Consider the following 72,089-nt stretch of genomic DNA (forward strand, 5'->3'; position numbering starts at 1 on the left):
TTCATTTACTGAGGAGCATCTGGTTGGTTCCATATCTTAGCTACAATAAACATAGTTGTGTTGGTAGCTTTACTATGGTCTTGTCTGTGATCGTTTGGGTAAATGCCCAAAAGTGGGATTGCTGGGTCATAGGGGAGCTCTATGTGGAGTCTTTTCCAGAACAACCATATTACTTTCCAAAGTGCTTGAACAAGTTTACACTCCCACCAACAATGCAGTAGGGTTCCCTTCTGGCCACATCCCCTGTCTTGTTAGTGTTCTAACTGGGGTGAGGTGGAATCTCAATGTTGTTTGATTTGCATTTCTTTTATGGCTAGAGAAGTTGAGCATTTTTTATATGTCTATTGGCCATTCTTATTTCCTCTTCAGAGAAGTTTCTCTGTAAATCTTTAGCCCACTTATTTATAGAGCAGTTGTTTCTTTGAGGATTTGTTGTTGGGGGATTTAGTTTTTTGAGTTTCAAGTATATTTTAGATATGAGACCTTTGTACGTTGTATGGCTAGTGAAGATCTACTCGCAATCCGTGGGCTTTCTATTGATCTTGCTAGCTATGTCCTTTGCCATGCAGAAGCTCTGTAATTTCATGCAATCCCATTTGTCCAACCTGTCTTTGATTTGTTGTGCTTCTGGATCTCTATTAAGAAAATTTTGGCCTGTGCCAAGAAGACCTATGGTTTCTCCTATTCCATCTTGTAATGTTTTCAAGGTGTATGCTTTGTCTTTGAGGTCTTTGATCCATTTGGAGTTGATTCTGGTACAGGGTGATATATAAGAATCTAGCTTTAGTTTTCTACAGGTGATTAACCAATTTTGCAAGCACCATTTATTTAAGAGGTTGTCTTTCTTCCATTCTTTTTCTTAGTTCCCTTATTGAAGATTAGATGGCTATATGTCTGTAGGTTCATTTCTGGGTTTTCAATTCTATTCCATGGTCCTGAGGTCTGTTCTTGTGCCAGTACCAAGCTGTTTTGATTACTATGGCTTTGTAGTAGAGTTTGAAATTTGGTATTGATATTCCTCCAGCACTGTTATTTGTGTTAAGGATCGTTTTTGCTATTTGGGGCCTTTTATTGTTCTTTATGAATTTTTGGATTGTTTCTTCTATTTCCTTGAAAAATGAGGCTGGAATATTGATAGATATCACATTGAATTTGTAGATAGCCTTGGCAAGTATTGCCATTTTCACGATGTTGATCCTTCTAATCCAGGAGCATGGGAGGTTTTTCGACTTTCTAGATTCTGTTTTGATTTCCTTTTACAGGTTTTTAAACTTTTCATCATAGAGGTACATCACTTCTTTGGTTAATTGCTAGGTATTTTATTTTTTGTGGGGCTATTATGAATGGAGTTGCTTTCCTGATTTCAGCCACGGTTTTCTCATTTTTGGCATATAGAAAAGCCATTGATTTTTGAGGGTTAACTTTATACCCTGCTACTTTGCCAAAGTTTTGAATCAGCTTGAATAATTTGGGAGTGGAGTCCATGGGATTCTTTAAATACAAGATCATGTCATCTGCAAAGGGAGAGTTTTACTTCATCTTTCTCTATTTGGACTCCTTTTATGTTTGCATCTTGTCTTATTTCTATAGCTAGACATTCTAATACTAAATTGAAGAGAAGTGGAGAGGAGTTAAACCATCTTAAAAGGCCCATATCAAGCATTGAAATAGAAACAGCAATAAGATACCTCCCATCTAACAAAAGCCCAGGATTAGATGGATTTACAGCAGAATTCTATAAGGCCTTCAAAGCAGAGCTCACTCCACTACTACTCCAACTCTTCAATGAAAAAGACACATACTTAAAACTCATATCCACATATATGTATCTCACATATATGTTCTCTATATCTATTTGTACTTATTATCTTAGTACTAAAGTGAAGATAATTTAGAATTTTATGTTTCTTTTTAAATTTCAATAAGAAATCTACTGTTAACATATCTCGGTATAAAAAAAGATTACAGAGCAGAAAATAAGTGAAAAAGATGTTATTTTTTCACTTTTTGCAAGGCTATTCATTGTCTTTTTTAAAAATGAAAATGCTAGTTCTCATAACCACTTATGGATTTAATATTGCAGTATATTGTTTGGGTTGAAATATATGAAAATTCTAATATATTATGTGTTGAGTAAGAATAATATACTATCAAAGCCTTTTAGTTGAAAGAGTTTATGTGACACTGTATTAAATATTTACAATTAATAGTTCCTTAAAGCTTAGCTGTAATCTAGTGTCAGAATTATTTGAACTTTTCATATGTTGTTAATATCTATAAATATATCTTGTTTAAAGATAGGTTTTATATTCAACATGATCTTGTAATATGAATTGCTTTTGTGGAAAGTATTCTGTTAATTACACAGTTCTTTCAAATGTTGACACGATGTTGTATCAAAAATATCACTTTCCTTAATATTGCCAGCATCAACAAAAAATTTTCCATTTTGGATGATAGAAACTATGAGTTTTACCCTTGTTTGAAAAATTTGTTTCATTCTTTTTTAAAAATATATGCTCTAAATTACTCCCATCGTTTATTAATACTTTTTATGAAAAAAGATCAATTCCATTAAGAAAATAGCTATTTCAGCTCACAAGTCAAACAATTACCAGATAAATTTTGTTTGAGACTATTATTATACTTCATTGTGCAGCAGAAATATCTCATGCATATGTCTTCATTAATCACCTAAAACACTGGCATAATCTAATGGATCCAGATTGACTCAAATTAGTACTTTGCTGTACTTCATCAAAAATAATCTTAAATGAGATTGTCATCTGATGTCTGTGAATGTGTGGTGATAAAGAACATGACCACCAGGATGCTTGAGTCCTATTATAGCATACATGCCAGATGGCAGTGTACTTATACACATCTTTGCTGTAGCCCATCAGACTTAATTACTTTCCAGTGCAAAAGGAAATAAAGGCAAAAATGGTTTAAATATACTTTTCTAGGTTAGCCACATGTCAGAGATAAAAAAAAGTATATAGTATGAGAGTGAACAGAGCAGAGATACCTTGTTGATTTGTTTAAATTATCTAGTGTTGTAGTCATAAAGTATACATCATTCAGAATTCCATTTGCGAGAACTTGCTGCTCCCTTACAAACCTTTCCAAGTAGGTACTTGAACTTACACCCAACCTCTGTCTAGGATATTTCTACACAATGATTGGGCAATCAGACTGTTTTATGGAGGAGCTGGAAATGTGGTTCAGTGGTAGAGTCCTTGACTAGCGTGCATGAAGTCTTGGGTTTGATTTCTCAGAACGACATAAAAAGAATAAGTTGCAAGTGGTACTGTGGGTCAAGTGGTACAGCCTTAGCTTTGAGCAAAAGAAGCTCAGGGACAGTGCCCAGGCCCTGAGTTCAAGCCCCAGGACTGGTTAAAAAAAACAAATAAAAAAGAATGATATATGGAGGAAAGCTGCCAATTATAGGCCTTCTCTAGGGTGTTCATGACGCTGCTGCTTGCGTTATCCTGGGGAGGTTCTGTTCACACTCCACTGCACCTTGTGTCTTCTACCACTCAAGGTTCTTTGATTGCTTCCAGATCCAATTATGGAAAGTTCTTTGTCTTTTACTATCACTGATATTGCCTCCAAAATAATTTACATCTATCAATCTAAAGACATTTACAAAGTTCTTATAGCCTTACATTGTTGTCAAAGGATAGACAAAATTGATTAACTCCCAAATAAAAACAAAATATTCAAGCTACCTGTGGAAAATAGGGAGGAACAAAACATCTTTAATTAACTCAGAGTTTGTTACATTCATTAATATTTTAAAAGTCCACAATTTAGGTTGATATTGAAACAATAATTTCACTTTACAAGATTCAATACATATATATTTGGTTCTAGAACTATCCTTTTCAAGATTGCAAGTCCATTAGAAAAAATAGTATCTTTTATTATTGCAGCAAGTGCTTTATTATTTGATAATATTAACATGAAAGGCCAAGCATTTCTTTCACTTTTTTCTACATTTTTTAATTCTAAAAATACTGTACAAAGGGGTTACAGTTACATGAGCAAGGTAATGAGTACATTTCTTATCCAGCATTGTTGCCTCCTCCTTTGGTTTTCCCCTACCATCTCTTCCCACCTCCACAACTACACCCCACCATCCCGCCCAAAGTTGTAAAGTTCGTTTTCAACATAGTGTAACAGAGTGCAGTGTGTCTTGTACATCTCATTGTTACAATGGGTCAACCTGTATCCCTAATTAAGCACTTTGTTTTTTCCCTTCCACTCCTCGAATTAGAGAAGAGTATATACAGGATGTAGGGCACCAACATCAAATACATTGAAAACAGGGGTTAAACCAACTCCCCTGTGGGGGAGGAACATACAAAAAAACAAAAAAAATCACATGGTACATTATAAATATGTTAGAAACAATAACACTAAAGAAAAAAATATGTTTGTCCCTATCTTGGGGTTCATTTTGCTTAACATCATCTTATATGGTCATATGTACATAACTTTTGACCTTTTCTGCTTGTACTACACATGGACTAGTTATTGCAAATAAAGGAAACCATAGGACCTATGTTTCCTTGGACCTGGCTTACTTCACTTAATCTAATTTCTAGTAGTTAACTAAAGAAGTGAAGGAGCTCTACGATGAAAACTTTAAAAACCTGAAAAAGGAAATCAAAGCAGAACTTAGGAAGTGGAAAAGCCTCCCATGCTCCTGGATTGGAAGGATCAACATCGTGAAAATGGCAATACTTCCAAAGGTTATCTACAATTTCAATATGACACCGATTAATATTCCAACCTCATTCTTCAATGAAATAGAAGAAACAATCCAAAAATTCTTATGGAACAATAAAAATCTCCAAATAGCAAAAAACGATCCTTAACACAAAGAACAGTGCTGGAGGAATATCAATACCAAGCTCTACTACAAAGCCATAGTAATCAAAACAGCTTGGTACTGGCACAAGAACAGACCCGAAGATCAATGAAATAGAACTGAAAAACCAGAAATGAACCCACAGACCTATATCCATCTGATCTTAGATAAGGGAGCTAAAAAATAGAATGGAAGACAGACAGCATTTTCAGTAAATGGTTAATCAACTGGCAAAATTGGTTAATCAACTGTAGAAAACTAAAGCTGGATCCTTATATATCACCCTGCACCAGAATCAACTCCAAATGGATCAAAGACCTCAAAGACAAAGCAGACACCTTGAAAACATTACAGGATGGAATAGGAGAAACCCTAGGTCTCCTTGGCACAGACCAAAATTTTCTTAATAGAGACCCGGGAACACAACAAATCAAAGAAAGGTTGGTCAAATGGCATTGCATGAATCTGCAGAGCTTCTGCATGGCAAAGGGCGTAGTTAGCAAGATAAATAGCAAGTGCCGGGCACCGGTGGCTCTCGCCTGTAATCCTAGCTACTCAGGAGGCTGAGATCTGAGGATTGCGGTTCAAAGCCAGCCCAGGCAGGAAAGTCCATGAGACTCTTATTTCCAATGAACCACTAGAAAACCAGAAGTGGTGCTGTGGCTCAAGTGGTAGAGTGCTGGCCTTGAACTGAAGAGATCAAGGACAGCACCCAGGCCCAGAGTTCAAGCCTCAATCCCGCCAAAAAAAAAAAAAAATCAAGAGAAAGCCCACGGATTGGGAGAAGATCTTCATTAGCCATTCAACAGACAAGGGTCTATAATATACCTGGAACTCAAAAAATTAATTCCCCCAACAACAAATCTTCAAAGAAACAACTGCCCGATGAGTAAGTGGGCTAAAGACTTAAAGAGAAACTTCTCTGAAGAGGAAAGAAGGATGGCCAATAGACACATGAAGAGATGCTCAACCTCTCTAGCCATAAAAGAAATGCAAATCAAGACAACGTTGAGATTCCATCTCACCCCAGTTAGAATGGCTATAATCAAGAACTCTAATAACAACAGATGTTGGAGGGGATGTAGACAGAAAGGAACCCTACTGCATTGTTGGTGGGAGTGTAAACTTGTTCAACCTCTTTGGAAAGCAGTTTGGAGCTTCCTCAAAAGACTCCACATAGAGCTCCCCAATGACCAGCAATCCCACTTTTGGACATTTGCCCCAACGATAACAAACAAGGGTATACTTGCACAACATGTTTATCAAAGCATTATTTACCCTAGCTAATATATGGAACCAACTCATGCTCCTCAGTAGATGAATGGATCAAGAAAATGTGATATATATATATATATATATATATATATATATATATATATATAATTGTTAGAATTCTATGCCTCCATCAAAAAGAATGACATTGCCCCATTTGTTAGGAAATGGAAAGACTTTTTTTCACTTTTTGTGCATTTTGAGTCTTTAGTTAAAACAACATATGCAGTAAAATCATAACGTTGGTGATCAATAATATAATAACTGTTTTTTGTTTTTACAAATAATTCATCTATTACTAAATTTAGCAAACTATCAAACTCATTTGTATGTAAAAACATACCTATTGCATAAACTAAATATTATATTATTATTAAATTTATGAATATAAACAATTCATAGGCTGCATGCATTTTAACTTAAGATTTGGAAATACATTTAAAATTCAGTGATGAATTTTATTGCAACCTTGTCTAGAACTTACCATTTTATTAGTATTATATCATCAGTGACTTAATGAAAGTTTTGATTATTTGCTTTTAACATACCCACCTCTCCTGTCAATAGCATGTATCCTATTAAAGGTATTGCAGAAATTTATCAAGAAAACAATTCAGTAAAGTGGATTGATTCAAAATAGGAAAGGAAAGAACAGAACATTCAGTGAGAAAGCCCCACATTAGTCTTCAGTAAAAAAAAAAAAAAAGTGGAGAAGAAAAAGCATAAATTACAGTACCAAGTTGTGAAAGAACAGTACTGTTTTCAGTTTTAGGACCCAGAATTTGACCGATCTTTCTTCTGATTTAATTTTGTGGTAAAATTATAGCCTATAAAAATTAAATGGCATGTTGAAGTCATATAACACACTTAAGGTTAGCTTAGAGATGAAATTCTCTCCCATTTTACCTCACTGATCTTTCTATTATACTCTGTAAGGACTGAAAATAGCTCTATGACTACAAGTCTCTATGTACATTTTATTATGGTATTTGTGATGGCACAGCATATCTTTGACTCATCAAATCAGCACCTAGAATTTACTGTATACACTTCAAAACTAAATAGTATTTCAGTTCACTGCTATTTTGTGATAAAGTTGTCTTTCCCTTTACTGTTAACTTGCCTGAACACACCTAGATTCTATGCTGCCAATTGACACCACGATCCTTCCTGCCGTCCTTTCTTTCTTCCTTTCCCTCTTTCTTCATCTCTGTCTTTCTTTCTTTCTTTCTTTCTTTCTTTCTTTCTTTCTTTCTTTCTTTCTTTCTTTCTTTCTTTCTTTCTTTCTTTCTCTCTCTCTCTCTCTTTCTTCTTTTTTTTGTGAATACTTTTATTATCTTTGAGTAGTTGTCCAAATGAGTTACCATTCACCAAAACAGTTTATGAACACAGTACATTTTGATCAATGTCACTCCTTTTAACACTGTCACTCATCCCTCCCACCCCACCCCTTCCCCTGCTCAGGAGTGGAATTGCTGGGTCATGAGGAATTTCTAAAGTTACTGCACCACAAAGGAAATAGCTAACATGTTGAATGGAAAGCTCAGAATGGGTGAAGATTTTACCAGAAATATATATGTATATGTATGTTTGCATATATAAGCATTTGCATATGAATGTATATATACATATATCATATATACATGTGTACGTTTATACACATATTTAGATATACATGTATATATCTATATCTATCTATATATGTATATGTATGTATATCTATCTATCTATCTATCTACCTATCTATATACCAGATACAGGCCTAATATGTAAAATAAACTTAGAGATAAAAAATTAAACTGTCAAAGAAAAGAATCTCCAAGAAACAATGCCTCAATTAATAAGTTGGCTAAAGATTTAAAACAGGTTTCTCCGAAGATGAAGTAAAAATGGCCAATATGAAGAAATGTTCAACATCTCTGGCCATACATGTAAGGTAAATCAAATAATAATGAGATTCCACCTCACCTGTTATAATGGCCATTATTATGTGAACTAACAATAATAAATGCTGGTTAGGATGCAGCAAAAAAGGGTTACTGTTGGTGGGAATGTAAACTTGTTGAACTTCTTTGAGAAGTAGTTTATAGTTTCTTCCAAAAGCCACAGTGTTCTCTAAGCCACTGGGGACACATTTGGATAGAAGTCCACGTTCAATGCAGAGTGTAAAGTGCCTTGGTCAAGTTACTTTGTTCATCTCTACTTTTCCTTGCATGTATTTTTTCCAAGAAATCTATAATGCTGTTGGAATTTATATCTTGATTTGAAGAGGAGCTCCCAGATAAACACAGGTTTGGGATATTCTGAAAATATTATACATCACATTTCACTTATATTTTAATACTGCATTTTTCTTTTTTTTCTTTTCACTTAATATCTTTTTTCTATCTATTACTTCCAACATGAATGTGTTCTTTGTATTTCTGTGGATGCTACAATATCAGTTGTAAAATTAGCATGTTTCTATTTTATTTCTAAGCATTTAACTTTTACCATCATTGTATTGGCTATTAAGTCTGGTAGTGAGCTGATACTTTTTAAGAATCTTACTACTTATTTTAAATTATTATGCACTTTGTTATATATCATTTCAGCATTTCGTTCTTTATTTTCTGTTCTCTTATAGTTCCACCTGACTCTTTCTTTCTTCTACCTTAAACAACAATTAAACAATTTTGGACTTCTATTTATTCAATTATTAGCATATTCTTTCATCTTTTCTTTCAGTGTGTTATATACTGTTGTGGATTTTTTTTACTATGTTATATTTGCCTCATTTTTCTGATTCTAATCAATCACTATTTTACCTTTTGCCTGTTAATATTTTTGAAGTCATTTGGACCTGGTGATTGAAGAATCATGACTCTTTTCACCATTATTTGATCATTATTGATACACTCTTGCCTTAATTCTCTCTTTGGCTGTCTTCATAAAATTTTGTCTTCTCACTTGATTTGCTCATTCTTTCTTTTAATTGAGGGACAATCATTAAAATTGCAGAGAAAACTCAAAGTTCTGATGTTATGTTTCTCTGAATTGAATTAAATAATTTTTGCCAGGTGACAATAATCACTATAATCAAGTAAAAGGATTAAGTAATTGGAACTAGAGGCTTAGGCTCCATGAGACCTAATATTTCCAGTACTCCATAATTCCTAGTCTCTGTGCCTAATGAGACTAATTTAAAATTTATTAGAGACTTTTCTGAATAGCTTGGTAAAACGTTTCATTTTTATACTCTCAGCCTCGCCAGTAAGAAAATATGTTCTGTGAATGTGTATACATTATAAATACTTATCATAACTAGTCTTATCAGTACTTTCATTAATGATAGTATGTGGTATTTCACAATTATGGACAGTGTATCGTTATCCAGTGAGAGAAGTCCCACAATTTTGAAGGCAAGACTTCTCTAGGCTTTATTGAAATAAACCTATTATTAGTGATACTTTTTCTATGGAAAAGATTTTCTAAGTAATTTACCAGACTGAATCTGAATTTCACAAACACCATAGAAATCAATCTTAAAGGGATTAGGGAAGCAAATTCTAACAAGATTGGATGAGGTAGAAGTTGACTTTCTAATATTTTCAAAGTAATAGTGATATAAATACACAGTTATGTGTAAAAAAGAAACATTTTCTATAAGTAAGCCAGGTCCAAAGAAACATAGGTCCCATGGTTTCCCTTATTTGTAATATCTAGTATATGTATGAGTCAAGCAGAAAAAGTCAGATAATGTGATGTCAGGAAAATGAACCCTTAGATGTGTATTTTAATGGTTTTTTTCTTTCATGCATGTGTTTCTAACACATTTATAAGATTATCTCTTTGTTGTTTTGTATGCCCCTCCCCCACAGTATAACTCCTGCTTTCACTATATTTGATGTCAGTATAACTTGTGGAGGAGATGGGGAAAAACGAGTTGTTTAAGGATACAGGTGGACCTGTTGCAACAATGAGAAGTACAAGTTGTCATGTCCAACAACGTTGGTGCGGGGGGGGGGGGGTGGGAAGGGGGGGAAGGAGAAGGATTGGGATGGGAGGGAGGGGGGAGGCTGGGAAGGGATGTGAAGGGTAAACAAAGGAGGAGGCTGCAATGCTTGGTAAGAAATGTACGCATTTTCCTGCCCATGTAATTGTAACTCCTCTGTACAGTATGTTCACAAATAAAATAAAATTAAATTAAAAAAAGAAACATTTTCTCTGTTGAGATGTCATTGCTTAAGACATAAACCAGAGTAAATTTAAGTTACATAATAAAGTAAAATGCTTTTTCAACCAAGAAATCTTTTGCTTTTTCTTCATCACTGATGGTTCATTTCAGAAGAATAGATATAAAACTGATAATATGAAACTATCCAATTAGAAACAGAATGTTAGAAACCATCAGTTTAGGGGCTGCGAAGGTGGCTCAGTGGTAGTGTGCTTGCCTTGCATGCATGAGGCCTTGGGTTCAATTCCTCAGCAGCACATAAGCAAAAAGAAAAAAGCTGGAAGTGGTGCTGTGGCTCAAGTGGTAGAGCACTAGCCTTGAGCTGAAGAGCTGAGGGACAGCGCCCAGCCCAGAGTTCAGGTCCCACGACCAGACCCCCCTCACCCCCCCAAAAAAGAAACCATCAGTTAATGACTGTTGCTTCCAGGTGAGTTGTTATTTGATTTCAAAACTATTTTGGCATAGAAAATGCTGTAATTTTTTTTTACAGCTGCTTCAATTCCATATTAATTTTCAAAAATGGATTAATTTAAATGACCTTTCTAAACCTACTGGAAATCCATGCTTTTCTTTAAGTTATGATAAATATTCCTGAACTATTTCCTAGTTTTTCTCTTAAACAATTACTTTCTCATAATTTTTATAAATGGTCATATCTTCATTATATACTTAATTTTATCCTAGGTGGAATAAATTACCTCATTTCTTAGAATCTTATCTTTAGACATTTATAGTATTGTAAAGTCGATATGCTTATTTTGTTATCATTTTGTTGACCTATGTCCATTTGTTTTCAATTATCAGCCAGGATAGTCTTGTTTCTTTAAGTATAGAAAATTTGCTATCATTCTATGTTGTTCTATCTCTTCCAGTAGTTCCCTTCACATTGAAAGACTTGAGTCATTTTCCTCCTGATAAGATCTAAATCTGACTGAAGTTATCTCTTTCAGGCTTATAGTCAAACTACAGAAGTGATGGTTTGCTATATTTACGGCATCATTTATGTTAGGTTTTTAAAAAGAGGTAGCCGAGTAAGAACTGCACCAGCACGCATGTGGTATTCAGATAAGGGGTAGGTTTATTCAGTAGACCTGCTGGGACCAGGCAAGGTTGGCACTCCACGTGGCTGGGAAAGAGAGGAAAGAGAGGAAAGAGCTAGAGCTAGAGCAGAGAGAGAGAGCAGAGAGAGCTAGAAAAGAAGAGCAAGAGCAAGAGTAAGAGCAAGAGCAAGAGAAGAAGAGCAAGAGCAAGAGCAAGAGAAGAAGAGCAAGAGGAAGAGCAAGAGAAGAAGAGCAAGAGCAAGAGAAGAAGAGCAAGAGCAAGAGCAAGAGCTGGTTTGTTATATTTACAAGTAAGATATATAACCATCAACCACACGAGAATTCCATGTCTGCAATAACTCACTAGTTGAGCTATGATTGTTACAGACATGCTACAATATAACCAGTAGTTATTTGCTACAGTAAATTTCATGTAACATTGCTCTTTCATTTCTTTCTCATATTTGTGTTCTTAGATTTCTTCTAAACTCAGTTCCAGATCACTGTGTGCTTCCTACACCTGCTTGGATAATGAAATATGATTGTGGACCTAAAATTCATAGTATTCCTTATCATCAACAGGGTCCAACTTATAATATTTCTATCCCTAGTAAATCCAGAAATATTCAATTGAAACCATTCACTCCTTATCATTGTTCATTATAGTTGATACACCAACTAGTCTTCTGCTATTTTTTTTGTAGCCCATGTTGTCATTGAACTCATGATCTTCTTGCTTCAACTTTTCAACTGTCATTATTATAGATGTCTGCCATCATGCCTACCAAAAGTAGTTATTAAAAAGAATTACCACCATGTATCTCTTAATGCATACTGAATTTTAATCATGTGGGCATTTCTTCTCTTTTTTTCATATATTTTTATTGTAAAGATATTGTACCTAGGGGTTATAGTTACACAAGTAAGGTAATGAGTACATTTCCTATCAAGCATTGTTACATCCTCCTTTGTTTTTCCCCTACCATCCCTTCCCTCCCAACCTCCCCAACTCCTAAACGCGCCAACCTTCACACCCCTGCCCCCAAGTTGCAAAGTTCTTTTTCAACATAGTGTCTTGTATGTCTCATCGTTGCGATGGGTCAACCTGTATCCTTATTTCAACATTTTGTTATTTCCATCCCCTCCCCAAATTAGAAAAAATGTATATACAAGATGGGGTTGTGCATTTATAAGATTATTTCTTTGTTGCTTTGTATGTCCCTCCCCCACAGTATAACCCTGCTTTCACTATATTTGATGTCGGTATAATTTGTGGAGGAGATGGGGAAAAACAAGTTGTTTAAGGTTACAGGTGGACCTGTAGCAACAATGAGAAGTACAAATTGTCATGTCCAAAATGAACTTTACAACTTTGGTGGGGGGTGGGGGGGCAGGGGGAGGGGAGGATTGAGTGGGAGGGGGAGGCTGAGAAGGGATGTGAAGGGTAAACAAAGGAGGAGGCTGCAATGCTTGATAAAAAATGTACTCATTATCTTGCCCATGTAATTGTAACCCCTCTGTACAGTATGTTCACAAAAAATAAAAATAAAAATAAAAAATAAAAAAAGAAGCCGGGCGCTGGTGGCTCACGCCTGTAATCCTAGCTACTCAGGAGGCTGAGATCTGAGGATCGCGGTTCAAAGCCAGCCCGGGCAGGAGAGACCGTGAGACTCCTATCTCCAATAAACCACCAGAAAACCGGAAGTGGCGCTGTAGCTCAAGTGGTAGAGCGCTCGCCTTGAGCTGAAGAGCTGAGGGACAGCGCCCAGGCCCAGAGTTCAAGCCCCACGACCGACAAAAAAAAAAAATAAATAAATAAAATAAAATAAAAAAAGATGGGGTTGTATATACAACAGGGGTTGTACCATGGGGGAAGAACATACAAAAGAAACATAAAACAATAACATAGTACATTTTAAATAACATGAATTTGTGTTCCTCTCTTGGGGTTCATTTCCCTTAGCATCATCTTATAGGATTATAAGTACATAGCTTTTTTTAACTTTTCTGCTTATTTTAGACATATACTATTATGCTATACTGTACTACTATATTATTATACTGTACTATTATACTATTACATTTCCCTTCTATCAAATAAGGGAAACCATAGGGCCTGTATTTCTTTGGGCTTGGCTTACTTCACTTAATATGATTTTTTCCAAGTCTTTCCATTTCCTAACAAATGTTAAGGTGTCATTCTTTCTGATGGAGGCATAGCATTCCATTATATATACCACATTTTCTTGATCTATTCATCTGCTGAGGGGCATCAGGGTTGGTTCCATATATTAGCTATGGTAAATAATGTTGCTATAAACATAGTTGTGCTGGTAGCTTTACTATACCCTTGTTTGTTGTTGTTGGGGTAAATGTCCAAAAGTGGGATTTCTGGGTCATAGGGAAACTCTATGTGGAGGCTTTTGTGGAACCTCCAACTGCTTTCTAAAGTAGTTGAACAATTTACACTCCCACCAACCATGCAGTGGAGTTCCCTTCTGTCCACATCCCCTCCAGCATCTGTTGTTATTAGAGTTCTTGATTATAGCCATTCTAACTGGGGTGAGGTGGTATCTCAGTGTTGTTTTGATTTGCATTTCTTTTATGGCTATAGAAGTTGAGCATTTCTTTATGCGTCTACTGGCCATTCTTATTTCCTATTCAGAGAAATTTATCTTTAAGTCTTTAGCCCACTTATTAATTGGGTGGGTGTTTCTTTGAGGATTTGTTGTTGAGGGATTTAATGTTTTAGTTCTAAGTATATTTTATATATGAGACAATGTTTGCTGTATGGCTAGTGAAGATCTTCTCCCAATCCTTGGGCTTTCTATTGATCTTGCTAGCTATGTCCTTTGCCATGCAGAGCTCTGCAGTTTTATGCAAACCCATTTGTCCAACCTTTCTTTGATTTGTTTCTGGGTCTTTATTAAGAAAATTTTGGCTCGTGCCAAGGTGCTCTAGAGTTTCTCCTATTAATTCCTGTAATGTTTTCAGGATGTCTACTTTGTCTTTGAGGTCTTTGATCCATTTGAAATTGATTCTGGTACAGGGTGATGTATAAGGATCTAGCTTATTTTTCCACAGGTGTTTAACCGATTTTGCCAGCACCATTTACTATTTTTTTAGCTTCCTTATCAAAGAGGGCATTTCTTTCCAAATTTACATCACTGGGTATGATGGATGTCATTCTAATTTTCCACAGAATATGCTGCCTAAGGCTTCTCCATGTGAGCATTGTTACTTGGCAGTGACCCTCAGATTTATTTGATATATACCACAAATATTGAGTAAAATCTTACTATATACAAAAATTTTACCTAAAAATAAATTGTCTCTTATTATCATATCCAATGTAGTAAATGAGAAGCAAAACAAAGTAGTAATTATTAGTTTTGAGAAAATTTAGAGGTCACTGATAAATTACAGCATATATATTTGTCCAATCAGGTTACAAAGTAGATTCTATAAACCTGTTTACTATTCCTCATACTGAGACTTAACCCTAAAAAAAACCCATGAAAATAAGATCATTTTCTCCTCTTAAAGCTTAAACAACAATCTTCTCTTCATACAAAAGAGCACACTTGGAAGAGCACATAGCTAAGCTGATGCACTATAAGGAATGACACAGTTTATTTCTCAAAGGCTCCAGTTTTCTTGTTTTCTTTTCTTCCCTCCTGGAGATCACCATCAGTGAAAATCACCAGCAGTAACAGCAGCAGTTTTCACTGCTGCAATTTTTTCAAAAGGGGAAAGTCTTGCCAACAACACCAGCTGTACAGTGATCCTAAGCTCCCGTCTCTTCTCCCTCTTCAGCAGCTTCATTCTTCCTTTCTGTCCCAGCTTAGATGTATGTCGTGGGAATGTCGGATCTCAGTAAGTGGTTTGGAGTGCCTCAGAAATTATGCAGTTGCTACGATAAGGAAATTTGAGATAAGCAACAACAGAGAGGGGGGTGGGAAAGAAAACTATTCACAGCATCAATTTAATTACTTCCACTTTCAAAGCACAGCCAGGTATCCTATTTGCATCGTCTGTTAGAACAATGATCTCCTGCCAGTCATTATTAAATGCTTGTACAAAGTAACTCCATAAGATGTCGCTGCGGACCTAGGACCTCAAAACCTGACAAATAGATCAACTGAACAAAAAAAAAGATAACAGGAAAATAAAGATGTACATTTAATAATTATAAAAACTGTGTTCTGAAATTTTTCAATAATATATTTACTTGAGACCACAAAAACAGCATACCTATTTTCTTTCTGATGCCTTATTTTTATATAATTGTTATTTATTTTAATATGGACATGGCTTCCTAACTCACATTGTAGGCATTTACTCATTTAGTATTTTGAATTCTTTTGCATTAAATGACCCTTGTGTTTTGTATTTTTGAACTCTGATTTTACTCCAGATATTCAATGTATTGCTTTAATAGCCAAAATAATTTACATTCTCACCAATAGTATAAACAATTTCCATTTCGTACAGATTGATGTAAGTTAAACAGTATCTATGTACATGTATTGTAAGAATTAGAATTATTAAAACATCTCAAAGTAATATGTGGACTCAATGCAGTAGCTAATCCAAGGATCATGTTTTCAAGCTAACCTGGGCAATAAAAGTCTGTGAGACTTTTTCTCCAATAAACCACTGACAACAAGCTGTGGCTCAAGTGGTAGGGTACTAGTCTTGAGCAACAGAAGTTCAAGGACAGTGCTAAGCTCTGAGTTCAAGCTCCAGGACTGAAAAAAGAAAAAGTTATAGGAATTGAATAGGTATTTCTTAAGAGTAAACATACAAATAGCCAACATCTATCAGCCAAATTGATCACCAGCCCCAGTTATCTGGGAAACAGTATAAAATCACATAAGTTATCACCCTCTACCTGTCAGACTTCATGAGCACTTAAAATCAGTCTTTCTTAGACCACTGACTCCAATATTGCAAGGCTTTGTTGTCTGTTTTCTGAATTTCAGATTTAGACGCTGTTCTTTCACTTGTGAGGTTAAAAATAGTTGACATTGTTATTGCAGATATGAGCAAGTATAGCTGCCTCTCCAGAGATTGAACAAAGATCAGGTAAAGAAATTATTTTAAGGCATTTGCTCAGTCTCCAATTCTCTCATATGAATAATATGTGGAGAAAGCCATTTTGAATTTGTTTTATTTCTAACATATTGTTGTAAGTATTTCCATAGAAGAACAAAAATGATATCTCACCAGGAGAAAGGGTTAAGCGAAACATCCAGAATGTAGGATGGCTTTTTCTATCTTCTATTAATAATTAATCTTTTATTATATAGATCTTTCTCCCAATAAAGAAAGAGGGAATATGCCCCTATGTTAAAAATAGAGGACACAGCAATCCTAAATTAAGTTTTTAAGTATGTCTGTTACTTTTGTGTGTGTGAGGAGTACCAATCCTAGGGTTTCAACTCAGGTCCTGGATGCTATCTCTGAGCTTTTATGTTTATGAATAGTGATCTAGCAGTTTGAGGCACAGTTCCATTTCTGGCTGTTTGGTAGTTACAGGAGATAAAGAGTCTCATGGATTTTCTTGTCCAGACTGGCTTTGAACTGCAATCCTCAGATCTCAGCCTCTTGATTAGCTAGGATAACAGGTGTGAGCCACCAGCATCTAGCAATACTGTTATCTTTATATATTGAGAATTGAGCCCTCTTGAAATATTGTACATATTTTCAAAGTAGAATAGAAGCAATCACAATGGTTGTTTATGCAGCATATTCACACTTGCACATCTCTGTTTCTACTATACATGTCATTCCCACCACAAATATAAGCCTTGTAATTGTACCTCATATTTGAAGTGAAATATAATACCGTAGAAAATTGACAGACTATTAAAGAAAAAAATGATGTTCTAATTGCCTGGGAGAACATGAAAACGTGTAAATATGAGTTGAAGTTACTAGTGCATGAAGCAAGGCTGCTTCTGATCAGTTGACAGGCCACCAATTTCACACTGCTGCAGTACATTCTCCGGTAAATTTAATGGAAGAAAGAACAAACCAACCAGAAGCAATCTAACACAGTCAAACACATGGCAGTTTAGTAGATGCTGGTTTCTTAGAAAAGGCTAATAACCAAGCCACGTGTTAAGCATTTTTTTTGCAGAGTCAGGATTAACGTGATCATGCTCTTATGGGTCACCACATCTTGTCCTAGCCATCATCACTGTGTCTTGTAGAAGTAAAATGCCTAAGGGTTACCACAGGCTGATAGACATAGCATGGAAAATTACATGCTACATCACACCATTTGCCAAACCATGGGTTTTTGGGACACAGCAGCACTGCAGAAAAATGGCTTGTGATTGTGAGCACTTTAAAGGACATAGGTATTTTCTGATCTACTATCTGGAATTATGTTTATGAATCTGACGACAGAGTCCATGTGACAGGATGTGAGTGAGGATGAAATTCTAATTACAGGTAAGTTCAAAAGCACAAGCCTTGCATAACTCACTGAAGAGAGTCTGGATTCGGCTAGTGGCATTTGTTCTCTTCTCATTTTTAATTAGCATCAAGGAGTTTAATTAGAAGTGCAACATATGATAATCATGGGGAAGGTAACAACTAGAAGGATCCAACACGTTATCTTATTCAGGCTGCCTTCTTTTCTCCAATAATTAGAGAAATAATAACAAAGAGACACTAGGCAGATTTAATGTGGATCCCGGATAAAAGCAGAAATGTTTGTAGACTTGTTCAAAAATATACATATTTATAGAAAACAGTCATTGAACTTGTTCTCCTTTACTCAAGGATTCTCTTCTTTTACAAGTTTTATTGGTGTTCACATGGAGCAAAGAAATTGTATAAATGACATAGAATAGTATAGTCTACTATATTTTCTATTTGTTTCAAAGCCACCCTAAAAAATTCCTGCAGAATGATCTGACATATTTATATTTTGTATTAATTTAATAAATATTTGGGCAAAATATATGCACCAGACACCTTTGCTGAACAGAAAGTACATATGAAGAAGGAATAAAAATTGGGGAATATTTCATTCTGTAAAGAAAGGGGACATTGAAACTTCAAGAACACTTATGTACCTCATTTCATATTATACTTTCTATAGTGTGCCAGTATCATTCAGTTCTTTCAGCAAGTGCTGAAATGACAGTATAATTGAGTCAATATCCTCAGAAGCACAGAGAACTAGTGCTGGAATCAGAACCTTTATATACTAGTCCTAGTCTCATTAGTTTTCCTAAAGTAACAGGTTACAGAGGTCAGCTAATTTTAAAGCCAAAGCCATGCGCCACCTAGCAAAATGTAAAAGGAAGCAGAAAGCTAGAAACTGTTCCTTCAGGTATCCCAGGTTTTCCAGATAATCCCACGAAGATTTTCTCAACAAATGTGGGCTTTAAGACATTCAGCTCAGGAATGCAAATCTAGATTGTTTTTTAAAATTACATTAGTATATTTTGTCTGATATTGTGCCCCCCAGTGATTTTTATATGTCATCACTTCGGTCTAAAATTTCTTTTAGACAATTAATGACAATCCAAATAAATCACCTCTCTTCCATTAGGATGCTCATTTCCTTTTTCCTTTGTGAACAAATACATTGACACTTATTCACAATGACTAACACTTCCATTCTTGCATCCTTTCATTTTACATACATTGAGTGCTTTCGCGCTATCACAGAAGATAAGAAAAGCAAATTAGTGGTTAACACACATGATCATTAGTTTTACCATATAGAATTCACAGCAAAAAAACAACACATTTCTAGATTTTATAAGAAGTCAGTTATTTAATTTTTTTTCATTTTCAGTGATAGAGATTAACATAGATAATTCATTGTTGGTATTTCAGTACATACACATAATATCCATTTATCAAATTCACTCGTTTGCTTACTCTTTCTTATCCTCAATACTTCCTTCCCACTTGTCAAAATTTTTGAGTTTCATTATTCTGTTTCCATATTGATAGATGATAGAGATAGATTTAAATTTCATAGATAGAAACCAAAAAGGCCATCTAAACAGAAAATCATGAATATAATATCTGAGGATGTTTGAATTCCATTCATTACTAAGAAATGGGATTCAGAAAGTTAAAGAATGATGAAGAATCAATTCCAGATTATAAAGCCTGAAAAAGAGGAATAAGAAAGACTTAGCAAACAAGAAAGAAAAGGATGAACAAGCAAGAATAATGCCAATTAAGTTTAAGTTTCCAAAAGAAAGCTTTAAGGGGCAAGTGATATACAATCACCAGAATAAAATTATAAAGAAAAGTTTGAGAAGTTAAAAAGGAAAATGAGCCATGAGCTGGTAGCTCATACCTGTAATCCTATCTACTCAGGAAGCTGAGATCTGAGGTTCACAGTTCAAAGCCAGCCATGGCAGGAGAGTCTGTGAGACTCTTACTCCAATAAACCACTAGAAAACCGGAAATGGTGCTGTGGCTTAAGTGGTAGAGTGCTAGCCTTGAGCTGAAGGGCTGAGGGGCAGTGCCCAGGCCCAGGGTTCAAACTCCATGACTGAAAAAAGAAAAAAAAAAGGAAAAAAAAAAAGAAAAAGAAAGAGAATGAAAATAATGTATAGACATTATTTGATCTTTTGAAAGTGAAAGTATCATTGATGTGGAAGAGTAAAGGGATCTAATTGTAAGAAATTCAAAGTAAGTCTAAAGTATTTTCATGCTGCCAAGAAATGTAATTTTTTTCTTAGAAAAATAAGACAGCAAAAATCATAGAGAAATATATGATACATTTTAGCCCAATAACTTGAGTGGTACTGAGAACATTAAGAATAAACAGCTTTCTAAGTAAAGAAATTATCTAAGGACTTTCCTTATGATGACTAAGGAATTAGTACAAAGAGAAACACAAAGACAGAAGTTTAAATTTCAAGGAAAAGCCTTGCAAATTCCTCATGGGAAATGCATTTTAAAGTTAGTGAAAGAAAAAAATCACTGCCGTAAAGAAGTAAAGAGGCAGTTGAAATTTCATAATTGGAACTTAACAAGGACTCAATTGGCTAATTTTGTTACTTTCTTAGAGAATAGAGAAAGTCTGTTGGAAAGAATGCATTTCGCATACAAAATGAGCAGTCAAAGAAGCCTGCTGGGATGGATTTGAGAGCTATCCCAATGACCTGCTGAATGAAAAAGAAAATAGTTGTTACTAAGTGATTTCTTTATATCACAGAACAGTTCTGAATGATAAAAAAAAAAAATGACAAGATTTAAGTATATCAATGAGGGAACATCATAAAATCAGAACTATCACTGAGTGGAGAGGAAATGTTAAAGTGTCAAAAATAGAGAAAAATATTAAGAACTTTAGAAACCAAATTTACACTACATCTAAAGCAATGAAAGTAAAATTGTTTTAAGGACATGTTTTATACCAAATAGAAAGCTTTGATCTTGAATTTTGAGAATCATTTAAACCAATTTCCCTAAATGTCATTAACCAAGTCTTCATGTGAATTCCTTCATGTAAATCTTTTACGGACAAGGACCGAATATTATTTTAGTGTTTATTGATACTTTAAAAATAGAACCATAGTAAACATTAGTTTAATAGGTCTGAAACTCACCATTAGTGAAACAAACTGTAAGAAAAAAGATAATTCTACTACTTGAACTGTTATTTTTTTGAAAAAAAATTTTTCATGTCCATCATTTTTCTCTCTCTCCATTTTTTTTTTTTTTTGGTGCTAGTCCTGGGCCTTGATAACCTGGCACTATCCTTGAGCTTTTGTAGATAATTGAACTTCCCTGTTCTAGCTGCTCTTAAACTGAAATACTCAGATTTCAGCCTTCACAGCAGCTAAATAAGATTGCATAAGTAAACCCTTGGTACCCTGTTCAAAGACACAATGGAATTCTATGCCTCCATCAGAAAGAATGACATTTCCCCATTTGTTAGGAAATGGAAAGGCTTGGAAAAAATTATATTAAGTGAAGTAAGCCAAGCCCAAAGAGACATAGTTCCCATGGTTTCCCTTATTTGCAATATCTAGTATATGTATGAGTCAAGCAGGAAAGGTCAGATAATGTGATGTTAGGAAAATGAACCCTTAGATATGTATTTTAATGTTTTTTTCTTTCATGCATGTGTTTCTAACTCATTTATAAGATTATTTCTTTGTTGCTTTGTATGTCCCTCCCCCACAGTATAACCCCTGCTTTCACTATATTTGATGTCAGTATAACTTGAGGAGGGGATGGGGAAAAACGAGTTGTTTAAGGATACAGGTGGACCTGTTGTAACAATGAGAAGTACAAGTTGTCATGTCCAAAACGAGCTTTACAACGTCGGTGGGGGGGGGGGCGAAGGGGGGGAAGGAGAAGGATTGGGATTGGGGGGAAGGGGGGAGGCTGGGAAGGGATGTGAAGGGTAAACCAAAGGAGGAGGCTGCAATGCTTGGTAAGAAATGTACGCATTACCCTGCCCATGTAATTGTAACCCCTCTGTACAGTATGTTCACAAATAAAATAAAATAAAATAAAATAAAGATTATTTCTTTGTAGCTTTGTATATCCTTCCCCACAGTATAACCCCTGCTTTCACTATATTTGATGTCGGTATAATTTGTGGAGGAGATGGGGGAAAAGCAAGTCATTTAAGGATACAGGTGGACCCGATGCAACTATGAGAAGTACAAGTTGTCATGTCAAAAACGAACTTTACAACTTTGGTGCGGGGAGGGGGGGGGATTTGGTGGGGGGGGCGGGGAAAACTGGGAAGGGATGTGAAGGGTAAACAAAGGAAGAGGCTGCAATGCTTGATAAGAAATGTACTCATTATCTTGCCCATGTAATTGTAACCCCTCTGTACAGTATGTTCACAAAAAATTAAAATTAAAATTAAAAAAAGAAAACAATAGTTAAAATGGGTAGCAACTTCTAGTGAAAAAAAATTACCATTTTTTCTTCTTAAAACTATCAAGACATTCTTCAGCACTAATTCCTCAAATTAAGATATTAATAAATTTTGCTTTAACAAGGCTTATTTCATAGGAGGGATAAATATGATTATTATGTATTATTACAATGTTAAAATGTCACACAAATTGGGGAAGCACTTTAAATACCTCAGGAAGCACTAGCCTTTAGACCTAAAAAGCAAATTAATATAATATTAAAGTAAAATAGCAACCAATGGGCACAGGAGAATGAAGTAGGAGAAAGGCAAGATGAGAAAGTGGGAATCAGATAGTATTGATCATAAATGGCCAGTTAACTTTAAGAGGTAATGATATTTGGCATCCAATTTATTTTCTAAGTATTTTACACTCTTTGAGTCCTCGGGTGATTTTTTTTAATTATTAAGATAGGGAATATTAGAAAAATTCTGTGTCCATTTTCATAGTCAAAAGAAGTGAAGATAATAAAAAAGACAGCCAAAGATGAAGAGGAATTGTTGGAAAATTCATGGAAGCAAAGTATATCAAGTTAAATATGAGACAGAAAAATACCTTCGTTAATATGTAGATATTTACTCACAATTTATGGACAAAAGATCAAACATTATAAATTTGAAGAAACCAGGAAGTACTTCCAAAGCCAGTTCTCAACTGAACTTAGTCATTATTTAATCCCTCCTATCCCCAAGTTGGCTTTTTAAAGACACCTTATGTAACATGGCTTCTCCTCCCACTCTAGCTCTTTGTATGTAAGTATCCCTAGAAAGAACTTACTAAAATAGATGTGAAATTACAGACTGATAACTAAAATAGATTAAACTATACATAAAGAACACTTGTCTATTTCAAATGTTCTTAATTGCCTCTGTAGCAAGCTACTAAAAACATTTACTGCATATTAAAACTACTAATTAATCCTACAAATGTGTTAACTTGTACTTGTGAAGTTTCTGAAACTTATATAAACTTCTCAAATCATTTGTGCTGATTAGGAAAAAGTAAAACCAGGGAAATATTCTAAATCATTAGGTAATATTGTATTAAATTCCCTTTATGTGTATTCATCTACATATTTCTTTGTATCTATCTCTCTAGCATTGATCATCTGTCTATCATCTAGAAGTCATCTATAATCTGCAAATTAAAATTTTGGTAGATAATTATTGTGTAAATTTTCATAGTATTTTAAAGGTGAACTTTACAAAGATGTATATTTTGGACTCAAATAACCATTTTTAAGATATATTATTTGTGTGCTTCAACTTTGCCTTTATGTCTAAAAGCTAAAGATTAAGATTATTTTACTAGTTCCTCTAAGGCATCACTACATCATACTATTTTTGTGCATGTCTTAATGCATTTTTTTCTTAGGAGGACTTCAAATTGCATTTCCGTTTTTACTGTCCCTTCAGAAAGGATAACAAATTATAAAGCATAAAAGAAACCAGTATAATTCAAGATAGTACAATTCATTACATAGTAATTAAAAATCATTTATCTTTTTCCTTTTACTAAGGTAGAAATACCATTTTCCTTTAAATACCTTCTAATTTGTCACTCTAAGATATCCCTGAGGCCTATTTAATCTCTTGGTTAATTTTCAGGAAGACAAAATTGAGTTTAGAGGTTATGACAGAAAACAGGAACAACTGTGTTCTCAGCTTAAAATTAAGCAACCCTAGCATGAGAGAACAATGGCTGTGTGAAAAGCAAAATACTGAGTAGCTCTTCGTTTCCTTTTAAAAATGGTCCAAGTTCAAAAACTAATAAAAATTTCAAGTATCCATTATATATGGATATATATTTGTGTGTATGTGTGTATGCTGATATATATGTATATCTATGTACATACCCACATGTTTTATATATTGTATACATGCATGTATACAACCACATATATACAACATATATAGATCACAGCAACATATATACAACCACAGACAGCACTGCAAAGCATCCTGTGCTGTTAAGCTATGATATTCCAAGGTGGTTGCATTTCCAGATGTATTTTATCCATGATATTTTCAACATGGATTCATTAGAATATAGTTGTATTATATGTCTAGTGCGTATGTGTACGTCCAGATACACATACAGCTGGTGTAATGTGCGTGAACCAGTACTTTAGCTGTCTTTTCAAACTGCACACAAATTCACAAGATAGAATTAATCATCATAAACAATAAGTGGCTTTAAATCTGCTAGTAATAGCATTTTGGTGTTTTTTATTAGTGGATATATAAAGATTGCTTTTTGAATTTTTAAAATCTATTGCTCTAGTTTCCTTATAAATGTTGGCAGAGCAATATTTGGACTGACCTATATTCTCCAGATTACTTTAATATTGTGCACTTCTCTCTTGTACTACTAGAAGAATAAATCTGAGCAATAGTGTTAGAAGATCAGTAATTACTTTTTCTTCCTGGAATTACAGTCAAATATGTGCTTTCCTGAAGCTTCTTGTACCGGGCAACCCTTCTTTATGTGGGTGAAATAAATCCACTATCCTGCTGTCCTCCTCAATTAAATAACTACATTAAATGAACTAATGCCCACTTGCTCCTATTCAGGACACTATAACCTCCTCCCATCATCGTAGGCTATATCTCTACTCAGCACCAATGCACTTTCAAAGAAAATCTATTTGGGTACATGACAGCGGTAAAGAGGAATATTTTCAATCTTTTATGCAGATAGTCTACACAAAAAAGCAATAGGGAGCATATTTACTTCCAGATTCTAATATCACTTTTCATAGTTTAAAATATTTTTATTGATTTTATGATTTTAATATTTATGTGTATAGAAATTATACTCATAATAATGACAACTGTGAAGACATGTTTCATGGGTGTGTGTTTATGTTTTTGAAATCAATTAATAATTACTCAGTGCTTTCACATTTCTCACAGAAATAAAGAAACCCATACTAGGTGCTGGTGGCTTACACCTGTAACCTTTGCTACTCAGGGGGCTGAGATCTAAGGGTCACTTTCCAAGAGCAGTCAGGGCAACAAAGGCTGTGAGACTCTCTGGAAGTGGAACTGAGTGAGACTCAAGTGGAAGAGTGCTAGCCAGTCCAAAGAGAAATGATGAAAGCACCCACGTTTGCATTGGAAACCACTTTTTCTTATAAATGTTTATGTAATTGCTTCTTCAGTTTATGTTCCATTTATGACTGTGAAAAAGAGCTATTTTTGCACTACTTTGCCATAGCTATTTGTTCTTGAATCTTGTTTTTAACTCAGTGTCATTCAATACTTTCAAAAATGAGACATTTAAGAAATATTCAGATAATGTTGAGATTTATCCATGAATGCATTCAAGAATATAACTACTTTCAGAATATTCCTTGTTTTAGGAGCCAAAATACTCTGAACATATTCATAATGCCAAATATTTCTCAAAACCTTGGACATTTATGTCACATGTCTATTGTTTTATGAGATCCCCCAAACAATTGGCTATCCAGTATTTATTATTGGGGTTAGCAATCTCTAATGATCCAGAAATTTAAAGCTGTTTACAAAATTTGAATTGTTCTGGGTATATAATTCAGTTTAGAAGTTCCTTAGTAAATAAAGACAAATATTATTACAAAATTTAATCCTTTCTCAGATTAAAATTAGCATACATTGTCTTCCATCTACTTATTTATCATATAATTTCTGTCAATGACTGGATATTTTAATATAAACTATTAAAAATCTATTAATTACCTAATTTATATATATATATATATATCTGTAACTTGTTCCATCTGAGGATACATGTCTAACATCAGTATTTTTAAAAGCATTCTGAGATCTGTAAAATCCAGTGAAAGCTAAGAATGGCCAAGAATCTTCTATTAAGAGCTTTATTCTTTCACTAAAATAGTACTCCAATACGTCTATGAAATTAAACATGTATTTATTTCAGGAACAAGGTACATGCTCCAGACCATAGAAACAAACAAACAAAACCTTAAAGTTACTTAAATATTAGCCATGCTTTGTTTTTGAATCATCATTGTCCTAGTAATTTATGTTTTCACTTGTTTTGCTTTTCCTCTTGACTGTCTGTAAGTTGCTTATCTACTTTATAGACATAAATACATGAACAGCATATCAGATCTTTTGACAATATAATAGCCATTTATTAAATTCACTGTACTATGCTTTCAGTGATTAAATCAAAGCCCAAACCAGAATCAAACCAAGAGGAAACAAACCTGGTGACTAGTGTGACATTCTGGACATTGCACTTAATTAGGTGGCAGTATATTCACTGAAAGACAACCTCCAAGGTAAGAAAACATCAAATTGCAGAAAGATTTGATTTGTCATTATTTGAGTCCTGTGTTTGTGTGTATCGTCTCAAAAAATACATAGCACATTAACTCTAAGATGATGGATACTTGAAGGGTGTAGGATGGGGTCAAAAGGGGGAGTGTAGACAAAAGAAGTAAAATAATCAGGGGGAGGATGCAGTAAAAAATTCAATACATATCCAACAAAATTAAGAAAAATCAGAGAAGAAATTGGTAGGGAGGGTGGGGAGAGAATGATGAACAGAATGACATAAATCAAGATGCACTGTACTCATAAACTGCTTTGTTGAATTGTAACTCTTTTGCAATTTCTTAAAGATAATAAAATTAAAAAATAAACAAAACAAGATAAAAATTTTAAAAATCAAGGACCCTAGGAGATAATTCAGAAAACTTCACACTTAGCTGCACAAGTCCTCTTATTTCTCTACTATTATCAGTTTTGATCTTAATCTGTCAATTCTCATGTTGTAGTGTGTCCAATTATTTTTAAAGAATTGTTTTTATGTCTTTACCTATACAAATCTATGAGACTATTAATTATAGCATGAGGTTTTTACCCACAAGGATACCATTCAAAAGAACGCTTTAAAGAATCATTTGATTTTCTTATGACTAGATAGCAAACACCTCTACTCAGATCCACTACAAACACAACTCATATACAATGTTCCCTCAATATATTACATAACTGTAAAATGATTCTTTGATACTGAAACAAAATCTTAAGTTGTATTATCTTGTCGATATGTCTTCTTCATTATTTCAATCCATGGTAGATTTGACCTAAAAGTACGAAACTAATATAGGTTAGCTTAATCTAATTATAAATATCATTTAAAACAGAAAGCTGTCTTGTTAACCCAAGAAAGAAAATTCAGAAAGCCTTAAATCAGTCATGAGATTTGATACATTCTTCTCAGCTTTGAAAAAAAAAAACAGTGAATAAGGATCACTATCAATCTGAGAGCAGCCACTAACTGAGATACAGAATAAAATATATTCTCAGTCCTACACCCAGAAGGAATTGAACTTAACCCAGAACATTAATGAGTATGTAAATAGATGTTTCTTTCACAATTTTTATTTAAGAGTTCAGCCTCACTGAAACTCTATTTTAAACCAATATTTGAGGCAGAGAAAACTTTTGAACCCATCTAAACTTCTCAATTACTTAATTGTGACATAATGAACAAACATTAGTTTAAGTTGCTAATGTTTTGATTTTTTTTCTTTTCTAACAACAGAAAATTAATTACTTCTGTGAGGTATTTTCAAAAAAATTAAAGCAGATATTATTTTCTATATGGAAGATGTATAAAATGTCAATACGTATATCTTGTAATTAAACACAACAACCAAACAACACAAATGGAATCTCACTTCCTTCAAAGCATTGCTATCACCCAAAACCCAGGTATCTTCAAACACTCATTAGAGTATTTCAACACCAGAGTCCTATGACAGGAAGAGCTGTTCACATCAGAGGATCAAAAAGCATCCTCACTATGAAGGCCTTGCCGTTACCCTTGTGGTAACCTCTCTGGCACATTCTGTTTAAGAGCCGGATTTCAGGAAGATATTCCTTTCTCATAGTCTGTATTTTTCCTGGAAATCAAGATCAATCAAGTTTTTACCATTCTGCTCCATGGAGGTTTCTTTCCTTCCTAAATGTGCTTTAGGATTCCTGCAGTACCATCTGTCAAGCGAATTCCCCTAAGTCAATCTCCCTCTTGGTACTGCCATAAGAGCAGATACTACCTATTGTGTGACTGAGTGCATTGTGCCAATCAAGAGCTCCTCCCACATTACTGGGTCAGTGAAATTACGGAAGTGTATAAAGTGTAGTGGCATTTTACTGGAAGCCCATGAAGTCAATAGGCCACTTAATGCAATCCTTTCATTGAGGGGAGAGGAGGATATGGGACTTGGTTCTCCCTCTTATTCTACCCCTCTTCACCACGCCAGACTGACAAGCTCAAGAGAGATTTCTTTCCCTGCTGATTCTACCCAACCCTTTCCCTCGACTGTGCTTTTTCTGGTTAGTCATTAGCGACAATAGGAATCTTATGACTCTTAATTAACTACTTGGATTTACCAACGTCTAGACACAGACACAAGTTTTATCCATAGCTTAACTAATCGTTTCCACAGCCAAGTTTCTAGCACCTGCTATTTGTACTTTTCATTGTAAACAGAAAATATACCGCCTGTTCTGAACTTCCTTTTGGCTCAGATTGAAAGGAAACATAAGAAGCAGCATATGATGGCATGTATTCTCATTGTATTGATTTCTTGCCAAGCTGAAGAGCATGCAGAAATATAACTTCCCACACAATACTTGACAATGATGGACCTTTTATTTAATTTCATCATTAAAAAAAAAGAGAGACATCAGAGAAGCTCTATTGTGGCAGAGAAATTCCACCTTTGAACAAAAACATTTTCATGAAAACACAAATATAATTCTTAAAGAAGTAAGCAACTTTTAAAATTATTTTTTTTCATTTTTGAAAACTAGAAAAATCCTGTTGAATAATTGTCTCAGGAATTCCTGGGTATAATCATTTTTCCCCCAGATTTTATTATAGCCACTAATTAGCATTTGACATTTATTGGCAAACATTCTCCAAAATGAATTTGAACATGTACACTTTCTTGTTCTATGTGCAGCAGAATTTCCTATTTTCTTTTACTGGAAGATGTTTGTGAAGCTGCTCAAACAGAAGTTTGATGCAATAAATAATCAAGTGAATAAATTTTGGGAGCTATTTTCCCTTGATAGTAGAGCATTGCTTCACAGAAAAATAATACAGAGCTTATTTTATACTGGTGACTCTCTAATTTGTAAATATTCCTAGCAAAACCTCCACAGCTGTCCAACATGAATTATTTGTGTTTATTTCCAATAAGGTGGTTTTTAAAGAGAATAAGTTTATATTTACCTGTTTAAATTTTGGAGCAATATAGGGATGTGCTTAATATGGAAAACACTGTGGTATCAAGGACTGGACTCTACCCTGGGTTCTAAACCCAGGTGAAATCTTGCTTTGGTGGGATTTAAACAGAGTGGAGGTGGCTATGAGCTAAATAGGAGCAATGTCTACTTGGACCATCTTTCCTCCATAGCTGGTGGCCATGAACTGGATCATAGAAAAACTAAGAGTTTGGTTTTTCAAATGATGTCAGTTTTTCTCCAAACAGGTTTAAAACCGTTTTATGATTTACAGAATAGAGATATGCTATGGGTCAACACTGAAGCATAAAACAAAAGAAGAGCCTGTACTGTAAGAAGAGAGTCACATAAACAAGTGGGTGTTTATGAGTTTATAATTATGGGTACCAAAGTTTCTTCTGAATTTGTTTAAATGTAATGATAGGCTTTGCATGATTGTTTGCCCTTATCATGCTGTTTAGCTCATGATTGGACAGCACAAATTCCTTATTTTCTGATGCACAAGGAAAATGATGATATTTTTCGCATGAGCAATTTTTTGCTTCATTACTCCCAATTGCCTGCCTAAGCTTCATTTTTGAAAGCTTACAATGTTTTAGACAATAAAGGAGGTCAATATGAGAGATCTTGCCAAAGTACCACCCAAAGTGGAAAGAAAAGAGAGAGGTCTGTGACTTGAAGAAGTAACACATTGAAAAACAGATGTCCATGTACTGAAATTAAGTACAAACCCAGCCTATAGCCAATTAAAAAGAATTTCATTACACAAAAGAGTAGTTGAAACACGTAAGAAACTGCCAAAGTCAATTAATAAAAGCAAAATGGTATAAATCGGCCAAAGAAGAAACAGAATCAATTTATTAAAGAAAGCAGAACAATTGTCTCTATTTTTCAGGTAAGAAAAACATCCCTAACTCAATTTCTGTAGAGTGCTACTATACTTGAGAAATTTCTTAGACTAGACAATATGACTTATAACCCTGGACGACCTTTGTGAATTTATTACATTATCTTAACAAACACCTATATTATTTACTTGACTTTTTACTTTATATAACCAAGGAAAGAGGCTCTGGTTATTCTGTTTTTGTTTTTCCTATGCTTAAAATAATGCTTAGCAAAGAATAGACCTGAGGTTATTAGTTCCTAAGAGAATTAATGGAAAGCTGGAAGAAACACAGTCTCCAACTGCATATGTGGCTTAATTTAAGGTATAAGAGAAATTGTAGCACACAACAATGCCTTTCATTATCACCAGTAACAATCAAGAGTACAAACTAATTCCATTCACAGAAGTATGATCCTGATTAGTTCAGGGTCATTTTTTGTTTATCTTCATCCTCCCTTCTTCAGTAGTCATCTGGAAATGGATATTGTTTTTCTGTTGTTGTTCATAGATTGAATGTTACATACTTGCTGCTGTATCTTCTTCAGTGTCTGTAGTATTTTCTTGAATGTTTGTAGTCAACATGCATGCATCATGTACAGGTTGAACACTTCTAATTTGAAACTCCAAAATCCCTCCTCAAACAACAACAACAACAACAACAAAACATTGAAATAAACATGTCATAAATGGAAAATAACACAAGACTCTACTTTTCACACATAAAATTTTAAAGTAGTTTATATAAGTACCTTTAGCCTATATGTATAAGGGTTCGATGAAGCATAGTTGGATTTTATATTTAAACTAGGTTTCATCTCCAAGATATCTCTTTATGTGAAAATATTATAAAAATAATAAACTATAAGTGTCAAGTGTTCCTAGTATCAAGAGCTTTATATAAAGCATCATTCTTGCTCTCTGATGCTGCCACTCTAAACCAGAACTGGATAATCTTACCTAAGCTCCTCTTTTGCTACTTACTTGAGCATTTGGGAGAAAGGGGTATTGGTAAATTCTCAGATACTCTATTCAATATTAGGTCCTAAGAAAGACATAAATTTCCATGTACCATCAATTGCCCTTTAGTTTAAGTATTTTAAGCATTAGTTTGTTTTTATTTCACACAAGTTAATTTTAAAATGTATATGCTTTTGTTTTTATATGTGTTAGCTATAATAATTGTTAGTAAGGAGCTTTGTAATATTTGTAATATTTCCAGGCATGAAATCTCTTATTAATTGGTTAGAAATAGGAGCTATTTCATGGTGTAGAGAAGACATAAGTTTAGATCTGTTTGGGAGTGGCTTTTTAGACTGTCAGGTATGGGGCCTAGCTAGAGAATGTAGGTTCACTAGGAGCTGTTCCTTGTCGCTGCCTGATTGCCTTTCTTTCTCTCTCCTTGCTTCCAAATCTGGTACTGTCCCTGAGCTTTACCACTCAAAGTTGACACTCTACCACTTGAGCCACGGTTCCACTTCTGGCATTTTGGTGGTAAATTGGGGATAAGAGTCCTACTGACTGTCTATCCTTAGCATGGCTTCAAAACTGGATTTTCAGATCTCAGCTTCCTGAGTACCTATGATTATAAACATTAGTTATTGGCACCTGGCAGAAGAAAGGTTTCCCTGACTAGGAAATGAACTTTGGTCACAGTAATGAGAGCACCAAATCCTAAAGACTAAAAGACCAGGAAGCGTAGCAAAACTTTAATTTGGTTGGTCAGGTCACTACAGAATACAAGGAAATGGCTTGTGTCACAGCCCATCAAAAAGAGCAATAAGACTTCATTAATAGGTTTCTAAGATTCTTGAGGTAATTAGTCTTGATGTTTTGTCTTCTTTCAAATAAACATTTATAGATTATTGTGATGAAAATAGTAAAAGAAGAAAAAAGGTCACACATATTTCTGTGCAATCTACTGAAATAAATTAATGACTAGAAATGACTATCCAGAGAGCAAAACTTAAAAAGAGAACATTCTGTTTTCCATTATGATTAGAAGGAGTAATGGCCTGAGGAATGTTTCTCAATTACATCCTGAATAATAATTGATTCCCTGGACTCAGAAACTTATTTAAAATAAACTGAGAACACTAGGGATTATGAGGTTTGGGGAAAGTATGTAGCTGGACTTCCTATAATGGGAAACAAGTAAGATTGTATATTATTAATAATTAAAACTGAAGACCAAATCTTGTTATACCAAGTTCTTTCCACAAGTGTTTTGTTGTTGTTTAAAGATCTGTTTTGCAAAATGATCACAGCAAAAAAGATGGAGGACAGACTTGGTTTCAGTATAATGCTTTTATCAAAGAAGATTAGGGCTGAATGTTTGGGTCACACCTTTAATTCTAGCCACAGGCAAACAGATAATAGAAGAGTAGTAGTTTGAGGCCATGAAAATCAAATAGTGATGCTTATCTACAGCAATAAGTGGGGTATGATGGTGTACAGCTTTAATCCAAGCTACACCAGAGTGGTAAGTAGGATTAGACTTTTGACCCCTATTCAAAAAAAAAAAAATAAATAGTGCAACAAGAAGAGGACTATGGGGCTGGGAGGGTGGCTCAGTGGTAGAAAAAAGTTGGAAGTGGCGCTGTGGCTCAAGTGATAGAGCTGAAGAGCTGAGGGACAGCGCCCAGGCCCAGAGTTCAGGCCCCATGACTATTACCCCCCCCCCCAAAAAAAGAAGAGTATGACACAAGTTATACAGCATATGTGGTGTATTAGCCAGGAATAAGAGCAAGCATTCTAACCGTCATAAAGGTCTATGAAACACGATACACTGTATTGACTGGAAGAAAACTTTTTGCCCTTTGACCAAAATTAGAAACTATGATACATAGAGAGCCTAAAACATTAAAGATTCAACAACTTAGATAAAAATTAGACTAATAAACAGAAGACACTTTTCAACAGAAGTACAAATGGTCAGTAAATATGTGAAGAAATAATTCATACATATAACATACCTAGTTATAGAGGCAATGCAAACCAAAATGACATTGAAATACTATCCCACTACAGTCAGAATGGCTATCATCAAGAACACAAACAACAAATGCTATCAAGAATATGGGAGAGGGGGGCAGGGGGAACTTCCCTGTATTGCTGGTGGGAATGTAAACTATTACAACTTGTATAGAAATCAATATTAGGCTCATAAAAAAAAGAAAAGAAGAACAATAAAATCTGTGTGTGTTACTATTTGATATTTAGTCAAAGTAATGTAAGTAATGTAAGTCAAGATATAATCGGAGAACTTGAATACCCATGTTTATTACAACACTGTTCACAAAATCCAGCTGTGGAAACAGCTCAGATGCCCTACAATAAAATAATGTATTATGCAGAAATAGAAAATTGCATTCTGTGAAGAGGGATGCCATTTAAGTGTTGAGAAATTAAAAATAAATAAATAAAAATAGATCTTTTCAAATTTACAATTAGAAAATTGGTAACAGGAAATAGAAGAATAGATAATGGATGGATGAATAATAGACAGTAGACAGCCCAAAATGGATAAATAAATAAATGCAGGTATGATAGTTGGCTAAATAAATAGATGAAGAAAATATATGTAAATAGAGTTCGGAAGAGAAAAAACACATAGGCAGATAGACAGGTATATATGGACACCATAATGAAGAATAACTGCCCATTGTTTTCTGTACTTTCTCTTTCCTTACACACTGAAAAATATCAAACATGTCTCTATGCTATATTTTTCTTTTGAAATGAGAGCACTTCAAATAGCCAAACTGACTTTGCTAAAAGCATCAGAAACACAATATCTTGCATTATCATGAAGGGTGAGAGCGCCTATCAATCAACCTCATTAATCTTAATAGTTGATATCTTTCTTTGCAAGACAAATATGCTCGTTGGATGATGAGCAGATTTCAAGAAGCACATACTGGCATGCTTATTCTTTCAAAACAGAAGTCAGCTGCTTTCTACAAGAATGGCTCATGCCAGCTGGCTTAAGATTGACTTTGACTCCAGCTGTGTTTTGAAGCCACACATTTTTTTTTGTTTTTGTTTTAAAGTTCAATAAGTTCCATCAAGATGGGGGAAAAAAAGAGATTCAGAAAATCTAAAGGAGAATGAAAAAAATGGAAGGGTAAATGCTAGCCATTCAAATAAATTCCATTCATTCCTCAACTTAATTTCAAATTTCATATTTATAATTACATATTATAGATATGCTTAAGGGTAATAGGACATACACATTTGTTTAGCTTCTATGAAACCTTTTATGTTTTGATTCCACTCAAACATATACATGTGCATAAACATAGGTATGTGACATACACATATGCATGTGTATATACACCTGCAGATACATACATGCATATTCATATGTGTAACTGTGCTGTAAGTTTGATAAAATAAAAAATAAAGAGGTATATTTGAATAACTATGATTTGGGAGAATGCCTCACCTTTCTGAATATAAATTTAAATATCCATATAGTATAGCTTTGGCTCTTTTTTCTCCTTGTGGTTTATTTTAGATAATTTTCCAAGACCTTTTAAATGAATGAAATTGTTCTCTCTCTATTTACCCTCTTATAATCTCCGGTACCTTTAATCATATGCCCACTATTCTCCATAAACTGCCACGGATGGGTAATGGCCATTGAAAATTACAGAAGAGGTGGGAATAATTATTGTGACCTGATTGTTATCAGAGCAAACTCTATTAATTCTGGAAGCAAGACTTGCCAATCCAACCTCATTTCTTCCATGCAAGGAGGATAAAGCTCCTCATCGGGTTTTTTTCCCCTGCACTCTCTGTGTTGCTATCCCATATTTACTGTTGCAACTGCCTTACTGGCCACTGACCTGACATTTTTCTCCTGCCTGCCAAATGGTAAGGAAGCCACAAGCTGGCTGTTTCCTTCTCTGGGAGCAAAATTAGTCTATGCAAACATCCGACTCAAAATAAGTAAATTACCTTGGTCAATTGATCCATAATTTATCTAGGGCAAGGTTTTGATAGAAATATTAAAATGGAAGTGAAATTTATCACATTGACATAAAGCCCAGAATTCACTGCTTCTGCCAGCAGTAGCCTCATTCTACACTCCAGTAGGCAGGTTAACTCAGCTTGTTGGCTTATTGCACTCTTCCGTTTCCAACAGTTTGGTTTATTATTTGGGATTTAAATAACCTTCTGTTTAAGGTCCCATGTCTCCAATAGAGTAGAGCCTCCTGTATCTAACAGCAGTGGCTCCATAGACTCCCAGGTGTGCTTGGATCTCATCATCCTATTTGGTTCTTCCAATTTTCCAGCAGGTGGTAGACAAGCAGAACAGTGATTGTTTCAGTTCCTAGAAAACAAGGAATAGGAAACTGGACATTTTTTCTCCCCAGGAAGGAATAAAGAAAGATGTGCTAGTCTGTTGCTACTCTCTTCCAAATTTTCATACTGCTTATGAACTCCCTCTACTCCCTCCCCCACACCCTTTTGTTTTGTGCAAGTCCTTGGGCTTGAACACAGGGCCTGGGCTCTGTATCTGACTGAGCTTCTTTGGCTCAAGGTTAGCCCTTTATCCCTTGAGCTACAGCTCCACTTTGACAGTCGTGGAGCTTGAACTCTGGGCCTGGGCGCTGTCCCTCAGCTCTTCAGCTCAAGGCTAGCACTCTACCACTGGAGCCACTGAACCACTTCTGGTTTCCTGAGTGTTTTTTTTTTGGAGGTAAGGGTCTCACGGACTTTCCTGCCCGGCTGAATTGGAACTGTGATCCTCAGATCTTAGCCTCCTGAGTAGCTAGGATTACAAGTGTGAGCCACTGGCACCCGGCTTCCACTTTGTCTTTTAAAATTGTTTATTGGAGATCAGTCTCACAGACTTTCTGGTCTTGGCTGGCTTCATAGAGCAATCCTCAGCCTCCTGAGTAGCTAGGACTACAGGGCGTGGAGCCACCAGTGCCAGCCTTGAATGTGATATGTCAAGTTACACTTTTGCAAAACACTATAGTGACTGATTGGACTGGAGTTGTTTGTTTGAAAGATGCTTTAGCCTAAGGAAACTAGAAAATAATTTTATCACACATTAATTTGAAAGTGTTGTGGGAAAGACATTTCATGAAAATGAGGTAAAAATGGCTGTATCTTGTACAGAAAACTGTTAGATCATGTCTTTTTCCTACTGTTCTGTGTTTAACCATGCATGGCAGATAAAAGATGCTAAATAGTTCATGATAAATGTATCTTTTCAACTGAGAGAAAAGGAGGCATGACATATATGATCATGGTTATCCCACAGCATTGAACTTCCAGTGATCAACGTTGAGAAATGGAAATTTCAAATTGTCCAGGTGTCCACCTTTTTCCTCATAGAAAATAGATATTCATTAAGAAGAGACAGTGACTTACACATATAATCCAACAAAATTCTAATTTATCAGTTGATGCGTATACCATACCTGCTCTGTGTTTTTGCAATTAAAACATATTTTTTTAAAAAGTAATTAAGATATTTTATTTTAATATTTTTTTATTTTTTTAAATTTTATTTTATTTTATTTGAGAACATACTGTACAGAGGGGCTACAATTACATGGGCAGGATAATGCATACATTTCTTACCAAGCATTGCAGCCTCCTCCTTTGTTTACCCTTCACCTCCCTTCCCAGCCTCCCCCCTCCCCCCCACACACCGACATTGTGAAGCTGGTTTTGACATGACATTTTGTACTTCTCATTGTTGCAACAGGTCCACCTGAATCCTTAAACGACTTGTTTGTCCCCATCTCCTCCACATGTTATACTGACATCAAATATAGTGAAAGCGGGGGTTACACTATGGAGGAGGGACATACAAAGCAACAAAGAAATAATCTTATAAATGCGTTAGAAACACATGCATGAAAGAAACGAAAACATTAAAATACATATTTAAGGGTTCATTTTCCTAACATCACATTATCTGACCTTTTCTGCTTGACTCATACCTATACAAGATATTGCAAATAAGGGAAACCATGGGACCTATGTTTCTTTGGGCCTGGCTTACTTCACTTAATATAATTTTTTCCAAACCTTTCGATTTCCTAACAAATGGGGAAATGTCATTCTTTCTGATGGAGGCATAGAATTCCACTGTGTATATTACCACATTTTCTTGATCCATTCATCTACTGAGGGGCATCTGGGTTGGTTCCATATCTTAGCTATGGTAAATAATGCTGCAATAAACATAGTTGTGCTGGTAGCTTTAGTGTGGTCTTGTTTGTAAACATTTGGGTAAATGCCCAAAAGTGGGATTGCTGGATCATAGGGGAGATCTATGTGAAGTCTTTTGAGGAACCTCCATACTGCTTTCCAAAGTGGTTGAACAAGTTTACATTCCCACCAACAATGAAGTAAGGTTCCTTTCTGTCCACATCCCCTCCAGCATCTGTTGTTGTTAGAGTTCTTGATTTTTGCTGTTCTAACTGGAGAAAAGTGTGGCTGAAATTAGGAAAGCAACTCCATTTGTAATAGCCCCACAAAAAATAAAATACCTAGGAATTAACTTAACTAAAGAAGTGAAGGACCTCTATGATGAAAAAGTTAAAATCTTGAAAAAGGAAATCAACACAGAACTTAAAAAATGGCAAAAACCTCCCATGCTCCTGGATTGGCAAGATTAACCTCGTGAAAATGGCAATACTTCCCAAGGCTATCTACAAATTCAACGCGATACCTATCAAAATTCCACCCTCATTCTTCAAGGAAATAGAAGAGGCAATCCAAAAATTCATATGGAACAATAAAAGACCCCAAATAGCAAAAACGCTCCTCAATGGAAAGAATACTGCTGGAGGAATATCAATACCAAATTTCAAACTCTACTATAAAGCCATAGTAATCAAAACAGCTTGGTATTGGCATAAAAACAGACCTCAGGACCAATGGAATAGAATTGAAAACCCAGAAATGAACCTACAGACCTATAGCCATCTAATCTTCGATAAGGAAGCTAAAACAATAGAATGGAAGAAAGACAGCCTCTTCAGTAAATGGTGCTGGCAAAATTGGTTAACTACATGTAGAAAACTAAAGCTAGATCCTTATATATCACCCTGCACCAGAATCAACTCTAAATGGATCAAAGACCTTGAACTCAAAGCAGACACTCTGAAAACATTACAGGATGGAATAGGAGAAACCCTAGGTCTCCTTGGCTCAGGCCGAAATTTTCTGAAAAGAGACCCTGAAGCACAACAAATCAAAGAAAGGTTGGACAAATGGGATTGCATAAGGTTGCAGAGCTTCTGCAGGGCAAATGACATAGCTAGCAAGATCAATAGAAAGCCCACCGATTGGGAGAAGATCTTTACTAGCCATACAACGGACAAGGGTCTCATATCTAAAATATACTTGGAACTCAAAAAATTAAACCACCCAACAACAAATCCTCAAAGAAACAACTGCCCAATAAATAAGTGGGCGAAAGACTTAAAGAGAAGCTTCTCTGAAGAAGAAAGAATAATGGCCAATAGACACATGAAGAAATGTTCAACATCCCTAGCCATAAAAGAAATGCAAATCAAAACAACATTGAGATATCACCTCACTCCAGTTAGAACAACAAAACATTTTTTCTACTCGCCTGCTGATGAAAAGGCATAGGACTGATGTGTAGAGGAGTAGACAGGTGTTGACAAGGATCTGGTCAGTCTGTTAAGTGGAGCTCAAGGAAAGGAAAAGATGGTATAAAAAAAAACACAAAAGAAAATAGAGGGATGATGAGAAAGGATGATGAATGAAGGGTCATAGAAAAACTATGACCCAAGTTGTTCCACGAGGTATTTTTTTGTTTTTGTTTGTTCTAAATTTCTACCCAGACTCATATACATGATTCTTTCCAAGACTATCTTAGAGTACTTCATAATCTGAATAACTTTTGTTACGAAGGACAATGAAGCAAATATATTCAAACTAATTTAATGTGACCCAAATACAATCTAAAGAAAAGGTGTAGGGGACCTACACAATGAAGAGATATCCCACAAATTAGAGAATTACATAAGGTCATTGGGTCAAATAAAATTTAAGCTAAAAATAAGTAGTCTAATTCTTTACAATTTGTTGATTTGAATATAATGAAGCAAGCAGTCATTTTCTCTAGGGAGAAAAAAAACGACTGAAGTAACATGAAAGTTTAAGTGTCCTGTTTCTAAAAACATGTATGTAATTTCACAACTTATAATTTATTTTTACTAATAAATGTGGTTATGTGTAAGAAAATTTCTAAGTATTATTCAATGGATAATGCAAGTTAAAAAATTATAATGTTGCCTTATTACCACCTTCCTATTAATAGATTTTTGAAAAGCCTCAATATTGTATTAAAATATTTTGTTCATATTTTGATAAAATATTAATGATTCCAAAAATACATGTCAGCATATTAAATTTAGAAATAATTAAAATTTTGAATTTTCATTTCCTTGGGTATCTTGTTTGGTAACTAATTTGCATCATTTTTATTCTGAAAAACATATTTCGTAAGTTCTCTATCTTTTCAATGTTAGTTAAGCAAAATGAACCCTAAGATAAGGACTCAAATTTCTTTTTCTTGCGATTGTTTCTAACATATTTATAAGATGATTTCTTTATTGCTTTGTGTGTCCCTCCCCCATGGTATAACACCTGTTTTCACTGTATTTGATGTTGGTATAATTTGTAGAGGGGAAGGGAAAAAACAAATTGTTTAGAGATGTATAAGACGTTAGGTGGAAAAACGAACTTTACAACTTGGAGGGTGGGGGAGAGAAGGGATGGGAAGGGGAAACAAAGGAGGAGGCAATAATGCTTGTTAAGAAATGCAGTCATTACCTTGCCCTTGTAATTTTAACGCCTCTGTATGGTATTTTCACAATAAAAAAGAGTTTATTACTAGGTTCATGAGTCAATACAAGAATAACTTTATTAAATGAAGAAAGAATAGGTTTCCTCTTACATATAGTGAATCAGTCATTTTTAACTCTTCCTTATTTCATTTTTATGTCCCAGTGAAAGAAATAAGAAAACAATTAGATTAACTATCTTGAATATATACTTGATAGTTGTCGAGTTTTTAAACTACAATAACATTTTAAAAAGTATTTTGTGCTATAAGAAGAAAAATAGGAATTGAGACATAAGAAAAACTGATCTGTAATATGTCTCGTGAACACTGTTTTCTTCTAAGTAAGTAAACATGATTACAACAAATTTGAGAATATTTTATCATCTGTAATGCAAAGATGTTTTTGATCTTTGGACATCTGTTGAATACCCCCCAAAAAACTTGAAAAGCCAAATACTTCCTAGGAGACTTTTATTTTTCCTTTTTCGATATGCATTATTTATAGTCACATAAATAAGATCTACATGCTTGGAAGAGGCTCATCTTAAAGTGTCAAGGAGCTAGGTAACAAATCAATGGCTGTATAAATGATTGTTTTTTCCCTGAGGGAAAATATATTTTGATCTGAAGACCTTCTTCATTATGCTTCAGTACATATTGAGTGAAAAACACTATTTCCGTCATTAATGTGTTTATAAAAGCTTTTTGTTGTCTGTACTGAAGTCATTTGGCTGAAATTTTTCCTTGTGATGTATTGTCTGGCAGCAAAAGCTAATATACACAGAAGCATTGGAAATTTTTCAAATTTTAACTAAATATATGAAGAGGAATACTTCTAAGTATTATTGTTATACAATTCTTATCATAGAGTAATGAGAAATAAATATAATTCAGTTTTTTTAGCTGACAGTGTCAAAGTTAGGTTTTTTGCTTTGTTTTGTACACTTCGTTTTAGTTTTTGTTTCTGTTTTTGTTCTTTGTTTTTTGCTGATCCCGGGGTGCTGCCCCAAGCCTTTTTGTGTTCAAGTTTATTGCTAGGTTCATGAGCCAATACAAGAATAACTTTATTAAATGAAGAAAGAATAGGTTTCCTTTTACATATAGTAAATCAGCCATTTTTAACTCTTTATTTCATTTTTATGTCCCAGTGAAAGAAATAAGAAAACAATTAGAATAGTTATCTTGAATATATACTTGAAGGTTGTAGTTTACCATTTGAGGCACAGCACCATTTCTGGCTTTTTCTAAGTAGCTTGTTGGAGATAAGAATCTCATGGACTTTTCTGCCTAGGCTAGCTTCGAACTGTAATCCTTAGATCTCAGCCTCCTGAATATCTACATCAAAGTTTTTTCATACATATTTCACACAGTTCATGGAGAGATATTAGTGATTCAAATCCTTTACAAGAAGGATTTGGATTATTCAAGCCTTGATGATTTTTTTTTGCATTTTATTTTGTTTCCATAATGATATTTCAGGGTAGAAGAACAACTAATATTTGAATTACTATTGTTACCACATTTCTTCATACAATAAAAAGGTAAATTTTTAAATTTTTAGTTACTTAACATTAGTACTTTATAAATGTTCCAACTTTTCTTAGGCATCTATAATTATACATCTTGTATACATGTAGTATGTTTATTATTTTTGTTGTATGGCCTATAGGCAATTTATTAAATTTCAGGAACTTATCAAATATGGACATTATCTGAATTTGAGTTTCTTATCCTTCCATTTAATTGGGGAAACATGTAACAAATCAATAACATAAGTGGTCTCTCAGATATATTGAATTAAATATGCTTAACTATACAAACACATTAAATAGAAATGAACCATAACACCATCTAAATAAATCCTGTCCCTCAGTATGTACAATATATTCAAATACACATGTAATGTATATACAAACACACACCCAAGCACTCAACACACTACAGAGCCTTTGTGTAGTTTCAAGACTACAACTTAACTTCTAGTTAAGCACCTTGGTCAACTGATAAGTATGAATGTTTTCTAAAGCCTGAAATTATAGAAAAGAGAACTATACATATCCGACAGTGGAAGGAAGGATGTGAAAGCTTAGGATATTTATTCACCATTACCCAGAACTCTTTTCCAGTAGTTTCCCTTGAGAGATTGCTCATACAATTTCTGAGATTGGCTATATGCAAATTAAGAAAATCCTCAGATATTAATTACTGATATGATTTATGATTTAGCATTTATGCTGACACTGCTACTCTCATCTTTATGATTTTTTAATGGACGTGCAACTTAGAAAGCCTCAAGATATTGACACTGATAGTAAGAAGTTCTCACAAGGGTGTAGGCAGACTTTGAGAGCTGAACTCTAAGAGACTCTGGAATAATATTTATATATTCTTGTACACTACAGGTAAGAAGCAATTTGAGTCTAAAACATTCTCTTTCCATCATTGCCCTTAATCACCTCTCCGCCTGTTACATGATCTTCACACACTTAAACTAAATGTGTTCCATATGGAAACTGGTTATCAATTTTCCAAATTAGTTTGTAAATCCAATGACTAAAGAGGGTTAATTATTTCCTCTTTTCTAATGCACTCTTGAAACTTATAGCAGTCAGAGTACAACCCAGAAAAACTCAGTAAACTCAGTACTCAATACTCAGGAAAACATAGTTTTGCATGGATTCTCTTATTTGTGGTAGCTAGAATGTACCTATAAATCTACATGGTAAAACATTGGGCAGTAAGCAAGTGGTTGCAAATGAATTAACCGAAGTATAATAGACTCTATGGTGAGTCAAATAGGATAATTCTTTAAAAGGACTAAGTAAAGGCTCAACAAAATAAGTACCAGGAAATGGGTGGGTGAGGCCAAGGCTGGGAGGAGTAGAAAAATTAAGGGAAGGAGGATGATTGTAATCAAGAATTTATTGTAGGGCACTGCGGGAGTGTAGTTGTGGAAGTGGGAAGGAAGGGATGGTAGGGGAAAAACAAAGGAGGAGGCAACAATGCTTGATAAGAAATATACCCATTACCTTGCTCATGTAACTGTAATCCCTCTCTACAGTATTTTCACAATAAAAATTATTTTTAAAAGAATTCATTGTATATACCACTGAATTGAGAAGTACAAGGGAAGGTGTGGGTAATAGGGTGGTGAAGATGTTGAAGTGCTGACATAGATCAAGATGCAGTATACACATAAACTGCTCTGCTCAATGTCAAAAATTGAACACATGCAAATGAAAGAAAGGAAGAAGCAGTAGTAAAAAAAATCATTAAAGAAAACAAAAGTTAAATAGTCTCAATTTTCTCTAATTTAGGATAATTTTTTTATTTTGTGAGTTGTCTGTCAGCATGCAATGATTTACAACACTTAAGAATTCTAAATTGCTTCAAAGTTATCTAGAATTGTTATCAAATCTAATATTACCATTTATACCCATTCACAATTAATTCTGATTAGCCAAAATACATTTCAAAATATGCAAACTCTATTGCAAATAATGCATAGATAGAGACAGAGATAGAGGCAAAGATAAATGTTTTTCATCTCTAGTTGCCACAAAACTTGGCAAGTAGATGCCTACAAAAATGGCTTATTCTGGAAGACAGTTCAATTAACATGGTTCTAATACATGTATATATTTTCTGATTAGAACCATGTTAATTGTATATACACATATATACATATATACATATATACATGATGCTTTAAAGATGGAAAATGTTGATATAAAGATACAATATTAAGGTTCTGTAGAAGAATAAATATATGTAAATTCACAGAATAAATATATGTAAAGTCAACCACTTTGGAAATTTAATCTTCTTTATTTGAAGATTATCTCACATGTATACTATTCTGGCACAGATGTATGTTACATGACAATTTGTAACACAATTAGAGATCAGAGATGAGGTTTTATATTTAAGTAAATGTGCAATGACTCATGAAATTTAAGTCAGAGAGTTGATTCATCCATGTGCTTTTAAAAATATTTATTGAAATTTGTTACTTGAGGACGCAAAAGCAGATCATTGCATACATGTTTCAAGTACTCATTTACATACTTCTATGTAACTCTTTACATATTTATATGTAACAATTTCTGTTACTAAACTCTATAGATTCTCCAATATTATGGAGAATATTATATAGCTTTTATTAATCATGTGACTATACTTAATCCTTAAAAAATTCTAGAAATTCTGATAGATTAATGGAATTCCATTTTTCATAAATAACATTTTCTTGATTCATTCAATTGAGAGACATCTGGGCGGATTCCCTTGTCTTGGATATGGTAAATAGTGCTGCAAGGAATATGGTTCTACTGGTAGCTTTAGAGTGAATAGGCCCATACTTTGGGCTGGGAAAGTGGCTCAGTGGTAGAGTGCTTGCCTTGCATGCATGAGGCCCTGGCTTTGATTCCTCAGCACCACATAAACAGAAAAAAGGCATGTGGTATATATACACAATGGAATTCTATGCCTCCATCAGAAAGAATGACATTGACCCATTTATTAGGAAATGGAAAGACTTGGAAAAAATTATATTAAGTGAAGTAAGCCAGGCCCAAAGAAACATAGGTCCCATGGGTTCCCTTATTTGCAATATCTAGTATATGTCTGAGTCAAGCAGAAAAGGTCAATTGATGTTAGGGAAATGAACCCTAAGATATGTATTCAAATGTTTTTTTTTCTTTCATGCTATTGTTTCTAACATATTTATAAGATTATATCTTTGTTGTTTTGTATGCCCCTCCCCCATGGTATAACCCCTGCTTTCACTGTATTTGATGTTGATATAATTTGTGGAGGGGAAGGGAAACAACAAATCGTTAAAATAGGGATACAAGTGGACCCATTGCAACAATGAGACATACAAGTCTTTATGTCGAAAACGAACTTTACAACTTTGGTGGGGGGGAGGAGGTTTGGATGGGGGGGTCAGGGGAGGTTGAAATGGGAAGGGGAAACAAAGGAGGAGGCTACAATGCTTGATAAGAAATATACTCATAAACTTCTCAACAAAATTTTGGCCAATCGACTTCAACAATTCATCCAAAAAATCATACACCACGATCAAACAGGATTCATTTCAGGGATGCAAAGCTGGTTCAATATACGCAAATCAATTAATATTATTCATCACATCAACAGGAGCAAGAATAAGAACCACATGGTTATCTCAATAGATGCAGAAAAAGCATTCGACAAGATCCAACATCCCTTTATGATGAAGGTTTTGGAAAAATTAGGAATCCATGGAACATTCCTCAATACAATAAAGGCTGTATATGACAAACCTACAGCCAGCATTATACTTAATGGTGAAAAACTAAAGCCATTTCCTCTTAACTCAGGAACGAGACAAGGATGTCCACTCTCTCCACTTCTCTTCAATCTAGTATTAGAATGCCTAGCTACAGCAATAAGACAAGATGCAGACATAAAGGGGATCCAAATAGGGAAAGAAGAAATAAAACTCTCCCTCTTGCAGATGACATGATCTTGTATTTAAAGAATCCCATAGACTCCACTCCCAAATTACTCAAGCTGATTCAAAACTTTGGCAAAGTAGCAGGTTATAAAATTAACCCCCCAAAATCAATGGCTTTTCTGTATGCCAACAATGAGAAAAGTGTGGCTGAATTTAGGAAAGCAACTCCATTTGTAATAGCCCCACAAAAAATAAAATACCTAGGAATTAACTTAACCAAAGAAGTGAAGGACCTCTATAATGAAAACTTTAAAATCTTGAAAAAGGAAATCAACACAAAACTTAAAAAATGGCCCTTAGATGTGTATTTTAATGTTTTTTACTTTCATGCATGTGTTTCTAACGCATTTATAAGATTATCTCTTTGTTGCTTTGTATATCCCTCCCCCACAGTATAACCCCTGCTTTCACTATATTTCATGTCAGTATAACTTGTGGAGGAGATGGGGAAAAACCAGTTGTTTAAGGATACAGGTGGACTTGTTGCAACAATGAGAAATACAAGTTGTCATGTCCAAAACTAGCTTTACAATGTCGGTGCGGGGGGGGGGAAAGGGGGGAAGGAGAAGGAATAAAATTGGGGGGGAGGGGGGAGGCTGGGAAGGAATGTGAAGGGGGAGGAGGCTGCAATGCTTGGTAAGAAATGTACGCATTATCCTGCCCACATAATTGTAACTCCTCTGTACAATATGTTCACAAATAAAATAAAATTAAATTTAAAAAAAATGGCAAAACCTCCCATGCTCCTGGATTGGAAAGATTAACATCATGAAAATGGCAATACTTCCCAAGGCTATCTACAAATTCAATGCCATACCTATCAAAATTCCAACCTCATTCTTCAAGGAAATAGAAGAGACAATCCAAAAATTCATATGGAACAATAAAAGACCCCAAATAGCAAAAACGCTCCTCAACAGAAAGAATACTGCTGGAGGAATATCAATACCAAATTTCAAACTCTACTATAAAGCCATAGTAATCAAAACAGCTTGGTATTGGCATAAGAACAGACCTCAGGACCAATGGAATAGAATTGAAAACCTAGAAATGAACCTACAGACCTATAGCCATCTAATCTTTGATAAGGGAGCTAAAACAATTGAATGGAAGAAAGACAGCCTCTTTAGTAAATGGTGCTGGCAAAATTGGTTAACTACTTGTAGAAAACTAAAGCTAGATCCTTATATATCACCCTGCACCAGAATCAACTCCAAATGGATCAAAGACCTCGAAGTCAAAGCAGACACTCTGAAAACATTACAGGATGGAATAGGAGAAACCCTAGGTCTCCTAGGCTCAGGCCAAAATTTTTTGAATAGAGACCCGGAAACACAACAAATCAAAGAAAGGTTGGACAAATGGGATTGCATGAAGTTGCAGAGCTTCTGCATGGCCAAGGACATAGCTAGCAAGATCAGTAGAAAGCCCACCGATTGGGAGAAGATCTTCACTAGCCATACAATGGACAAGGGTCTCATATCTAAAATATACTTGGAACTCAAAAAATTAAATCCCCCAATAACAAATCCTCAAAGAAACAACTGTCCAATAAATAAGTGGGCTAAAGACTTAAAGAGAAACTTCTCTGAAGAAGAAAGAAGGATGGCCAATAAACACATGAAGAAATGTTCAACATCCCTAGCCATAAAAGAAATGCAAATCAAAACAACATTGAGATACCACCTCACTCCAGTTAGAATGGCAAAAATCAAGAACTCTAACAACAACAGATGATGGAGGGGATGTGGACAGAAGGGAATCTTACTGCATTGTTGATGGGAGTGTAAACTTGTTCAACCACTTTGGAAAGCAGTATGGAGGTTCCTCAAAAGACTTCACATAGAGCTCCCCTATGACCCAGAATCCCACTTTTGGGCATTTACCCAAATGTTTACAAACAAGACCACACTAAAGCTACAAGCACAAATATGTTTATTGCAGCATTATTTATCATAGCTAAGATATAGAACCAACCCAGATGTCCCTCAGTAGATGTGGTATATATACATAATGGAATTCTATGCCTCCATCAGAAAGAATGACATTGACCCATTTGTTAGGAAATGGAAAAACTTGGAAAAAATTATATTAAGTGAAGTAAGCCAGGCCCAAAGAAACATAGTTCCCATGGTTTCCCTTATTTACAATATCTAGTATATGTATGAGTCAAGTGGGAAAGGTCAGATAATGTGATGTTAGGGAAATGAACCCTTAGATATGTATTTTAACGTTTTCTTTTTCTTTCATACATGTGTTTCTATCGCATTTATAAGAGTATTTCTTTGTTGCTTTGTATGTCCCTCTCCCACAGTATAACCCCTACTTTCACTATATTTGATGTCAGTATAACTTGTGGAGTAGATGGGGAAAAACAAGTCATTTAAGGATACAGGTGGACCTGTTGCAACATTGAGAAGTACAAGTTGTCATGTCAAAAATGAGCTTTACAAGGTTGGTGCAGGGGTGGGGGGGGGAGGATTGGGGGGGAGGAGGGAGGCTGGCAAGGGATGTGAAGGGTAAACAAAGGAGGAGGCTGTAATGCTTGGTAAGAAATGTAAGCATTATCCTGCCCATGTAATGTATCCTGCCCTTTGTACAGTATGTTCACAAATAAAATAAAATAAAAGAAATGTACTCATTATTTTGCCCTTGTAATTGTAACCCCTCTGTACAGTATTTTCACAATAGAAAGAAAGAAAGAAAGAAAGAAAGAAAGAAAGAAAGAAAGAAAGAAAGAAAGAAAGAAAGAAAGAAAGAAAGGAAGAAAGAAAGAAAGGAAGGAAGAAAGAAAGGAAGAAAGAAAGAAAGAAAGAAAGAAAGAAAGAAAGAAAGAAAGAAAGAAAGAAAGAAAGAAAGAAAGAAAGAAAGAAAGAAAGAGACAGGCAGAAGTGGCACTGTGGCTCAAGTGCTAGAGAGCTAGCCTTGAGCTGAAGAACTGAGGGATAGCACCCAACCCCAGAGTTCAAGCCCCACAACCAGCAAAAAAGAAAGAAAGAAAAAAAAGAAAGAAATAGGCCCATAGTGCTTTTCAGAGTGGTTGAATAAGCTTACATTCCTACCAGTAGTGAACTAGAATTCCCTTATGGTCACTTCAACACAAAAATTTGCAATTATTAGTTTTCTTGATATTGGCCATTCTAATTCAGGTGAGATGCAATCTCATTGTTGTTTTGATTTTTATTGTCTTTATGGCCAAAAATGTTGAACATTTCTTCATGTATCTATTGGCCATTTTTATTTATTCTTCTAAGATGTTTCTTTTGAAGTCATTTAAGTCTCTAATGTAGCTTATTTATTAATTGAGTTGCTAAGAAAGGTTTTGATCATGGTGTATGATTTTTTGGATGAATTGTTGAAGTTGATTGTCCAAAATTTTGTTGAGAAGTTTTGCATCAATGTTTATCAAAGAAATGGGTCTGTAGTTCTTTTTCTTGGATGAGTCCCTGCCTGGTTTTGGGATGAGGGATGAGGGTTATGATGGCTTCATAGAATGAGTTCAGTAGTGAAATTTCTCTTTCAATTTCATTGAAGAGTTGGAGGAGTATTGGTGTGAGGTCTGCTTTGAAGGCCTTGTAGAATTCCGCTGTAAATCCATCTGGTCCTGTAAGCAGATTCCAATATGGGACTCACTTAGCTGAAATCAAGATTTATGTCAAAACAATACTTTCTGAACAATGAAGTTAAGATTTTTCCTGAGAGGTTCTAGAAATCCCATTCCTTCGCTTTGGCCTTCTCTTCCATTGTCAAAGAACAACACAGAACTGGGTCAATATATACTTTTGATCTTTCCTCATTACTTTTCAATCTCATAGAAAATATCCTCTTCTCCTCCTTTGTTCTATCTCTTTCCTCCTCCCTCCCTGTTCCTCTTTCCTCCTCTTCCCTTCTTCCCTCTCCTTCTCTGTCTTCTTTCTATTTTTTGTCATGGGGGTTGTACTTAAGCCTGGGTGCTGTCCTTGAGCATTTTTTGGTGCAAGGCTAGGGATCTACCACTTTGAACCACAGCTACACTTCCAGTTTTCTGGTAGTTTACTTGGAAATAAGAGTCTCATGGACATTCTTGCTTGGATTGGCTTTTAACTTTGGTCCTTAGATCTCAGACCTTGAGTGTAGCTAGGATTACAGATGTGAGCCACCAGAGCCCAGCAATATTCTTCATTTTTAAGGACTCATATGATTTGGTCCTGGAATATAGATAAAATAGGTTAATATGCACATTATCATTATTACTGAATTTAATTAAATTTGCGTATTCTTTGATTCTGGTCTTAGGGTATAGACATCTTAGGGGACTTTTGTTTATTATAAAAGAACTTTAAAAACGATAGATATTGGCTGGGAAGGTGGCTCAGTGGTAGAGCACTTGCCTTGCATGCTCAAGGCCCTGGGTTCGATTCCTCAGCACCACATAAGCAAAAAGAAAAAAGCCGGAAGTGGTGCTGTGGATCAAGTGGTAGATCACTAGCCTTGAGCTGAAGAGCTGAGGGACAGCGCCCAGGCCTAGAGTTCAGGCCCCACGACCGGATCCCCCCCCAAAAAAAAACAACGATAGATATTAGGAATTTCTGTAGACCTATACATTTTTTTCTTTCCCTTCCTGAAAAATTTGACTTTAATACCTATAAATTTCACAAATGTTACTCATTTAAATGAAGTCTAAATATGTATTTAGCAAATTTAGCTCATTAAATTTAGCCGAATTAACTACTTTCTCATCTGCGATTCTACTATAATAGTTTGTACATACTTTAATCTACTATCACATTCACTGAACAATTATATGTTTTTGTTTCTCCTGTGTTTTTGTTTCTCCTATACTAGAATAGGCAATACTTAAGTCAAAACATTTTCTACATAGACATCTAAGCCTCAGTCATTTTGTTTCGTAGATGTTTTTAAGGAGCAAGGTAAAATAGGACAGCAAAACATGTACGTATATATGTATAAATATTTTATAATTTAATATATGACTTACAGAAAGTTCATATTGTGCCTTTCTCCTTGAACAGTTAATGTTTATATGAGTCTATGAGAGAAAACAGTTGTTATGATAGATCAAAATATTAAGAAACAGCACAATATTCAAAAAGTAAAGAAAGAGTTTTATTTAAATCATATGCTATTTTCAATTATTTGCTATAATAGCAAGCATGTGTTTTGTCTTGCAATAAAGACAATTGTTTATACATTTCTCTAATTCAAGAATATATTTAGAAAGTCTGCAAGAGAGAAAAAGATGTTTTATATATTATATACATTTTAAAGTTGGTTAAATATTACAGGTGAATTTCTATTTTGCCAACATAGACATAAGAATGGCTTAAAAAGCACCATTATGCATTAGAAATTTAATGTCTTTGCTAATGATATCTAACCATTAATTTATATGTCACAGATAACTAACATCCATGAATTCACAGGAAAAGATGCAACTTCAAGATTAAATATAATGCCTTTACCCATAGAAATGTGACTAGAGAAAGCTAGAACATTACAAAGATAATACTAAAACAGTCCCTTCATTGTATAAGAGGTAAAGTTTACAAATTTGAATTTACCTTCTCAATTAAGGAGTTAAGTATGATAATCCGAAGATAAGACCTCAATATATTGTCAAAGCCATTAGATTTAAAGACCATCATAGAGTCAAGCGGAAAAGATCAGATGTTAGGAAAACGAACCCTTAAATATGTATTTTAATGTTTTCGTTTCTTTCATGCATGTGTTTCTAACGCATTTATAAGATTATTTCTTTGTTGCTTTGTATGTCCCTCCCCCACAGTGTAACCCCCGCTTTCACTTTATTTGATGTCAGTATAACATGTGGAGGAGAGGGGGACAAACAAGTCGTTTAAGGATTCAGGTGGACCTGTTGTAACAAGGAGAATTACAAAATGTCATGTCAAAGCAAGCTTTACAATGTCGGTGTGTGGGGGGGTATGATTGGGTGGGGGGGAGGGGGGAGGCTGGGAAGGGAGGTGAAGGGTAAACAAAGGAGGAGGCTGCAATGCTTGGTAAGAAATGTATGCATTATCCTGCCAATGTAATTGTAACCCCTCTGTACAGTATGTTCTCAAATAAAATTAAATTAAAAAAAAAAAAAAAAAAGACCATCATAGAAAGGAAGGTAGCCTAGAACTTTATTGACATGGGGGGTTAGCAGAACAATAGTTAGTTAGCTAGTTTAGTAGTCTTGGACAAATTAACATTTTCCAGATAAAACACACATAATTTAATTTTCCCTACCAATATCAATGATTAATTAATGCTTCTCAAAATTGAAAAGTCAAAATTAAGTATGCACAGTGAAATTAATTCTCTTGAAATTATTTTCCTTTAATTTCTTTATTGTTATTGTAAAGAGATTATGGTGAAGTAAGTCAGTTAAAGAATATACATTTATTTTTATACAATGTCACTCTTTCCTTTGCTCTTTTGCATTTTTTGCTTCCTGTCCCAGCACATCAGTTATATAGTTCATTTTTAACAAAGTGTCTAATGAGTATCACTGCTGCATTTGTTCACCTTTGCCCCATCATTTCTTTGCCCCCTTACACTCCCAAAGACAAATAAATTAACAAACAAAACCAGAGGAAAAGAAAACAAAAACAGTAATAAAGGGGGAAAAAGATGTTCTTGTTTCTATTTCCAAGAGTTATTGCTATTAATATTACCACAAAAAAGGAATTTCACATTTGAGCAAATGATTGAAACCCCATTTATTCCTTTCTTCTTCATTTCCTTTTCTTTCTCTTTCACACATCTTTATTCATATTTTTTTCTTTCAACTCATTTTTCTGCCCAATCCTGCTTATTTTCTCTCCAACAGAACTTGATCCTGTGAGCATGCCCTGATTTTCTATATATTTTTTTCTGTTTTAGAATCTACTTAAATGGGAATGTGCCATAAGTTTCCACTGCAAATTAGTATTCTTTATTTTAAAAATGATTCTAATTGTTCAAAAAGAAATTTGTAGTAGACACATGATTTTTCTTGCATATTAAATGTCTTTAATATATAAAATGATAACTTTCTTGAAATAGCATTTTTGTGAATTAAGCTCTAAAATAAAGGATATTGTATATAGTTTGGGTCTGAGTTTATAAAGCAGAACAACTAACATAAATTATCCCAAAATTTCCTTATGAAACAAAATTGATAGAATCAAGTAGTTTCCTCAGAATATCCTCTGAAACTCAGAATTTGAGAGTATGCAGGCATCAATTTCCTCAAGTTCTCATTTGTAAATCATTGCAACATTACTTTCAAAAATATTCTGAAATTAATATTCCTCATTGATAACATCTACTGTCATTCTTCTAATCTTAAAAACAGATTTATAATTTAATTTGGAAAGTATAAATATTTGGTCTAAATCTAAATTTTCCTGAAAAGAAAACAAGAGGCAATAAAGTAGAATTACTTCATCACATTAAATTTATGACACAGATAAAATTTCATGCACATTTTTATGTAGTCCCTAGTACAGATCTTAATTAAAATAATCATTTCATCCTACCACAGAAAGTTAATTTTCTTTAAGCCTGGCAAAATTTCAAGCATTTAACTATTCCAAAATCATTGTGAAATATTAATCTTTGTCTTTCTGATGATGAATTATCCATATACCTGCTTTTCTTTTTTCTTTCTTTCTTTCTTTCTTTCTTTCTTTCTTTCTTTCTTTCTTTCTTTCTTTCTTTCTTTCTTTCTTTCTTTCTTCCTTCCTTCCTTCCTTCCTTTCTGCCTTCCTTCCTTTCTGCCTTTCTTTGTTTCTGCCTTTCTTTCTGCCTTTCTTTCTTTCTGCCTTTCTTCCTTGCTTGCTTGCTTGCTTGCTTGTTTGCTTGCTTGCTTGCTTGCTTGCTTGCTTGCTTGCTTGCTTGCTTTCTTGCTTGCTTGCTTTCTTGCTTTCTTTCTCTTTCTTGCTTTCTTTCTTCTTTGCTTTCTTTCTTTCCTGTTTGTATTTGTAATCATCTTACAAGTATTAATGTAATAGAATACTCAGATATCAAATATGTTTTATTTCTTTAAATAAATTACAACCTTTACTTTATGCCTAGTAATTGTGAATCAGACTAACATGGTTCTGCCAAACAATGCAATAAAAGTGTTTATCTTTCAATTGCGTGTAACCTCTTCTTTAAGAATTAGGATAGAATGCATTTAAGAATTCAATGAATATCCTACAAAATTAAGAAGGATGAAGGAAGGGGAAGGTAAGAGAAGGATGAATGAAAATGTTGAAAGATGTAAGATTGATAAGATATATTCTATTTAAAAACTTTTGTTAAATGTCAACTCCTTTGTATAATTACTTAAAAATTCCAATAAAAACTAAAATATTGTCTATCACAAAACTTTGAAAAAGTAGTAAAAATATGTAAAATTTTCTTGTTGGTTTTGTAAAATTTATACTGTTTGTAGATCCTGGTGTTTTCATGTAGTTACATTAATTTACATTTTGATTAAATATATGAGTGGTTCTGAATGAAAATTATATTAATGATTTACTATAGGACAAATTAAGAAACGACTCGCTAGTGTAAATTATTTCTATGTTCTATGCATTTTATCTATGACTCAATAATGCCTTTTCAATGTATTGGGATTCATCCCTTTAATGTAATCATTGCAGCAAATGGCACCTTATGTCCTAGCCTTTGTGGGTTGACAGAGACTTAACTTTAATAATCTATAATTGCAAGTACAAACCCTCAGATTCATATTGACTGCTTTCACAATTTCCTCCAGTCCTTTTCAGCTACCTTACATCAATGTGGTGAGTTTTTAAGTTATTCTTCTATTTGTTTTAACAATTGATTTTAATCTTTCCCTCTTTTAGCCATGGTATTGAATGGTATTCTTGCTTCACTCCTTAACCTGTATAGTGAAATTTGTCCATACTCACAAACATCAGTTCAGAAAGCCTATAAAAATAATGATAATTGAATAACCTGAAAAATAAATATCTCTTCTAATTTCCATCAGATAAATGAGATAAGAAAAACTGAGGAAACCAACACATAGATGCGGAATATCACAACTTACTAAACCAGAAACTGAAGCACAAACCTTCCAGGGAGTCAGTCCCAAGACAGGAAAATTTGAACTGTTCTTCAATAATTGCTGGAAGCTCAGATAAACAGAAAAAAATAAGTTTGAGAGCTAAAACTCTGGAAGAATAAGTCAAATAGTTTATTTCTAAACTTTAGATTTACCCATTAGATCTCCATGAGGTTTACACAATCAATATCAAAAATAAATCATCACATGAATCCACAATTGGAGAAGATATTAAATTTTAAATTATTTGTTGTATAGCATGCTATTCTTAATAAGGCTTGACTTCAGAAAAACATATTTTACTAGAAACATTCTGATGAAACTTTATTATTCCAGGCCTGGAACTGGGAACCATCCGGGCCAACCTAGAGCCAACTACCAGGAAGTTTAAGAGAAACTTCCTTATGAAGTTCACAATAAAGAAGACCAAAAGACTGAAACTAGTAGCATGTTTTATTTATTTATTTATTCATTCATTCATTCATTCATTGATTTATTCATTCATTTGTGTGGTTGTTGTTGTTTGTCAGTTGTGGGGCTTGAACTCTAGGCCTGGGCACTGACCCTCAGCTTTTCAGCTCAAGGCAAGTGCTCTGCCACTTGAGCCATAGTGCCACTTTCAGCTTTCTGGTAGTTTATTGGAGATAAGGATCTCACGGACTTTCCTGCTTGGGTTGACTTTGAATTTTGATCTTCACATCTCAGTCTCCTGAGTAGATAGGATTACACGTGTGGGCCACTAGGGCCCAGCACTTGTAGCATATTTGTGTCTATAGAATACTTTCCTCTCCCAAATCTCACTACCACTTAAGACTTTCTTTTTTTTGAGCATTTTAACCCAGCTCAACATGTCAATCTGACATCTAAACCCACAAAAAATTATGAAAGACAAAATGCACAGAGCAAAGAGGAGGAACAGAAACAAACTCACTTAGAACACTAATACAAGAATTATCATCCTGATTAATATACTAGAGGCCTCAGTGAGAAGTAAACAATATTCAAAGCAGACAAGTGGAAGTTTGTGAAAATATCTAAAAGAAACATAAAGTAACAGAAATGAAGAATGACTTCGATGGACACATTAGTAGAATGAACATAACCAGGAAGAGTTTCTTTAAGATCGAGGATGTGTTGACATAAAATTCCAAAGTAAAAATGTGAATAGAAATAAAAGAAGTTGAAAATTTGTCAAAACACAGTATGTATAGGAGAAATGAAATATTTAGTAATGCATATAGGGAAACCCAGAAGGAAAATGTAAATAAATAAAAACGATATTTGAAATAGTAAAGACTGAGAATATAAGAAATCAGTGTTAGATACTAAGCCACATATCCAATAACTTCAGAGATCAGCAAGCAGGAAAAATACATTTTTTAAATTATACATCTCATATTACAGACAATTTTCATAAAAACAAAATGAAGAAACTCATTTTGTGTCTTTTATACATTAAAATACTACTAGCCAGTGGAACTTTAAACATCTTCATTTTCCAAAAATAAAATGGGGAAATAATTTTTATGATTGCAGAAATATACAACACAATTCACCAAACTATGCTGAAGGGAGGAAAGGGATGCTAGGGGAATAAAACAAGGAGGGAGTAACAATGCTTGAAAGGAAATGTACTAATTACCTTACTCATGTAAACCCTCTGTACAGTACCTTTACAATTAAATATATATATTAAAAAAGAGTATTACAGCCGGGCGCTGGTGGCTCACGCCTGTAATCCTAGCTACTCAGGAGGCTGAGATCTGAGGATCGCGGTTCAAAGCCAGCCCGGGCAGGAGAGACCGTGAGACTCCTATCTCCAATAAACCACCAGAAAACCGGAAGTGGCGCTGTAGCTCAAGTGGTAGAGCGCTCGCCTTGAGCTGAAGAGCTGAGGGACAGCGCCCAGGCCCGGAGTTCAAGCCCCATGACCGACAAAAAAAAAAAAAAAAAAAAAAAAAAAAAGAGTATTACAGTTCATGTTTGGCCACACCCCCATTTGAAAATTTCTTTCAAATAAGTGTCACAAAGTATAATTTTGTTCCCAAGATTATGTAGTATAGAAAAAAAGACAGAAAGAGTTAAAAGAAATGTTTAAATGTGTATGTACATAAAAGTACTTAACATGAACAGTTGTAAATATACAGGTTCAAGTAAATAAGGAAATATTTTAAGAGTGAATTTACAAGTTGGCAAAGATATTATAAATAGAAGCCAATTTACCTGACTCCACAGAATGTATATTCAACCATGAAGTTATATGAATACAGTGTGTCTAATTGTCAGCCTTGTTAGTTGTGGATGTTTTAGAATCCTGAAAAAAAGCTGATTCTCCAGTACAATGATAATTAGATGATATCCCATCTCCATTACAGATTCCAAATGCAAGCTCTTTTATGTTTAATGAGAAACAACTGAAAAGGAAGCTTAGTAATTCTCAATGATTTTGTGACTCTCCAAGAAGTATATTATTGGGAGGTCAGTAATTTGTCCACAAACTCTCTATGATTTTTCTACAAGTCAATGTATAAATATTACTTGGTAAGTCACAAAATACCACTGCTGCTGTGGGAAAGTTACTGGTTACAAAAGACAGTATTTTAATTTACTTTGTGCTCCTTCTTCTGAATCTAACATTAAGTACATTTATGTTACTAACAGCATTCTTTATAATAAACTATAAACTTAATTATGCAGAGTCCTTATATATTGGAGTCCTTATAAAATTGGGATGAAAAGTCCCATCTTTGGAGGTCTCAATCAAGCCAGGCTCAATCATCCATTCCAATGTGCCAAATGAAGAAGAGCTCTGGGGAGCTGGATATATTCTGTGCTGGGAAGACAGCACAGAATAGACTTTCCTGTTCTATGCATCAGGACTTTAGAATTCTGAAGATGAACTTTTTACTGACTGTAAACTCAATCCAAGGTCTCACAAGTGGCCAGGAAATTACTGGGTATTACAATTTTCTTTATCCAAAAGCATCTCATATTGCATGGTTTTGTAATGAAGGCCGACCTGTTCACATCTCTTCACAACTTCATTCACAACCCAATCATGGCCATGGAAACATGCTAGGATCTTTACAAAGACAGTGACCTAAACACAGGACATGTTTTCTAATCCAGAGTTAGTTTGCCTTTCAGGATTGCATACTGACTGGCGCCAGGGCAATCGAGCATGGAATGAATCCTGGAGTTCCTCCTCTATCTCTACAGGAAATGCAGCATGGTTTCAGCTCTCCTTTATGGGGCTATATTTCATAACTATGAAGTTTAACTCCCTTCCAAAAAAATTTAGAAGAAGGAAGGAATACAGGGAATTCAGTCTTTCCAGTATCAATGTGATGTTCTTATCATTTGAAACTGTAATTAACTGTCTCGTAATAAAGAACTGAATTTGCAGGATTTAATCTGTTCAGTGAGGAAAACAAAATAAATTATGAAAAGTGCCTGAAACAAGTCCATTCAAACTCTCAATGAGTAAATCAAATAAATAAATGCTAACAGTTATTAACCAGGAGCCATTGGCTCACGCCTGTAGTCCTAGCTACTCAGGAGACTGAGATCTGAGGATCACAGTTCAAAGCCAGCCCTGACAGAAAAGTCCCCTTGAGACTCTTAACTCCAATAAACTATGCAAAAAAGCTAGAATCAGTGCTGTGGCTCAAGTATCACTAGAGAGCTAGCCTTAAGGCAAACAGTGGTTTACATGTTCATTTCTCTTTTGTTAAGTATTCACTGATAAAGATTAATTCTGTTCTAAGTTATCCTGAATTTCTGTTATATGTACTCAAACTTTAGCAGAATACTAAATACAGATGCCAATCGTTTCCAGACTAATAATGTGGTGTGTTATTTTATTTTATTTCAATTTTATCCATCGTGGGCTTGAACTTTGGGCCTGGTCACTGTCCCTGAACTCTTTAGCAGATATTCTTGCCCGGACTGGCTTTGAACTGCAATCCTTAGATCTGTCTCCTGAGTAGCTAGGATTATAACAGTGAGCTACTGGTGCCCGACCATGTTATGTTTTAATATATAAAATATTTTATCATGACTTGATAAAATTATCTAATTTATATAAGGTATTCCATAGAAAATATACCTGAAGCCCAGGGATTTGAAGTTAATACAAAGAAAGATAATTTTTAAGTCTAGGTAATTTTTTAAACAATTGATCAATTTTATCATTTCCAGATCTAATATTTCAACCTACAAAATATGTATTCTAATCTATGGTATTTTTAGACATACAGACATTTTGCATGTTAAAAATTAAAATCCTTGTATAACTCTCTATAGTAAATGTGGTATTCTGAAATAATTATATTATTTGGAATTACATTTTAATATATGTGCAAAAGCATACTTAATTCAGAATCTTGGACATACCTTAACTCATATAACAGGATTTAATAAAAAAAATGGGCTTTCAGCAAAAACAGCCTGAGAAAGCAAATCTTAGGAAAGCCCTGGTATCATAAAAATTGTACCCAAGGCTTTCTTGAGAAATCCATGAACTTTTTCAAGATTGCTATAAGCTGACAGCTTATCCAGGTGGAATTCCGGCTCTGAGCAACTTGGAGGAAGACTTGGGCACTTTCTTCGAAATTTGGAAGGCAGAAATATGGCACTGCAGCTGATGATCCATCTGTTAATTATTCTGGTTCTTGTGTTATGATTTTCTCCATGGTACTTCATGATGAAAGAGAAGATCAACAAGAATCATAATTTTTCATATGTGTGGAGAAATTGTTTCAAAATGGTGTATGTGTATTTGTGTGTGTGTGTCTGTGTCTGTGTCTGTGTGTGTTTGTGTGCATACAACCTGCCATAACAAAAAATCTCGTGGGACTCTTAATATATTTTTAGGTAAAAGGCTTTTTGCCTGATTCCAGTTTATTCTGGTGTCATCTACCTAAATAGAAAATGAATACAATAATAGAGTATGGTGTCAACTCTTTTCACATACTACACATTTCCCTATGGAATGAGGCCTCCAAATGAGACAGGGAATATAAGAATACCTAGGGAATATTTGGGTCTTAACAGCTTCCAAACAAATGTCTTACTTAAGCATCTAAAGGAAAAGCTCAAGGAATATTGGTGAGTAAAAATAGTGAAACAAAACTTAAATCTATTCTTTTCATTCTTAACATCATATGGTTTTATTAACTATCAGCCTATTAATGCCAGACCTAACTTTGGGTCTGATCACCTTTATACCTATCCACTGTGCCACTGTTGTGTTACCATGTCTCCGAGAGAAAGGAGACATAGGAACAAAGTCAAATGAGCAAAGGAGGTTAATGTACTAACCTAAGGGTTAACAAATAATGTAGCTACTGTAAAGAAGATGGTACTATGGGATACTTTTGTAGCTCTGAAAGAGATTACAGACATAAGCATAAGTAATATTTAAGGGGACAATTCAAAACAAGATAATATATGACATAAACATTTGAGATGAAAATTTCAATACTTATTTTAATATCCATTTTTCCTTTAAAATGCTCATAGTTGTTTTGAAAGTGGATGTTTCTTTTGACAGCGAGTATATCAGAATTATGATGGGAGTATAGATAATATATGACAGGAACTATAGGAAAATGTATTACTAAAATGTCAGCTTTATTATGGTTACAGTTCAGTTCGTGCTTTCCTCTTTATTTTTTTCTTCAAAAGGTTTCAGTTTGACATTAGCTGGTTTTGAACTCAGGGCCTTGCATAATTTGCTCATGTCTGGCATTGTACCACTGAGCCATATCTCCAGCCCTACATTCTGCTGGCTATTGGAGATAGAGTCAAATAGACTTCTGGCCAGGGTGGCTTCAAACCATGATTCTCTCAATCTTAGCATCCTGAGTAGAATTACAGCCTTGAATCACTAGCACTGAGAATCTTCAAAATGTTGATCAAATTTTAAGTTTCCTCTACTTGAGTTGAAATCTAGATATTGAAAGAATTTTCCTTTCCAAAGTATGTGAAAAAAATACTGATGAATGAAACAAAATTGTGTTGCATGATGTTATTTTTCCTCTAAAGAGAAATACGTACAAATATTTCCTAAGCTACCTACCTGCATTGATGAAACTTCCATAACTATTTTGGTCTTATTGATTGTAATGTTTGTCTAATTTTCACAGCTGTTTGAAAATTATTTCTGGGTTTGCAGATTTGCTCTTTCCTAAGACCTTGTAACCAATGATCTTATCTTTCTATTAATGTTAAGGATAACTTGAATGTGCCAATGATGACAGACATTACTTTTGTTCACAAATCAAGCCTTATCTTTAATTAATGAATCTGTGAGAAGAAAGAAAATCCAAAGTGACAGGGTCCTTACATTGTAGGCACAGGCAACTTGACATTTGCATTGAAATCCCTCTCTTTTGTCATTTACAGAGTATGTCTTTTCTTTATCTTTTAAGTAAAGCAATGTATAATATTCATTGAAGAGGAAACATAAAATCTTGAGCAAAAACATGTTTAAAGATAAGGTGCAGTGTTTAACTATAGGAAAATCATTTGTTGAAGTGGACCAAAACCAATTCACTAAAACAATTTTTGTTTTGGATCTTCTGCAAAGATTTTACCAACTTGTACTACATTATGTATATATTTAAATAAGACATTATCAACAATGCAACTTCCTATTGAAGATAATTTTTACAAACTATGTTTTTGTTTTTCTGAGTATGTGGACTTTTATTTGGGGATTTTGATTTTAGAAAATTCAAAGTATTTCAGCTGCTATAGTTGTCCACTAAGTGTCTTTATTTCACAGCTAAATTTACACTTGCATAAACATCTATGAAAACATACTTTGCACACATAACACTATTGCATACATTAAGTCTATCTATATGTAAACATCAATGACTGTTTATGAGTAGACTATCTACCTATCTATCTAATTATGTACATGCAGATGAATAAATATACCTATAAATTTGGTAATTATATGCAGAACATTAACTTTTTGATCACCTGCACACTACTATTATTCATGTTGAAAATTTTTAATTACTTTCAAGGACAAAACATTAAGTTGATGATATGCATCTTTGTGTGCATTTATAATATTCAGTGCAAAATTCGATAGCATGTTCTTGGCTAAGGAATTTGGTATCAGTCTTCCCAATGAATCTACTAATTCTTTGCTTAAAGTTGTTGCTCATTTCCAACAGTTTTAAGAAGAACTTGGGAAATAAATGAGAAAATAATCTCTTTGTTGCTTTGTATGTCCCTCCCCCACAGTATAACCCCTGCTTTCACTATATTTGATGTCAGTATAACTTGTGGAGGAGATGGGGAAAAACCAGTTGTTTAAGGATACAGGTGGACCTGTTGCAAAAATGAGAAGTACAAGTTGTCATGTCCAAAACGAGCTTTACAACGTTGGTGCGGGGGGGGGGGGGGAAGGGGGGGAAGGAGAAGGATTGGGATGGGGGGGAGGGGGGAGGCTGGGAAGGGATGTGAAGGGTAAACAAAGGAGGAGGCTGCAATGCTTGGTAAAAAATGTACGCATTATCCTGCCCATGTAATTGTAACCCCTCTGTACAGTATGTTCACAAATAAAATTAAATTAAATTAAAAAAAAAAGAAGAGCTTGGGAAATAAATGAGAAAATAATCAGACAACATAATCATTAACAAAGGAAAGGAAACTTGGGAAGAATAAGTAGGGTAAAATTTAAAATGAACTCTTCAGTCTTAAGTATGATAATGAGAAGGTAATTTATATCCAATACATTCTCTTCATTTCCAGTTGATGATAAATTGCATATGTGATAATATATGGCTCTATGCACTGTTCACAACAGCCAAGATATGGAAATAGCCCAGATGCCCCACAAGAAATGTGTGGATAAAAACATGTAGTACCTGTACACAATAGCATTTTACATAGCCATTAGAAACGATAAAATAATGTCATTTGCAGGGACATGGATGGAACTAGAACAAACCATGTTAAGTGAAGTAAGCCAAGCTCAGAGAAACAAACAGTGCATGTTCTCTCTGATATGTAGAAATTGGATTTAAAATGTGCCTGGATATGATAAATTGTACAGGAGTCTAAATACTCACAGACACTGAGACCAAAAGAGGATACCTTTAAGAGAAAAACACAAAGGCAAAATGCCTAAGTGCCTCTTCATATTTATATAAAAATCATAAACATATTGAAATAAGATCCTAGATATGAAAACAAAACAATTCTTTTTTCTTTCTTTTTTTAAAGATTTTAGGTTTGTTGGTTTTGTTTTTTTGGTTTTTGTTTTTTGTTTTTGGCCAGTCCTGGGGCTTGAACTCTAGGCCTGGGTACTGTCCCTGAGCTCTTCAGCTCTTCAGCTCAAGGCTAGCATATTGCCTCTTGAGCCATAGTACCACTTCTAGCCTTTTTTACTGTTTATGTGGTGCTGAGGAATCGAATCCAGGGCCTCATGCATGCAAGGCAAGCACTCTACCCCTGAGCCACCTTCCCAGCCCCAAAGTTTGTAGTTTTTGATAACTCTGTTTTCTTTACCAAGTGAACTGTTCACTTTACCAAGTGAACATCTTCTGAAGGGCTGTGGGTAGAACACAGAACTCAAGGGAAAAAGGGTAAAGAAGTACAGCATTAGAGCTCACTGGACACTGATGAAAGTGAACTATACAACTATATAAAATTAAAGTACAGCAAACAGTCTAGGATTAACATGTTTTTTTTAATTTTATATTATAACTAGATTGTGGAACTTATAGAGTTTAAAAAGAACTGTTTGCATGTTAACAATGTCTTAAAGAAAATATTTTTACCAGTTATACATCAGACGAGGGTGAAATATCCAGAGAATACATAAAGCTTAAAAAGTAAGCCCCTGAAGAAATAACTTAGTTAATAAATGGGCTAATAACTTAAAGAGAGACTTCTCAGATGAAGTAAAAATGGCCAATAGATAAAGGAAGAAGTACCTCAAAATATCTGACCACAAAGAAAATGTAAATCAAAACAATGCTGCAATACCAACTCACCCCAGTAACAATGGCCATTATCAAAAATGTAAACTTTAACAGATGGTGGTGAGTACATGGCCAGAAAGGAACGCTGCTACACTGGGGGTGGGAATGTAAGCCTGTTCAACCAGTCTTGAAAGCAGTGTTGTCATTCCAAAAAACCTAAACATAAAACTACCCTATGAACCCCAAATGCCACTCCTGGTCATTTATACAAAAGATCAAAATTCAGGTTACTGTAAAGCCACCAGGACAAACATGTTAATTACAGCACTACTCACCATATGGAATCAGTCAAGATGTTCCTCAGTGGATGAAGAAATATGAAAGAAAATATATATATATATATATATATATATATATATACAGTAGGATTTTACTCATCCATTAGAAAGAATAGCATTGTACAATTTATAACAAAGTGGAAAGGCTTGGAAATATATGTGTGTATGTATATGTGTACATATATATGTATAAAATTTTATAATGTATATAAATTTACATAATTTATATAAATGTATATATAAATTGAAATATGTCAGTATCAATGAGACAATAGAGATATAATTTTTCTATGTAGAATCTTGAATTAACCTAGAAGCCTATAAGTAACCATTCTGGTTGTTATGCAAGTAGTTATAAACGCTTTAAATATAGTAGATTTAATGGAGAACTTATATAAAACTAATTCACACTGAAATCTGTAAGAAGAACTAAATGGATGATCTTATCTGAAAATTTGGATTTGAGAAAAAAAATCAGTGTACATGTAGAATATAAAAGAATTCAAGAAAGTAGGTGAAAGAATTCAGTGAGATATATAGAGCCATTTTTTAAATGAGAGACTAAATTAGAACCCAGGGGCCTGACAATATGTAAGAGCAGTACCAGGAATCTCATTTATCATTTTCTTTGACTATAGCATTTCTGAAATATGGCAGAAAGCAGCCTCTTGGATAATCATAGCATCTCTTGTCAAAGTGGAATTGAATGAGCAAGATAAATTGACATATTGTGGGACAAAATGATAATGATTAAGTACTGGCCATGCACTGAACCACTTGATCCAATTACTTGTAGTATACAGGGGTAGAGTGACCTTTTGAAGGAGTCCAAGGTAAAAATGGCCTACCTTTTCATAAAAGGCAAAAATGATAAAATGAAGGAAAGTTTTCAATGCTTTTAATAAAGTAGAGCGTACTTACAATCAGACTCTAAATTATGGCTGACCATAGGACCTGAAATACCATGGCATTACTATGGATGAATTAAACATTCTTGTTTTAATTTACTAGAGATATATTACTTTAAAGTGTGAACAGTCTGCCATGTCATTTTAGAATAAAAAAATCTATGTTTATAAATTTTTTCTTTAAATGAATGCTTACGATTTTGCTTAATCCCAGGAACAAACAATTGGATGACAATGCTTTTATGTTACTGTCTAGCTAAAAAGACATAAATGTATGTAAATTACATTAAAGTATATTGTGGTAAATTCCATGATACAGGTATATAAATAATTTCCCTGTCATCCTTAAAACTCATTCTATTTAGCAATATGCACTGCAAGCACCTTATGTTGACACAATATATGACAATATCTTTATACTCCAATTTATTTAAATAAAAATTTAATTTACTTTAGAATTCTACATATAAAAGATATCACAAAATTTGAGCTAATGGGGAAATGGAAAAAAAAAGAAACAAAGAAGATAGGATGTGGATTTAGTGATATTTCACTCAATAGTTAATATATACATGATAGCACAGGATATAGCACTGTCACTAAGAAGGTAGTATTAGAGAGAATTCTTTTAGAACAAGAATTTTCTTAGATGGTGAAGTCACAAATGTACTTCAGGTATATGTTAGTTAGTTGAACGTGAGTGGTCCCAGTACATTGTCAAAGATAAGATAGGAATTTTGAAAGATCACACCACTTTGGAAATGAATTGCATGTACTATAGTTAGGGAATGATCTGGTTTTTTTTCCCATAATTTGTTGGTTTCATCATGTGATTTTCTGTGGAGAAAGAATATTCTCAATGAGCTTCTTTGGTTACAGGTTTCCTGGCAATGTTGTCTATAAAATATACCAGTAATGTAATTCTGTTTTATACATTTTGGTTTTGCTCCCTTATTATATCTCATAATATCAACAAAATAATACTTAATTATTCCTGTGAATAGAAATCCTGCAGTCTTATGACACCAATATAAAAATACCAACAAAGTAAGATTTTTTTTGTTTCTCTTTTGTGTGTGTGTTTGAATGCTTTGATTTCTAATAACAGAAAACTCAAGGTTTTGTGTGTGTGTGTGTGTGTGTGTGTGTGTGTGTGTGTGTGTGTGTGTGTGTGTGTAATGGCATTGATTACCAATAACAGAAATTTCAAGGTTTATGACTGTTATATGTTGAAGGTTAGACAAATAACTTTTAAATAAAATAAAGCAATAGATTATTGTTTTACATGTTCTAAAGTTAAAATTTATTTAACCTTACAAATATCTGTACAGTTGTATAAAGTTTGCACACACGGCTTTATGTATTTTCAGCCACAAAAATATAAGAAACTATAATAGAATCAATTAAAATAATAGTATTTAAGCACAATTATAAGGCAATCATTTAAAAGACTGATTTAAACAGATACTTACACAAACTTTGATTTTTTAACAGTTTCCTAAATAATCTTTGACCATTGAAAGAAAATAGTAGAAAATACATAACAATCATCTTCAAAATATATATTACCTGTTCTTTGAGCTAATTTACTCAATTACAGTCAACTTATTGCAGCACATTTTCACAATAATATTTACCTTTTATATATTCTGACATCTACCCATATACTTTGCATCATGTTTTGAGCTCTTTGTTTATTTTTCACCCATTTATTTTGCTTTTTAATTTGGAAACAGCCTTGTAAGACAAATATTATTTTAGGTCTGAACTCAGTATTTAGTTATGTTACTGGATGTTTAGTGCTCTGACCTCTCAGTGACAATTTTCAAAGTAGTAAGAGTAGGGTTTTGAGAAGTAAAGTGTATTATTATTAGTTAAATGAAGAGAAGGCTAATGAGATCTGCTCTAAATGCCATATCTTTCTCCTCTTGGGAGACAGATTTGTTTTATCTTTGTTTTCCCTCCTCAGTGCTGAAAACTGAATTTAAAATATTTTTTTCTCATCAATTTTATTTTTCCATATATCTTGAACTTGCTAAGCAAGTGCTCTTCCACTGAGTGAAATTCCCAGCCCCAACTGTCTTGATTTTAAAGAGGAATGTAAGTTTTACAGTACCTGACAAAGTTTACAAACCAGTCACTATGTTTGCCTAATTTTTTTATATCTTGATTTACTGGCACTACAGCTTTGAATTTGTACATTTTGTTTGAGATTCATTCCCTTCTGAGGGTCACTTGATTTGGTTGAATAAAAAGAACTGTGAACTTCGGGATTCTCAATCAGGTCTACCCTTCCAGGATTCTAAGGTATCTTACGGAATGAATGACTTAGAGCACAGAAACAAAGTGGAGGCTGGGAAGGCTAGCTTTCATTGTGGACATTTGTTAATTGGTGTGTCCAGGTTAAGAGCTAGTGTTTCCAAGCAAACACAGCATTTATGTTCCTATAGACCACGAACCTAGTGATGCTTCCCAAAAGTGTCTCCTAAGGTTTGGTCTTCCTAGCTTTCAGGTAGGTGATACAAAACAAATATCCATTTAATAAACAATATCCTATAAATTACCAAACTCAATTACTTTATTATACCAAGAGAAAAATGACTGATGAAAACCACAAAACACATAACTAAGAAAACATGAGGTGGTCTGGATACATGCTTCTCAAATTATTCTTCCTATAAGTAGTGTTGTAGGCCAGATGACTGATTCTTGGAAGGGTCTATCTTGGAACATTAAATATGGTCACTGATTCAGAATTAAACAAACAGAAGTGGTCAAATGACAAAAAGAGCACTTAGGCGGCAGCTATTATGGGAAATGAAAATTAAATATCAGCTCACTTTCAGAGTACTTTAAATGGAAGGACTGAGATGTAGAATTAAAGGTATATTTAATTAAGCAGTCTTGGTCAAGGAAGGTCAAGTTGGTCATTATCTCCATCCTAGTTCTTCAAGATCTCTCAGTAGAGCTCTTTATCAATTCCTGGAACAATCCAGTTCCCAGGAAATGATTTGGGCTGCTCCAGGGTACAGCCTTACTATCAGAGGTAATGACTCACATTTTGGGGAAGGTGCTCATCCGCTCTATGAAGCTCTTCTTTGTTTGGAGGGTAGTTTCAATCCCTTGTCATAAAAATCATCATTCTTGTCATTCCAGGAATTCAGAAAACCGAAGTTTTAGGACAATAACTGGGGACTTTTAAATGTTTTCTGTGGCTTTGAACAGGATTTTGTCAAATTCGACTGTAAGCTTACCTTTGAAACTTGGGCCTGAAGTTATATGAGATGTAACTCATTTAATATATATTCAACTACCTATATATTTAATTACCTAAAAATTATATATATATATATATATATATATATATATATATATATATATATATAAAATCTTTAGGTAGTTGAACCGAAAGGTTCAAATGCAATGTGACACTTTTACTTGAGGAGTTTCATGAAATTTTAAGAATTCACAGAAAAATAAGAGAATATTTGAAAAGTGTAATAATATTAAAGCATAAACTTAGATACACAAACTTACAGAAAGACCAATGGCTTAGGAAAATGACTGGCAAAGTTTAGTCAAAACACTGCAATTAATGTCATGCTGTGTTCTTGACTTAATTTTTCTAAGTGAATGAACAATTATATGATTTTCAACAGTCTATGTTTTTCACAGAAACTGCAAAAAGGATTTTACCAGATAAATTCCTTTATTCACTAACAAAGCAAAGCAACTTCAGAAGTGTGGTGAAACTTATCCATGCACATGAAATATTCAAATACTCACGCAAATGAAGTAGCTAAGGAAACTTGGTATAAAAATGGAATGAAATTGTTTTAACTTTTCTATAATTTGAAGGTTTGTGACATTCATATATATATATATATGTACATATATATATATACAAACCATTCATATATACATATAATATTATTAACTTAAAATAAAATCTACTGGTATAATCTGTTATAATATGCAAAACATGTTTATAACTAAATAATGATAATTTTCTTAAATTTCAGAAGGCAATGTTTTCATTTAGCGAGAAAAAGTTGTGAGATATAATTTAGAGCAATCTCTTTCACTTCCTAATATAAAATGTTCAAAAAAATAGTAAAAAGTGTTTAGAGATGTACACTCCCAATAATTATGCACCAAAGATTTTAAGATCAAGTTTTTGAGTTTTTTTGTTGTTGTTGTTGGTCGTGGGTCTTGAACTCCGGGCCTGGGCGTTGTCCCTGTGCTCTTCAACTCAAGGTGAGTGCTCTACCACTTACTTGAGCCACAGCACGACTTCCAGTTTTCTGGTGGTTAATTTGAGATAAGAGTCTCACAGACGTTCCTGCCCTGGCTGGCTTTGAACCGCAATGCTCAGATCTCAGCCTGCTGAGTAGCTAGGATTACAGGGATGAGCCACCCACTCCTGGCTTAAGATCAAGTTCTTACAAGGTTTTACTTGTGGCTAGATTATCCCAGACACTTTAAAAAATATTTATTATATAAGTAATATATTGAAGCTATGGTTTTGGCTTCTGAGAGAATAACTATTTGAGGCTATACACATAATTTTATAAGTGGTTATAAGTCAGCACAGATTAACAAATAGAGACAACAAAAACAATAGTGCCGCAGTGTAGAGAGCTGCGTGCAGCCGCACCTGGAAGATGGCGCCGGCTTCCGCCCTCCGCCTTCCGATGGAGAGTGCTCTCTGTGGTAAACAACTCCTTATATGGCTAAGGCAAAGAATCTGGCTTGCTTCCGCTCACCTGAACCTATTGGTGGTTCCCACGTGGCGTATCAGGGTTGGCTACCCAGCGGGTACTTAAGGCTGTGGGGAATTCTCCCCGGGGTGGGGGTCAGAAGATTACTCAAAGGTCCTGAATAAACTGCAGAGAGAAGAGTTCAGTGTCACGTCTTCCTTGCTGGTCGAAGCGGTAGCAACACGCAGCAAAGTAGGCCTTACAATTCTGAGTCAGCTTATAAAAATGTAAACCACATGGAGAATCTAGGGAAAAATTACCTGGCTCATTTAGGGGGCAGGTAGAACTGACATTCAGTACTCAAAGAGCTCCAGAGGTGAGGACAGAAGGAAAATTAAACATGAACTTGCAATACAATGTTGCAACAGAAACAAATCTGCTCTATTGTGATTCCTAGGAATTGAAAGCAGTTTAGGAAAAGATAGGCTATCGTTCTTTTTCTATCTTCAACTACAACAACAACAACAACAACAACAAAACACTATCAAACTGTTATTTTTCTTCAGTTCTAAGAAATTATAGAAGGAGTTATTAGCAATATCGACAAACTATTTTGAAGAACAACTGAAAAACAATCTGGATATATTTGGTTAATAATGTTATTTTTTTGATTTTCTGGAGCACTATTTGGGGAAATTCTCATGCAATTAAAAAGATAACTTTACATGGAGTAGATAATGACAGGCCTGAACTTACAACAGAAAATAACAGGTAATTAGAGTATGCCAACTTACAACTTCACAGAAGGTACATCTATGTATCTGAATATGAACAGTAGAAAAGACAGTCCTCCTACCACTGTTTGAACGTGATTCCATGAAATCTTAATTCTTCAAATGAGAATAGAAATTCTAATCCTATTAAAATCAGCCAAGAAGTAGTTTTAGGGACTAAGTTTTCCCTGTTCCCTGAGTGGTCAAATTCAGTTTGAGTTTCATTTTATTATACATTTTAATCTCCATATTTCTGGAAGCTTCCACTAATTGAGAGCAGTTGTAGAAGTAGAAGGTGTTTTCTATGTAGAATGAAAAGTGAAGCATCTACCTTCCTGGAAGTTATTAATTCTCTGAGAGTCAAATTCCCTATGAATATTCACTCTTCAAAAAAGTGTAATACCTAGATTTTTATTAATTGGAATTTTATAAAATAAGTTTTAAAAATCTAAAGGGTTAGCTGTAACAGTTTCTCCTTGATTAACAAAACAACTACACATAAAGAAATCATATAATATATTCACACTTATTCTCAATAAGTGTGCATTTCCACTCAGAAAAATGAAGGGTTGGAGACTTTCTGTAGCCACAAGTAAGACAATAAACACAGAAAGATTATGAGAGAAATAATCTGTGGGGACAGAACTCTGAAAATGACATTGAGATTTATGACTTTAGAAAGATAGTTATAATCCAGTTTAGGGCCTTAGTAGGCTTTGGATAAAGCATCAGGGATAATATTTCCTTAAAGATGATCTATTGATGATTTACTATACTTTCAAGGTCTATAGATGCTACTCTTCAGAGAAACATAATTTGGGGCCAAAGACAGAGAGTAGAATGCTTCATAGTGAAACTGGTACATGCTAACCTTCAGCCATTCATCATACCTTCATTATCAACATTGTATGTTCTGTGCTTATATACACTTCCCTTTATAAAATGATATGTATGTTTAAATGTATGCCCTACCCTCACTCTAAATTACTCTTCAAAAAATCTCATAGTACATACTGCCAGAAATTTAGAAGTCCAATTTAAAAAAATACTCATCAGATGTGATGGTACAAATCTTAATAATGAAAAAAACTATCCCTTTAAATAACTATACTTTGTTTAAGCTAATAATAAGAATGTTTTCAACTAACTACTTTCAAATTTTTTCTTTAATATAGTGTGAGAAAGGTCCTTTAAGCTTTATTTTTCAAATACTTTTTTATTCTAAAAATACTGTACAGAGGGGTTACAATTACATGAGCAAGGTCATGAGTACATTTCCTATCAAGCATTGTTACATCCTCCTTTTTTTTCCCCTACCTTCCCTTCCCTCCCACCTCCACAATTATACTTCCCCTCCCCCTCTCTTTCCCTCCCTCCCGGCCTAAATTGTAAAGTTCATTTTTCAACATAGTGTTTTGTACATCTCATTGTTACAATAGGTTATCCTGTATCCCAATTTAAGCATTTTGTTTTTTCCCTTCCCCTCCCCAATCTAGAGAAGTGTATATACAAGATACAG

The sequence above is a fragment of the Dipodomys merriami genome, unplaced genomic scaffold (genome assembly GCF_024711535.1).
Source record: "Dipodomys merriami isolate MVZ:Mamm:240054 unplaced genomic scaffold, mDipMer1.0.p SCAF_9, whole genome shotgun sequence".
Lineage (NCBI taxonomy): Eukaryota > Metazoa > Chordata > Mammalia > Rodentia > Heteromyidae > Dipodomys > Dipodomys merriami.